Source organism: Equus caballus, chromosome 5 (assembly GCF_041296265.1).
Source record: "Equus caballus isolate H_3958 breed thoroughbred chromosome 5, TB-T2T, whole genome shotgun sequence".
Classification (NCBI taxonomy): Eukaryota; Metazoa; Chordata; class Mammalia; order Perissodactyla; family Equidae; genus Equus; species Equus caballus.
The window spans coordinates 88,203,622-88,275,710 of NC_091688.1; the positions used below are offsets into that span (position 1 = coordinate 88,203,622).

General features: G+C 35.1%; 1 pseudogene; it reads left to right on the top strand.

Moving 5' to 3' along the window:
• Nucleotides 1-14,674: 14,674 nt before the first annotated feature.
• LOC100629667 (ubiquitin-conjugating enzyme E2 variant 1 pseudogene) lies at nt 14,675-15,102 on the top strand (annotated as a pseudogene).
• The last annotated feature ends 56,987 nt before the right edge of the window (nt 15,103-72,089 follow it).

The window sequence follows — 72,089 nt, forward strand, 5'->3', positions numbered from 1 at the left end:
ATAAATTCTTTTGAATTCCAATTTTCTCATCTGTTTCATGGGGCTGACAATACCTATGTATCAAACTTTTCATAAATAAGTGAATATATATAAAATACACTGGAGATATTTCCTGGAGTGAGCTCACTTCCCGGAATTTAAAATAAGTATTTAATAACATTTAAAAGATAATAGCTGGAAAATTACAGAGAACTTTAAATGTAGGTCTAGGTGTATTTCAGATAGGCTGAGCTGGGTTTTGTTGCAGTAACAAATCACCCTAAATCTCAGAGGATAGAAATAACAAAGAAATATTTCCTACTATTGCTACATGTCCATCTTGGGTCAGCAGTGTTTTCTTCTCATCTAAGTCACTTAGAAACATAGTTTAAAGGTGCTCACAACATCTTGAATGTTGCTAGTCACTGTATCAGAGAAAAAGCAATTTTGTCAAGTACCCATTGTCTCTTAAGACTGTCTACAAATGACTCCTCACTTTTGTTCATATTTCATGAGTAAAAGCAAATTACATGCTACACCTGAAATCAAAAAAAAAGAGAACTGCTATCATATCTTGTACACAGAATGTGAAAGAGAGCTGGTAGTTTTGTTAACAATCTTAATGCCTTTTTCCATTATAACCGCAATAACTCAAATTCTTTATATTCCTCTTTTTTTCAGCCTGCTGACAAAAGAAAGATGTGGAAAATTAGTAATTCTCATCTAAAACATTTTGTGGCCACAAAATGATAGGAAAGATGATTTTTCAAAAAGGAATGAAATGGCATTTTTCTTCCTTGCTTCCACATATATATCCACATAATCCTTCTTAAAATGAGCCTTGAGCCCCCAGTATGTATGGGGCATTCACTGGATCACTCATTATCTCATGCTATAAGTCAGGGCAGATATTACTTATTGCATCACCAAGAAGAAGAGGAGAGAGATGAAACCAGCAATCCAATTCGCAGTGAAACAACTGGCAGAAAAACAAACCACCACCACCCAAAACATAAAATCAAAAAGTGATTATACTCAGCCAACCCAAATGATGTGAAATGAAAAAAAAAAATGACTCATCATTGTCTAACCTGTTCAGCAGTTGAAAATGATATATCTTTCTCAGGCCACCTGACAATAAAACATAGAATTTGTAAGCGAAATCTTACTGGAAACTCTGCAACTGAGAGCTAGTTAGTATGTTGGCAAAGCTGTCAGCTAAGATTTTTTCTTTATATCAGTGGAAAATAAACGAGAGTAGATTTTAGAGAAATATGAATACAATTTGGTGTCACATGTACTTGTATAAATATCCTTTATTTCACACCTTTGAGAAACTAACAAAAATTGTTGCTTTAATTTGTCACTTGTACTTGATAAATGGAGATAAAATGTGCTCATATAAAATAATTCATTCTTTTATTTAAATATACAATATAGGCCCAGTTATAGCAACTAGTATAAGTATGTACATAAAATATGAAATCTATTCAGAGCACACAGGCTGTGCTTGATTACTCTACCTCAAAGGACTTAAATAGGAGACAAATTCCTTGATTGGCAAAGGTATTGAGCATGAGGAAGAGAAGATGAAGCCTGTGGAGCTGGGAGTAATGGTAGGGATTTTCTCTTGCCAGCTGTATGTTTTAGGATGCAGCACACAATCACTAACAAATGCCAAAAGACTCTGAGGGTGCAGCTAAAACCACTCTCAACTGACCTTCTAATCACAAGCACATATTTAATAATGTTGCTAGTCTTTCACTTTATATATTTTTAATCATCCCAAAACTCCATGAAATATTATCTGGGAGTAATGAACAAGAAACTTACTCAGAGAAGGTAAGCAATGTCTTCAAGGTCTGAAGTGAGCAGTGATTTGAATTCGAGTTCTCACACATACTTTAGGCATGCTGGACTTTATTTAGTTTCAGGGATGTTCCCAGCCCTTGCTCCCACAGGGCTCCGAACCTCTGTACGTGTAGTACCCTCTTCCTCTCACTCTGACCGGGCAAACTCCTACTTTTTCCAATTTCCAGCTAAACTGTAGCCCTAATTATGTCCATCAATATCTTGAGGCAATTAGGAAATCATAGCATAGTAAACTGAATAATGGCCCCCAAAGACATCCAGGTCCTATTCCTCAGAAACTGCCTTGGATTTTGCAGATGTTAGGGGTCTTGAGATGGAAGATTATTATCCTGGTAGACCCAATGCAAGACACAAGTGTCCTTATAAGAGGAAGGGGGGAAGGTCAAAAAGAAGAAGGATGTGACAACAGAAGCAGAGATTGGAATGATAGGCTTTGAAGATGGGAAAAGGGGTCACAAGCCCAGAATTGCAGGTGACCCCTGGAAGCTGGAAATAGATTCTCTTCTAAATCCTGCAGAAGGGACTCAACTCTGCTGACACATTGATCTTAGCCCATAGGAGGTATTTTAGACTCTGACCTCCAGAACTGTAAGATAATATATTTGTGTTGTTTCAAGTTACTAGCATTGTGGTAATTTGTTACATCAGCAATAGGAAACTAATACACATAGCTCATCAAAGTCTCAACTGATCACTTAAGCCTAACTTAATGTCTTTCCTCCTCTAAAAGGTCCTCATAAATAAAAATTGTGCATGGCAGTGAGGTCAAGATTCAGAAGCATGCTCTTATGGAGAAAGAAAAAAGTCCTTGTAAATAGATTATGAACCTTTGCTCTAACTGGTCTTATCTATTTTCTTGTGCCTTTCCCTTCATCTGCCTCAAATACCTATATTCCATGGGAAAGAGAAGGCTACTTGATAAAACTAAAAGAAGATTGTAGCTCTAAGTCCTAGTTCTTTGACTGTGGAAACCCTCTAGAAAAAGCTACAGTCTGAAGAAGCGATTTTTTAAGTAGCATCTAGAGACTTGATCAACAGGGAGAGTAAAGAATCTCCTGAAAGAGAAGATGGCAAGGTAGAGGGCACTGGAAACATATATCAAAACAGCATAACCACGCAGATTACATTTGTACATCAATACAGAGTTTAATTAGCTTAAGTTGTAAGAGTTTTCAGTACCATTTTACATACATTTTTAGCTTCATTTTTATAAACAACCTTTACCATATTATGGTAAATATTATTTGAACCAAGGTACAATCATAATCCAATGACATGTTTAAGTTCACATGTCTACTAGGTGGTGGTGACAAGATCTAAATTCGGCATTGCTTGATTCCAAAGTCTTTATTCTTAACCACTAATGGGAAAAGAGCCTAGACATTTGATTCTAATGTCTATGTAGAAATATCTTTTCAATGTTAGACAATAAAAATGCTCAGGGTTCTCTTGCACTTCCACAAAAGAAAAACCATGAAATGGAAACCCTAGTAATCAAAGGAAAGTTTCAGGCCAGGGTTTCTCAAACTCTGTCAGGAAGAATCAGGTTTTGGTTTCTTTGTTTTAGTTTCTTTTGTTTTCCTAATCTCTTGCAAGACCAATGCTTTGTAGAACACTGTAAAAACAACTTAATTTCAAATTTTAACTTATCATTGCTGACTGGTAAAAACAAGTTAATGACTGACAATAGTTTGCAAGTCATACTTTATATAGCATTGTTTTAGATGACACAGTGATCAACACAATGTATTTTTCAGAGTGTGTCTGGGTAACACAAATCAACAGGTGTCCCGCATAACTGAATCAATGTCTCCTGTGCATTCAAAGGAAAAGCACTTTGATGCTAAAACCCTTGCTGAATATCATATATACCTCCAAGTTACTATGGGGAGAGAGAGACAGACAATTGCTCAGAAATCCATATAGAAAATTTCCTAAAATGTATATTCAGATTTTTGCCCTACTATTTTTGCTCTTCAATTATTTCAACTTACAGTAGCAGCTAAAACAGCTTCCTCTGTCTGTCTATGCTTCCCTCCTTTTATAAATAATCTTTGTATCACCCTGTGCCACCTCTCTCCCTAAAACTGCCCCACCAGCTGACCCAAATGTGCCAATGTTGTATAGTCTAAGAACTTGGTGATTCTGTGGCTTCCAGTCCAAGCTCATTTCTCTCTATTCTTCACTCTCCTCATCTGAAAAAAAAGGGGGTGAGGGTGGCATGACAACAGCCTCCACCTCATATGATTATTACAAATGTTAATATGTGCTGTATTTGGCATAAGACAAATGCTATGTAAGTGTGAGGTAATATTATTTCTGATAAAGGTAAGTTGAAATGATTTCCTGGGAAGTATAGTCCATTTTCTTTAAAGAGGGTTTAAAAAAATTCTTGCTTTTTTATCCAACCTTAAAATCTCTGTCTTTTAATTGGGAGTCTTTAGACCACTTACTTTTAATATAATTGTTGACATGGTTAAGTTTAGATCTACCATATTCCTCTTTGTTTCCTAGTTATCTCAGTTATCTGTTCCCAGTTTCCTCTTATCATGCCTTCTTCTGTATTAACTGAATACTTTTCTGATTCCCTTTTTATCTCCTATGTTGGCTATTAAGCTATAACTCTTTCTTGTGATATTTTAATGGTTGCTTTATGATTTGTAGTATACATTTTTAACCTGTCATAATCCACTTTCAAATTAATAGTATAATTCTAACATGTAGTTTAAAAATCTTACAATAGTATACTTCCATTTTTCCCTCCCAATCTTTGTGTTATTATTGTCATGCATGTTAATTTTCCATATGTTAAAAAACCTACAATACATTGTAGTTATTTTTGCTTTACATAATCTATAATTCTTTAAAGATGTTATAAATGCTAAGAAAAGACTTTTATGCTTATCTTTATAGTTATCACTCTAATGCTTTGCCAATACAGGCATCCCTGTGATATCATTTTCCAATTGCCTGATGGAATTCATTCAGCATTTATTATAGTGAAGGTTTGCCGGTGAGAATTTATTTCAAAATTTGTATGTCTAAAAAATCTTTACTTTGCTTTTGTCTTTGAAAGATATCATTGTTGGGTATTGAAATGTAGATTGACAGCAATTTTTGTTCAGTAGTTTAAAGATGCTGCCCTACTGTCTGCTGGCTTGCATTTTCTAAAAAGAAATCTGCTACCTCTCATTTTTGTTCCTTTGTACAAAATCTGTTTTTTCTCTGGCTGCTTTTATGATTTTCTCTCTGTTATTGGCCATTTAGAATGTAGTTTCTTCATATTTGTTGTAATTGGGTTTGGTGAGCCCCTTTAATGTGTGGTTTATAGTTTTCACCAAATTTGGCAAAATTCAGGCATTATTCTTCAAACGCATTTCTTACCCCTTCTCTGGAATATAATTACATCCACTTAAAGTTGTCTCACAACTCACTGATACCTTTTTCATTCTTTTGATTCCTCTTTCTCTCTATATTTCATTATGGATAGTTTCTATTGCTGTGTTTTCAGGTTCACTATAATTTCTTTGGCCATGTCTAAACTGTTGTTGTGTAGAGTATTTTTCACAGAACAAGTGATATGCAACTGCTAGGGAATATTGTTATTTCTATCTCAGATATTGTAGTTTTCAACTCTAAAATTTCAAGTTGGGTCTCTTGTATTTCTGTGTCTCTTCTTAACTTTCTGAACATATAAAATATAGTTATGATAGCGGTTTTAGTGTCCTTTTCTCTGCTGATTCTAACACTTGTGTCAGGATTTCCATTAATTAATTTATCTATTTAGTATGGGTTGTATTTTCCTGCTTTGAATGCTTGGAAATTTTTTATATGTTACTAAACTTTGTGAATTTCAGCTTATTGAATACTGGATATTTTTGAATGCTACAAATATTCTTGAACTTTGATTTGCAATGAAGTTATATTACTCAGAAACATTTTGATCCTTCAGGGCTTGCTTTTAATCTTTTTTATACAAAGACAGAACAGCAGTTAGTCTAGATATAATTTGTCCCACTTCTGAGGCAGAACCATTCTGAGTATTCTACATGTTGGTCCTCTGTGAATTAAGAAGTTTTCTACTCTGTAAAGAGACATCTCCAGTACTATAAGAATTCAGAAGATTCTTCCCTCTAATCCTTTCAATTGTTTCTCTGGGTTTGGAGTGTCTTTTCTCACACAAACATGCTGATCAGTATACAAAGCTCAAGACATGATAAGTTTCCTCTATAGTCTCTGGAGTTCTTCTTTCTCTGAAGAGTTCTCTCCTTTCTGGTACTCTATTTGGCAAATTCTAGCTGCTTTGTCCTCCATGAATAACAGTTCTACTCATCTTAGAGGGAGTACGTGGTTCCCTGGGTCCCCATTCCCCTGCCACAGACAAGAAACTCTCTCCAGCCAGAAAGCTGGGGAACTCATAGGGCTCATCTGATTTGTTTCCCACATCTCATGGATTACTGTCTCTTGTTGCCCAATAGCTAACATCTTTAGTACTGTTTTTTCTTTTTTTTAAGATATTCTGTACATTTGTTTTAGTTGGTTCACACAGGAGGGTAAATCTGACCCCTATTATTCTCTCTTGGCTGGAGCAAAAGTTCTCTTGAACATCATTTTATCTTAGTTTTCTTCTGGAAATTTCTTATATACATGATACTCTATTATATCACATTAGATAAAAAAATTCAGGGAAAACATTGAAATTTCTATTCTATATTCATAGACCTTGCAAAAATACAAAACCTTTTTAAATAATCAGATTTTAATGATTAAAGAGCAAGTTTAGTACGCTTAGAAATTCATCAGTAACTTAAGACTGTTGTTTAGGGGTTAGTGATTGTATCATAGTGATCAAAGCTTTAAGTAATGTCTGAAATAATGGCTAAAGTAGGCATGAATAATAGCTATTGCTTTTAAAAATATTTCCTATAGTAATGCTCACACAACAAGATAACAGAATTCTGATATCAGAATACATTTTAAAAATATAGGCACCTTCTTATCAGTAGGTTATGAACACCACCAAAATCCATGAAGGTGATCAACAGAAAATTGTTACATTATACAATACAATAGTCTCTTGCTACATGTGGCTAATGAGCACTTGAAATGAGGTTAGTGTGACTAAGGAATTGGATTTTTAAATTTATTTAATTTTTATTTAAAATTTAATTTTAAAACAAATGTTTTTAAGTATGATTAGAACCACTTGAGTTTGTGAATCTAAGTTTTCATGTGTAAATACACATTGATATTTCTGATGAAAACTTAGAATCCAAATTGAGACATCCTGTAAGTGTAAAATAGACACTGCATTTTACAGACTTTATAAGAAAGGAAAGATCCTAAAATGTTTTTTTTAATAATTTTTCATATTGATTACATGCTTAAACAATAACATTTTGGATATATTGGATTAAATAAAATGTATTATTACAATTACTTTTTCATCTGTTTCTTTTTACTTCTTTTTAACGTAGTTACTGGAAAATATAGGAGCCTCTTATTATATTTCTATTGGATTAGTGCTGATATAAATAATTATGTTTTGAAATGTATATCAAATATTCAATTTATTAAGAAATGCTTTGAAAAGTCAGCAAATTCTATAATTGCGATAAGCTAAGGGAATTGAAACTATCATAACTCTCCAATATAAGAGAAGTCGTACATACTAAGAATTTTATGGGAATTGCAGATCTGAAACCTGTCACTGAATTTTGCTACTTAGGCATGCATTTTTAAATGATGCATTAATCACCATAAGTGAAAGAGTTGAAAAAATGAGACAACCAGTCTGTCTTTTGCAAAACCTAGGGAGAGAAGGGCCAAAGTGTCATCAAGCCTCCAGACATCGCTAACTAGCAGTTTAATGTTCAACAATTTATTCAGACCTTGAGTCCCTAGAGAATTTAACTAGGTGATAAACTCCTTTCCACATTAATTTCATAAAAATGAAAAGAAATAAATCAGCAAATATATATTGAGTACCACTATGTGGAGAACACATTTTAAAATTATAGTTAGGAAAGTAAGATTTAAACAACAATTTGTGATCCAATGCATTTAATATGATAGTAATCCTTGAGACGTAATGAAATAGCCTTGACTGGTTTGACTTGAGTAAAATGTGTTATGCTAAAGGCTAAGCTACTTTAACAAAGTAAATGAAATAGAAGATTATCTCCCTTTTAAGTACTGTCTGATCTATCCAGGCTTGGAGAGCAAGTATGACTAAACACTGCCATTTAGTGGCCCAGGCCAAGTCTTTATTTCTGTATGATCATCCAGGGTGCTAACCTTGTCTACATGGTTAAATCTAGATTGCTGCAGTATCCATATGCTGATTCATGGGAAGAAGAGAAAATAAATTCAGATCAATCAATTTACTTTTAAGCAAGTCATGCGGAAGTTGTACATATTATTTCTGCTCACATAACAGGGGTGAGAATTTAGTGATATAGCCGTATAAGCTATAAGAGAGGATGGAAAATATATTCCCACGTGGGTAGTTATGTGCCCAGCTAAAATTCTTTTATTGTGCAATAGAGGGAATAACGAAGCCCACTAGAGATAGAGAAACCTGGTTCTGATTGACTATCTAAGAGTATGACTAATTTATTGTGGGGAAGGTAGTCTTAAGCAGAACCCCAGAATTGTGATAAATTCTGATTCTCTTCAATCTGCTTGCATCGTCATTTGTCATTGCACTACATCTACAGAGATCTTTGGGAAAAAAGGAAAACAGGTTTTGCAGAACAATTTGAAATTTTATTTCTGCATTTGTCATTTCAAAGTTGTTTAACCTTGAGTAGGTTCTTAGTTTCTCTGAGTCTCACTTTTCTACATATAAAATTGAAAGAAAAGAACACATTTGCAATAGTTTTTGTGGAGATTAAATGAGAAAATATATGTGAAACTACCTAGAATTTGATTGGCATTCAGTATTTGTTATGTGGATGAATAAATCAAGACGCTTAAGTATCTCTAATTGGGTTTTATGTTGTGTACGATAATAACCACATGTATATTTTCATAAAAAGCTTCAACAAGGATTGTTTGAAAGAAATTAGATCATATGTCTTGCAGGCCCTGATAAAGGTTTCAGACTTTATCATTGAAGCAATAAGAAGCCATTGAAGGTTTAAAAGAGGGCAATTACAGGATTAAAATTCTAATTTCACAAAGATTACTCTAGCTGCTATGTGTAGAGAAATTAAAACATATTTTGAACTAAATTAAAATGAAAATATAACATCAAAATTTGTGAGATCTAGCAAAATCAGTGCTTAAAGAGAAATTTATGGTATTGAATGTATAACTTAGAAAAGAAGAAAGATCTAAAATCAGTAATCTAAGTTTCCACCTCATGAAACTAGAAAAAGAAGAGAATATTAAACCCAAAATAAGGAGAAGAAAAAAAAATAATAAGTAGGGAGGAAATCAATGAAAGTGAAAATAGGAGATCAATAGGAAAATAATCAATGAAACCAAATGCTGGTTCATTGAAAAAATCAATAGAATTGATAAGCTTCTATCCAGGCTAACTAATAAGAAAAGAAAGAGGACACAAATTTCTAATATCAGAAATGAAAGAGGAGACTTCATTACAGATCCCATGGAGATTGAAAAGATAATAAAGAAATACTGTGAACAACTCTATGCCCAGAAATTTGATAACATAGATGAAATGGACCAATTCCTAAAAGACACAATCTGCTAAAACTCGTACAGGAAGAAATAGATGATCTGAATATGTCTATATCCATTAAAGGAATTGATAACCTTCCAAGACAGAATGGACCAGGCCTAGATGGGTTCACTGCTGAATTCTACCAAACATTTGAAGAAGAAATTATACCAAATCTCTACAATTTTTTGTAAAGAAGAAAAGAAGTATTTCCTATCTTTGTAGGATAGTAAGCAGAAGACATACTTCCTGACTCATTCTACGAGGCCAGCATTACCTAATACCAAAATCAGGCAAAGACATTACAAGGAAAGAAACTACAAACCAATGTCTCTCATGAGTATTGATGCAGAAATCCTCAATAATATGTTAGCAAATCAAAGCCAACAACGTATAAGATAAATTTTATACTACGACCAAGTGGCATTAGTCCCAGGTATGCAAGGCTGGTTTAACATTTGACAATCAATTAATGTAATCCATCACATTAATAAGCTAAAAAAGAAAAATCACAGGATCATACAATAGTAGAAACAACACTTAGTAAAGTCCTTCACCAACTCATAATGAAAATTTTCAGTAAACTAGGAATAGAGAGGAACTTCTTCAATATGATAAAGAATATCTCCAAAAAACCTATAGCTAACATCACACTTAATGGTGAGAAACTTGAAGATTTCTCATTAAGATCAGGAACAAGGCAAAGATGTCCCCTCTCCCTACTCCTCTTTGACATTGTGTTGTAAGTTCCAGCTAATGTAATAAGACAGGAAAAGGAAATAAAAGATATACAGGTTGGGAAGGAAGGAATAATATTGTCTTTTTTTTGCAGATGAAATGACCATCTATGTAGAAAATCTGAAATAGTTGGCAGAAAATCTCTTGGGATTAATAAGTGATTATAGCAAGGTTGCAGGATACAAGGATAATATACAAAAGTCAATAACTTTCCTATGTACCAGCAATAAGCAAGTGGAATTTGAAATTTAAACTGTAGTCACGTTTATATTAGCATCCCCCCAAAATGAAATACTTAGGTATAAATTTAACAAAATAAGCATAAGATCTATATGAGGAAGACTACAAAACTCTGATGAATGAAATCAAAGAACTGAATAAAAGGAGGAATATTCTATGTTCATGGATAGAAAAACTGAATATGGTCAAGATTTCATTTATTCCCAAATTGACTTACAGATTCAATGAAATCCCAATCAAAATCCCAGCAAGTTATTTTGTGAATATTGACAAACTGATTCTAAAGTTTATTTGGAGAGACAAAAGACCCAGAATAGCCAACGCAACATAGGAGAAAAATAAAGTTGGAGGACTGACACTTCTTGACTTCAAGACTTATTAAAAAGCTGCAGTAATCAAGATGGTGTGGTATTGGTGAAAGAATAGACACATCAACGCAACTGAATAGAGAGCTCAGAAATAGACTCACATAAATATAGCCAACAGATCTTTGAGAAAGGAGCAAAGGCAATACAGTGAAGCGAAGATAGACTTCTCAACAAATAGTTCTAAACAACTGGACATCCACATGCAAAAAAATGAATACAGGCCTAGACCTTACACTCTTCACAAAAATTAACTCAAAATGTATCATAGACCTAAATGTAAAACGCAAAATTTTAAAACTCCTAGTAGATAACATAGGAGAAAACCTAGACGACCTTGATTGTGGTGATGACTTTTTAAGATACAACCTGAAGGAATGATTCATAAAAGAAAAAACTGATAAGCTGTACTTCATTAAAATTAAAAACTCTGCTCTGCAACAGAAAACATCAAGAGAATGAAAAGATAAGGCATAGACTGGGAGAAAATATTTGCAAAAGAGACAACTGATAAAGGACTGTTCTCCAAAAAACACAAAATACTTAATAATAAGAAAAAAACTCAATTAAGAAATGAGCCAAAGACCTTAACAGACACCTCATCAAAGAAGATATACAGATGGCAAATAAGCATATTAAATGATGCACCACATCATATGCCATCTGGGAAATGCAAATTAAAATGGCATGTTAAATGTGTTTAAAAAACACACCTATTAGAATGACTAAAATCTGGAACACTGACAACATCAAATGCTGGTAAAGATGTGGAGCAACAGGAACTCTCACACTTTGCTGGTGGAAGTGCTAAATGATACAATTACTTTGAAAGACAGTTTGGTAGATTTCTTACAAAAGAAAACATACTCTTACCGTATGATCCAGCAATCATACTCCTTGGTATTTACCCAAAGGAGTTGAAACATGTCAGCACAACAACCTGCACACAGATGTTTATAACAGCTTTTTCATAATTTCCCATACTTGGAAGCAACCAAGATGTCCTTCAGTAGGTGAATGGAAAATAAACTGTGTTACATCCAGACAAGGGAAAATTATTCAACACTCAAAAGAAATGAGCTATCAAGCCATGGGAAAACATAGAATAAGCTTAAATGCATATTACTAAGTGAAAGAAATCAAACTGAAAAGGCTACATACTGTATGATTCAAATTATATGATATTCTGAAACAGGCAAAACTGAGGAAACAGTAGAAAGATCAATGGTTGCCAGGAGATGGGCAAGGGGGAAGAGGAAAGATAAATAGGCAAAGTATGGAGGATTTTTAGGGCAGTGAAAATACTCTGCATGGTGCTATAAGATACATGTCACTCTACACTTCTCCATACTCATAGAATGTACAATACCAAGAGTGAATCATAGTGTAAACTGTGGACTTTAGGTGATGATGATGTGTCAATACAGATTCATCAGTTTTAATAAAGGTCCCACTTTGGTGGAGGATGTTGAGTTGGGGAGGCATGTGTAGAGTCAGGCAGTATGTGTGAAATCTCTGTACTTTCCTCTCAATTTTGCTTTGAACCTAAAACTACTCTAATAAGAAAAGTCTTTCAAAAAAAAAACACACACATGCCATACAATTTCATTTATATAAAGTTCAACACTATTCCATTCCATTATAAAATGACATTGGTTACCTTTCTTGAAAAGGCCTGGGACAGTGGTTGGGAGAGGTCACCAGGGATCTTCTTGGGCATAGGTTATGTTGTATTTCTTGACCTTGTTGATAGTTTCCTGAGTTTGTTCATTTCATGATGATTTACGGGACTTTCCCTTTAGGATGTTTGCACTTCAATAAAAAATAAAAAGAAAGAAAGAAAGGAATATCTAACCCAGAATCCCTGTTCTTATTTTACTCTCTCCAAGTAGAAACTATTGTTTAACTCCTATTCTTGATTATAACCTAAGAATTCACGCTTTAAATTTAGAGCATGGCTAAACAGAATGGAAGGCTGTGAGATCCATGCTGAAATCAGGGTCACAGGATATGAAAGAAATACAAATGACCTCAATGATTGTTATCTTGGGCCCAAAATCAAAGTATACTTAGGAAAATGCACTTATTTTAATTTCCAGGGAATCTGGAAAACGTGGCATCACAGGCAATTTAAGGTATAAAGGATATTACTTACCACAGTCACATTCCCACTACAATAATTTTTATTGGGGAACATGGATGTATATAATGTCTTTGGGAAAAAGAGTTTAATTGTAGCAAAAGAAAATAATGTTAGTATTCATTTGAATGTGTGAACATTTAATATTGACCACATAGAATTTTCAGTGGAGATTTAAAATGTGATGTATGAGGGAATTTTAAGAGCAATAAATTTAATAAAATGAAGGTTCCCTGTTTTACTAGCAAGAACTAAGTTTTCCTCATTTACACAACATACTTAGCAATGTTAATGTTCTTTTCTTATGGCTACAAATAATATTTAGAAAAATGATAAAATATCTCATCGTATTCAAAGTAATGCTGACACGGATGTAGTTAGGTACGGTTATATCCTTCTAATGACTCATTTCATGGGAAAATAATCATTCTCTGGAACTTCCTGGAGAAAGTAGAAAATCTCTTCTGTTGTATGGAGAAAGAAATCTATGCAAGGGCTATTATATTAAAGAAGGGGGAGAAGAAAAAGACCCTTGATAATTTTCACCTCTGAAGAAGATGTCTATTTATCGATTGACATTTTCTTGATAGTAGGTTACTGAGATATAATGTGGAAACTTGGCAAAAGATGCATAGATTTTTTTTTCTAAATTGTTCTTTATTGAATTTTATACTTTATGTCAAACAGCTAGAGGCTGGAGGAAGGATATGCAGCCTTAACAAAGACTGTCTCTGATGTGACCTTGACATTTTGGCTCTATCAAATAGCAAAATAATGAATTATTATGGGCAATAGAGGAGAATAGTTGTTATTAAAAGAAGGAAGATTCCTTTCATCTGGTCTACAAGAGCTTTAATTCTGAAACGCATTTTGCCAGGTATAGCACAAAGTCCTATGGAGACTCAAATCACAGAATCTGGTCATACTTGTTAAGGTATAGTTCCAAAGTATGTCTATAGGATCAAGTATAAGTGGAGATTCTAAAGATTTATTTAAGAGCGTCTCACCTTTCCACAGTTTTCCTTTGTTTATAATATGTCTAAGATGCTCTTAAAGCTTCCATTGGGGGCTACTAGCAATCAGCCATTGTGATCAGCTGTGGCCCATCCATGAGTATAGTCCATGTAGCAGGAAATCAAAAACATTTGTTCTCACCTCAGTTCCCTTCCCAACCTTTGCCATCACTTTAATTTTCCAACTTCATTTACTGTCATGACTTTAACGCAATATTATTTTGCAGTTATAGTTTTAAACAATAGCTTACTGTAAAATTTGTGCAAGCTTCATTTCAACTTGTAGGTAAGGAAATTGAAAATCATATGTCACACATTTGGATTATAAGTGACACAGTTGGAGAAAACATGGTTTAAGGCAAAGTTTGTCTGTTTCCAGAGCCAACCTTTATTTACTATTTGACTCATGCCATTCTCCTTAAGGAAAATTTTAAAAAAACAAAACAAAAAAGCATGCCTATTACCGACTGCTAATAGTACACATCAGTGACCAGTGGCATCTATCTGTGACATGGTTAATCTTAGGAGTACCATCCAACTTAAGGAGTGGATTAAACTAAGTGCTTTTGGTGGTGACAAACTCATTGTTAAGTTAATACATTAAAAATAAATAGGTCGGCCTTTGAGGAGATGACTCAAGATGGCAGCCATTATAGGCTTGGGAGTAGAAGTCCTTTATGTTGGAAGTACTCAAAGAAAGCCAGAAAATAATAGGAGATGGCAAGATTAGCTGGGGTCTGAAAGATAATAGATATGACACTGATAAGATGGACAGGGGTGCTAACTGGTCCTCCAAAGAAAATTTATGAAAACTGAATATACAGCCTTAAATAGAGTGTGGACCTAAATACCTAGAAGTACCCCCCAGTAAGATTTATAATATTAATTAAGATGAAAGGAGTTAATAGTTTTAATGGATTGGGGAACTCAGGAGACATTCCAGTGGTAGCAAAATGGAAGAATTCATATAGCATCACAATTGTCCTACAAGAGCTTTACCATCGAATAATGTTGAAGGAAAAAACGAAACTCCCTCAGCCATCTGAAGGCCAGTGTTGCAGTAATTAATCAAAAAGAAAAAATACAGACCCTCCACTGCCTCTCTATTCAATTTAGGCAGTCTTCATTTTCCGCAGCAGTAAATCTTTCAGATACACCTTATAGACCTTAAAATACTGGAAAGGAAATTCCCATTCAAAGCAATTTATCTTAAGATATTATAAATGTTACTAATTTTTTGTCCATTTGAAATATATAAGTTGTGCTATAGCAAATAACCCTGTCAAGTGTAACCACTGTCCACTTAGTTGAACTTCTAGGATCAAGAAAATATATTTAACTTGATTTCCATCCTAACTGGCGGCGCATCTAACTCAACTGTGAAAAGACTCCACCCAATCACCTTGCTGCTGAGTAGATGGCCTGGGTCTCCGCCTTCTCTCCCATCACCTCCCCATGCCTCCCTGCCTCCCTCCTCCCCTGCAATAGCCTTCGAGCTGGAGGTGGCTTGTTAGATGTGAAAGGTTCAGGTGGCAACCTGTGAGACTACTTTTGGGTGCTTTGTTTGCATTCTTGCTTTCTTTTGTTTTGAGTCTTAAAATATGCCCACCTTCCAAGTTATTGCTTTTTCCTCATTCTCCTCTGCTACCACGCTTGGCGGAAGCATAGAATATAATGCCTTCAGCTTCGCTCTGAAACTGGCCTTTGGTGAGGAATTCAGGACATTTCCCTCATCTTCTCTCCCCTACTTTTGTTGAGGAGTGCTGCGTTTTCTTTCCTCCTCCTCAGATTACTTTTTGCACTGTCACCACCCAACACTTTCTGTGACATTTTCATACTTTGACCAGAGGCCATCAGATAAGTTTGGAAAGAATCTCTGACCTCCCTTATTTAGTTTTGGAACTGCATTTAATTACTCTCCAACAGTCTTGGAAATGAATATTAGGTCCTTAGGCCTGCCATGCTCTGCTGGGGATTAAGAAAGAACCCAGTGTACACAGCAGATCCCCAAATTAGAAGGATTGACTTCCTGGAAAATTGCTGCATTTTTACACTCTTCTGATAAAGACTACTAAATGTTGAAAATATAGATGCATACTGAAATAAAAGTAATTCATTGTATTCTAATACATACATACATACATACATACTGTGGTTTAAGAAAGATATTTAGTCTTTTCTTTGGTTCCTGGAACGTAGCTCCTAAAACCCGTGTAATTTCCTGAGTTATAAGGGTGATAGGAATATCTTTTGTTCTAATGAGGTGATTCTTGGCAGATCCCTAGATGTCTTTAGAATTGGGCATGGTTACCAGAAAGACCAAGCCTTGGTTAGAAGCTTGGAAAGTTAAGCCCCACCCACCAACCTCCTAGGAAGAGAGAGGGCCTGGAGATTGAGCTAATCACTAATATCCAATGATGTAATCAATCATGCCTATGTAATGAAACTTCCATAAAAATCCCTAACTGATGGAGTTTGAGGAGCTTCCAGATTGGCTAGCATATCCATGTGCTGGGAGGATGGCATACCAGAACTCCCCAGAAACTGAAACTCTTGCTTTGGGGATCCTTCTAGATCTTGACCTATGTAAATCTTGATCTGTCTGTTCATTTGTATCCTTGATGATAAACTGGTAAAATAAATAAAGTGTCTTCCTCGGTTCTGTAAACCATTCCAGAAAATTTTCGAAAGGGAATGTGCGAACTTCAAATCATAGCTGGTCAGTCAGAATGACAGGTGACCTGCTGCTTCTGATTGACATCTGAAGTGAGGACAGTCTTGTGGGACTGAGCCCTAAACCTGTGGAGTCTGACACTAACTCCAGGTAGTTAGTATTAGAATTGAATTGAATTGTAAGACACTTAGATTGTGTCAGAGAATTGGAGAGTGAGAGAAGAGGTGTTGGCAAAGATGCCACATATTTGGTATCAGGAGGGGAAAAGCTCTCACAAATAAATGAATAAATAAATAATCATTCCAGACACATGGAAGAAATTTTTATGCCAAATCTCAAAATCTCAATCTCTGTGTGTTTATTTACTGAAAGGTACTTTCCATCTTTAAGCCATGATTTTTAATACATCAGCTATGTCTGACATAATATTCAATATTCACTTAACAATGCATTCATTTAAAAATGAAAGAATGAATTTTTCCTAAGAAACTATAACTACTACTAATTTAATAGGTCCTAATTATTTGCATGGGTTTACAGAAAATTTATGACTCTGCCCTAGCAGTGATTATTTTATTGGGTAGGCTAAATCCCATCAAACTATTATAAAATTATGTAATAATTAATATGGCAAAAGAACTACAAAGTGAGACGGAAACATGGCATAGGCAACGTACTCAATTCTAGTGCATGAGATAAGAACTTACCCATAGACAAAATAAATAAATGAATAAAAATTATATACAATGTTAGAGTGTAATATATGCTTTGGAAGAAAAGCAAAACAGTAAGCAAGCGTTGCAATTTTAAATATTCTGTTCATAAAGCAGATGTAGTATGAGCAAAGACCCGAAGGAAGAACAAGAATTATCCAAGAAGTTATTTGGATGAAGAGGGTCCCCTGAAGATAGAACAGCAGTGGAAATACATGCCTGAGGGTCACAGCACACATGGAATTTGGGAGGAAATGCAAGGAGGTCAGTGTGGCTGGAACAGAGTGAACAAGGATATGTTCAGTGGAGATGAAATTAGGTCATGGAGAGACAGATCTTAAGCCATTATGGAATTTGGCTTTTTCTCTAACAGTTTCTTATATGATATTGAGCAGAGGAAAGATAAGCTCTCTGGCAGCAGTGTTGAAAATGAAGAGGAGAGGAGAGTCTAGACAGGAAGGCCAGATGGAGAGCTTTTACAGTAATTCTGGGGCGAGGAATGATGGCGACCCTCACTATAGTTGCAGCAGTGGAGGCAGTGAGAAGTGAGTAGATTGTGATAACTTTTAAAGGTAAGAGAACATCGTGTTATTACACACTGATGACCCAGTTGATTTTGTTCTCTATCTTTACTATTTCAGCACATTGATCATTGATGGCAATAAAAGAACTAAAGCCCAGAGTGTATTTCAAAAGGGGATGGCACAAGAATGGAAAAACACGGCCACTGGTTGCAGAAGGAGTTTTTTGTGAGCCGTCTCGTAGGGACTTTCAGAAATAGAGTGGGAGCCAGTCTGAAGAATGTGTAGGTGCTGCAGTAGTAAATAATCCAGGGAAAGTGTTAATTCTGCATCCCTATTCTCCAGTAAGATTTACTTAGTATATGTTTTATAAAGGCATGAATGAATAAATGAGTCAATCAATCAGAGCAGCTACTAACCCAACATGCTAGTGGTCAGGTCACTTTTAACATGTAAACTGAAACTAACAAGATGATACTTCAGGATTTTATACAAATTTATGTATAGATATTATAAAATATGTATTTTACATAATTTTATTTTCTCCAACTTTAGCATTTATTTTTCAATTTTTCTGATTATTTTTTATTCAAAATGTTCTATATGAAGATAATTTCTTCTTAAAGTCTATATAACTTATTTACTTTATTGGCACAAACAAAACATTTGGTTGTGTCTATCTTGATATAGTGATGTGGCAATTATGAGTTTTGAAGATCTAAAATATGTCAGAAGACGCAATAGGTAAGTACTACCTGAATGATTAATGAATACATGATTCATAATAAGATCTTTAAATAAAATATGTAAGCCATACGCATTTTATGCCAGGTCTACAATTCCTATAATCCTCCTCTATGTCTCCTCTCCTCTCAATACTTTACTTCTGACGTTTCTGAGACCAGATATGTGGGGAGTTTTCTCACACCAAGCAATTCTTCCACACCAGTTGGGCATCCTACTCATCATAGTACTGACACTATCTAACTGGAGTTAGCATTAGGTCCCAGAGGTTAAGGGCTCAGTCGCACAAAACTGCCAGCCCGCCCCCTACCCTCCTTTCAGGTGCCCATTGCAGGTCCAGGTTATTACCTGTGCTTCTGACCAACTGGCTACAAATCAGACGTTCCCATGAGCCCCTCCTTAAATTCAATTATTTTGCTAGAGCTGCTCACAGGAAAACAGTTTACTTATTAGATTACCAGTTTGTTATTAAAAAATAATTCCATCAAGAACAGCCAGATGGAAGAGATGCAAAGGGCAAGGTGTGTGCCCTCTAGGGCGCTGTCACTCTCTTAGCATCTCCACTTGTTCACTGACCTGGAAGCTCCCTGAACCCTGTTCCTTTGGTTTTTGGAGAGACTTCATTACATACATGATATTGAGCAAATCGCTGGTCAGTGGTGATTAAGTTCATCTCCAGCCCCTCTCTCCTCCCTTGAGGTGGGAGAGGTGGTTGGACTGAAAGTTCCCACCTTTTAGTCACATGGTTGGTTCCCCTAACAACCAGCCCCGATTCTTAGGGGCTTTCTAAAAGTCACCTCATTAATATAGACTCAGGGGGGTTGAAACAAGCGAGCTTGTTATGAATAGCAAAAGACATCTTTATTGCCCTTATCACTTAGGAAATTCCAAAGGCTTTAGGAGCTCTGTGCCAGGAACTGGGATAAAGACCAAATATATATTTCTTACTGCAAATCATAATATCACAACCATACAAACTTTATGCCAGGTTTGCAATTTCTATCAGTAATTTATGATCAGATTCTTAAAATCAGAAATCCTCTACTTCATGTTTTATTTTACGAATTTTGAAAACAATTTTTTCACATAGGTAACTTTTGAACTTCTCAAATTACACACGCTAGTTAAACTATTTGAAATGTAGGAACAGTTTCTTTTTCTTTTTGTATCTGGCATGCTAAATATACCAAAATAAAATAACCCATTAATTTTATACAAAAAAGTATTAAACTGTACTAAATAGGCCTCAAGGAAAGTTGCATACACCAATGCATATTAAAAGTGTCAAAAATGCAGTGGTACCCCACTGCCAATCCTACTGCAAGGTGGTCTTCAGAAAGCCTAATATGATTGGCAAGTAAAACTTTTCCAAGAGAGAATATGAGAGAAATACAAGGATTCTGGGGTTATTTCTTGAAATGCTCTCTACCACATTTCAGCTGCATCCTGCACAACTGTACGACCAAAGGAAGCTATCTGTTCACTTTATTAGCAGAGAGAAAGGCAGATTTGTCAGTGATTCAAATGTGTTAATGTCAGAAAATTCAGAGTTTTTGCTTTGGGTGTTATAGAAAGTAAATAAACTAAGGCACAAATATGGTCAAGAACATTTTGAGGGTCCAAATGGATAGAATGGTCTGCCTTAGGTATTGAATGTAGGGAAGAAAGAAGTGGAAACAAATATCAAGGAGTGCCCTTGGGTAGCTGACAAAATTGTGGAAATAAATTATGCAAAATATACTTTTGACCAAGTCATAGATAAATTACTACAGCAGGGATAATCAAAACATATTATTAATGTTAATTTATGCTTGCCTAAACTTTTAGTTATTAGAGACTAAAATACTGTATTTGGCAATGAGACTTTCAGTCATTTTAATAAGAAATATAAATTTATAGCAGACGTAATCCAATTTATAAAAATAGTGAATTACAGTGTCTTCAAATACATCAACAAAGATTTGGCTGATCATCCAAAGCCAATATTTAATATTCCTGGTATTTCTATGGAAATTCTTGGTACTTTAGAAGAAAAACATAATTTGTTTTAAGTCTTAAGCATAATTGAGATGCAAGAAAATTGTAGGTTTGGTAGTAGTGTTTCAAAAGATGCCTGAAGTTGTGGAAAACAGAAACAAAACCAGTTGTGGGAATAGGCCCCGACAAGCTATGAATAAGTAATTGTATTTTTCACAGTTTGATCTACAAAAGTTTTGCTGTCCTCTTTCTCAGATAGAGCACATTTTACGGCTTAGTGTATTTTATACTGACTTTGCATAGTTGGTTCTGCCGATTTTACACTTAAAAATTACAAATGCTTTACTACTGGTTTTTCCAGGCCAATTAATCACCAAAATTCAAGTCAGAGAGGAGCTATTGGTCATCTAAATAAGGAAATAAATTTCAAAACTTTGAAAAAATGTTTCGTGCCGGAAGGAATTCTCCTTCCGAACATCGATCATTTCACAAATCCGTTCAGATAGGAGACCTTTGACGACACTGACAATCAGCCCTTCATGTGGCTATTTGGAGGCCTTTACTTTCTTGTCAGAACCAATCAATGGCCTTCAGAACAAAACCTCGGCAGCGATGAAACTGAGAGAAAGGAAGGGGGCATGTTGTGGCCCAGGATGCATTTCAATAAGCTTAAACTCTAAGTGACAGATGAGGAATTTCAGCTGCTCAGTATAATTCTACAAATGAGGTGTGTGAGAGAGGTTTTCATTAAAATGAGTCTCACTTCACACAGGCTTATGTGTCTTCCTGATGTGTTCGCTGACTCTCATTAAAGGACTTGCAGAGTGTAAAACTTCTCCAACATAGTTTTTCACACTCACTCTCTATATGTTTATGTATATGTGATATATGAATTTCACCAGGAAAACATTTGAAAGAGTATTTGAACTGAAAAGTGTATTCATCAAATGAATTAAACAAGAGTTCTGTTTGATCTTTCCTTGAGAGAAGTGCATTTACATTTTCAAATGTGATCATTTATTAAAGTGCCACAGCTTGTGTTAGACATTGCAGAAAAGATCATGCCTGCTTACTGGGACACAGACTTTGGCAACAAGTGAATAGATTAACAAATGAGTCTTAGGGTACATTTTTATTATTCAGGAAATTGTTTAATTCCTTGTAAAGTTATACTTATTAGAAATATGCTTTTAATGAATATCTCCAGATGATGAATAATAAAATAAGTGAAAATCAGTACTTAGAAGTCCAGATTAATACTATCATCATGTCACTTGAATTATTTTAAATGGAATGTTTCTAATCAGATTCCTCTTGTGGCTTCTTTTATTCTTATTATTTTCAACACATTTGTATTACTCTTTATAAATAAGTACATGTGTGTGCACAAGCTATATTTCAACAGGAAAATATGTTTAATGTCTGGGTATTTAAATTTTGAGAAAGATAAGGAGACATTGAGAGAATACTGAAACCTAAAGACTAATAGTATTATTAGAAAATTGTTTTTTATTGTGATAAATTAAGAGAATTTGCTGTTTCATATTTGCATAAAGAAATAATTATTTTTGTGTAGCTATTTTTATGTAAATGAATTCACATGCCTTTTTAAAAATTCAATTTATATAACAGAAAACTAAATGACACCGAGATTGCCATGACTTACCTTGGTGACTTTTATACTCTGAAAGTTTTAGTCTTATGATTTATGTTTAATAATTTAACACATTAATAATATTTTAGATGTGGATTGTTGAACATAAGCATGCAGATTATTTAAATGAATATTTAATTTTTATTCACCTTGCCAGAAGACAGAACATGCATTTAATTGCCCGATATGAAAAATGGATAAAAGATCAGAAAAATGGTAATGTAAAAATAGTTTAAAATAAAATATGTACTTTCTTACTTTTTGGGCTACAAAATAAATAACAATTGGCTTTGCATTTTATATTATATAATAAAAATTGTAGTACAATTTCACCTTACTTTTCAACTGGAAAACATTGGGTCTCTATGAGGCACACACTCAAAATGTACATTTTAATTTGAATCGATGTTTTTTATTCTGAGTATCTTACATAACATTATGAATATTTTACATAATGAGTCTAGTACAGTGCATAGAATGGACAGCTAATGAATAATACTTCTTTTGTCTTTTTCTTCTGTGTTGATTTCCAAAAATACACTCTAGAGAAAACCATCATTAAGGCAGGGTGGGACCCTGACCCCTTCTGATAGATAGTCAGGATGTGGCTGTGAGCAACATTCTGAATATTGCAGAAATGAATGTTTCAATGCTAATACAGACGAGTAAATTTTATGATGGAATTAAAGTCTAAAATATACAATCCAGGGCCAGCTGTGGTGGCCTAGTGGTTACATTTGGCACACTCTGCTCTGTGGCCTGGGTTTGGCTCCTGGGTGTGGACCTACACCACTGATCTGTCAGTGACCATGCTGTGGTGGTGGCTCACATACAAAAAAAGGAAAAAGGAGGAAGATTGGCAGTAGATGTTAGCTGGGTGAATCTTCCTCATCAAAAAGATAAATAAATTAAATTAAATACACAGTCCACATTTCTATATACTGGATATTTTCCTATTTTCTTTGGAGTAAGTCACCAATTTAGTAAACAATGTATTACACACACATACACATAGACACACACATACAGCTTTGCTATGTCTAGGCAAACTCATACAAGGTGAGTTATAATGATTTCCCTTTGCAAACTAAAATTCTTTGACCATGGTTCACATGCTGAATTCTGCTCTATAACAAATACTATTGAAGGACCCTCCAGTGCACTTAGAGTACTTAACGTAGCAGGCAGTGACTGGTGAGTGCTGATATGGTAACAGCTACTCTGGAGAATTTACAAATCAAGCTGTAGCATTTCCCCTGGTGTCCATTTTCACTCACCTTCTCCGTTTTTTTCCCTTTATGCTCTTTTCCACTCTCATCTTTTTAGTTTTAAAAACCAAAATTGTGGGTGAGGGCATAATCAAGACTAAAGAATATTATTGCCATTTAGGCTGCTTCCTTTCCCCGCCTACCCCACACCTCACCACACCAATCTTGTCCTGCTCTCACTTTTAACCTCCATTCTTTAGTACATATGACTTGATTTAAATTGTCCCAGTTTTGAAGATACACTATAAATAAAGAACATACAGTCTGTCCTTCCACAGTAAGCTGTAATTTAAAGGAAGAGAAGAACACTCACTATAAACCCATTTTTTGTATATGGAAATTGTTGGGCTGAAATTACCCCTGTAACCTCAACTGCAACTTTCTCTGATTGGGGAAAATTATTTCTATCTTATTCCATTCAGCTACAGGCAAACTTAGTTTCAGGAACTGAAATTGGAGACCACTGGGATGTTTCAGGTACCAATCTCTACATTTTACTGTCTTATGAACCAACAGTATATTTAATTAAAGTGAATAGAACTGACTATGCTCGTAAAAAAGGAGTAAGCGGCTATCTTTACAGAGTTTAATTAACTCAATCTAAGCATCTAGGTTTTTTTTTTTTTTTGCTAAAAATGCATGATTTATTACCCTCCCATTTAAGAATAAAACCCCAATTTCTCCTTTCTTTCTCTTTTAATAGTACACATATCACCATGAAAGAAAACATAGAGAAAAACTCCCCATGAAAATTCTATAATTGATGCACTGATAGAGAATTTTCAATTCAATCTAAGTCTCAAACTTCCTTGAAACTCTCACAGCAATATGTCATGTAACAATTTAGGTAGCTCTTGGAGGCACTGACTGGCTGGAAATTTTTCCACTTCGAATTTATACATAGTACACCAGACTAGTTCTCATTTGTAAGAACTTCATGAAAAATAAGAAATAGAAGTATTTTTTGGTTACTGTTTTCTTTTCTTTTAATCAAGGGAGAATTCAGATGTCATGATGAAAGTCACTGTTGAGTTTTATAGTCATATCATTGGGTGATATTTTGATTTTAAACAAATATGCAAGCTGCAAGTTGGTGAGCCGGGAGCTTCTGAGTTCTGATCCCAGAGCTGTCATTAGTTTCCTGAACTGTAATGGATATGTCATCTGAGCCCTGTCTCCCTGCATCTGCTTATCAGTAACTCCAGAATGAGACTATAGTACTTACTGACCCCAGAGGGGTAAAATAACAAGTATTTCAATGTAAGAAATGTACATTTTAAATGTCTGGGAAAATTGCCTAGCTTTTTTCATAAATATACCACAAAAAATATGTTAGTCTTTTTTCATCATTAAAAAACAAAGTCTTTTGTGCTTATCGCCAAAAATAAGGCATGTATTTGTGGGCTAAAAAAGAACTAAAACGTTTTTTTTTCTTTGAGTTTCTTGGCTTCCAACACAAAGACTTCAGAATGTAACCTGACTCCCAGTCTACTAGATGATGACTAATATTTGTGAGGTTTTCATTCCATAAAATAAATTGTTGCTATCATTCTCAAAAGATTCAGTAAAATAGTAAGGTTTTGTGTCTGTATTGAACTGTGGAAGCTATAGCGTTAAAAAATCTATTTAAATGCAAAGCGAGTAAATAAGTTTAACAAAGTTAATATAACCAGGAAGAAAGACAACACTTCAAACCATTAATTGCATGAGGGGCCTCAAAATTCATTAGGCTATACTACTTTCTCTCCTTCAATGGTATGGGTCCTTTTAGAAATGTATCTTCTCCAATATCTGCTACAATAACTCCTCTTAGGGATTATGAGAATTCAAGCCTTTCCTCCTGTGACATTCGCTCCTTTATAGCTTAGAGCCAAAGTGAATTAATTCTTCCCACACAAAGAAAATATCAAATTTCAAGAAACACAAGTTTAGTGTTCATATATAGTCCTATAAAACACCCTGAGTTAAAGATATTTGATGTGTTTAAATAATCTCTTGCTTAAATCAAAACTTTAACCCTTAAAGTATCGTGTCTGAAACCATAGGTCTATATTTGGTAAAGGAATATTTTAATATTTTTTCCTCCATATAATTCGTGTAACTCTGGGTGAATCAAATGTCTTTGCAATTTGCAATTGGTCTCTTACCTACAGTGAACTAAGACTTGAAGGCCCCTTATATATATAAAGGAGAATAAACATCACACATTGATTGAGTTGGATAAAGTTTAAAGATTATCTGAATTTTTTGTGTTTGTATAAATTCGTTATTTTGGTGAGATAGTATTAAATATATACATGAAATATGCATATTTTAATATTTATGCATCTTAACATAAAGTGTGAATTAATGACAGAAATTGTTGGAGATAGGGACCTTGCTTATTGACTTTTTAGCCTTAGACCAGGTATCTTATGGCATTATTAATTATCTATAATACTTTTGTTGAATGAATGAATTATTCATTTTGGATTATGTGTATCGGTTAATATTGGAAGGTTTAAACTACATATGAATACAATATGGGTTCCACAAAACAGAAGAAGAGCCACATTGATAATGCAAAAGCCTAAAATATATTAAAAAATTCATATTCAGGAATAATGTCAACCTCCACAAAAATTAAACTTCTTCCCAAGCGAAAAGTAGTTGCTTTTTAATAGAATTAAAGCAAACTGCAAAACACGGAGTGTCAGAAACTTTGAAATTCTAATCTCTACTGTGCTTCCTACTTCTACTAACTGTGTGGCCTCAGGCAAGGCACTGACTCTCTCATTTCATTCAGTTGTGGGATAATAATGCTTACCTACTTTATATGGTTATTGTGTGTATTAAGTAAATAATGATTGCAAAGCTCTCAGAAGACCAGAATATACTATAAATGCTGAGCCAAATTCTTCCATTTGGTATCTTCCATTGAATTATAGTCACAGAGAATTCCATATACATTGGAAAAATATGTGTGAGGAGTAACTGACAGTGAGACTTTGGGAGAATTTTTGGTGGACAGAATGTTATTGTCAAATTAAGAAGCTACTCTTTGTCCTATATATTAAAGCTAATGTTTCTCAGTTGCTGAGGCAAGCCATGGGACTTCTAACCATCAACAACTGGTTACAAAATCCATTTTAAATATTGAGTTTTATAGTAGAGAAATAATATATATAGAATAAATTTAAGATATACTTAACAATTATATTCATCAGATGCCTGATAAGTTAGCATTAGAATTAGTTGTGAGTTGCAAATAACCCCAAATTAAAGTATCTTATATAAAATAAAGCATATTTCTCTCTGATGATTACCTCCAGGTCATTGATCCAGGCCTGGGATGGATTGCCATAGTGTCAGATACAGCTCTTCTATCTTATCATTTGCCCATCCGCGACATGTGGCTTCCACAATGCAGTATAAAATGATTTATCCAGATCTAACAATCACCTTCCCTTTCTAGACAGAAAGACAAAGAAAAGGATTAAGAAGAGACAGAAAGGACATAGCCAGCAGAATCTCTAGGAAATCTCACAGAAGCTGCCACATGACTCTGCATATATCCCATGGAATAGTACCGAGTCACATGACTGAACCCTGTTAATGGGGTTCAGGACACGCTACTCCAAAACATGGCACCCTGGCATATTAAATACCTGAAGCTGAAGGAATTTTAAAAAATGCAAAAACAGGAAGGTCCCTCTGACCTCTGCCCCTCACCTTTCTTCCCTGAAACAGATCATAAAACTCCCATGTGAAACACACCCTCTCTGTACCAGGAGGAGGGAAGACCCTCCTATCACCAAAGATAGGACCTTTGGGGCCAAGAAACCTATACCAACGAACCTTGTTAAACTAGCATTTATCTATTCTAGTTATTTCTTTACCATTTCCTACCCTAGCCCAAACCCCTCTCTCTTGTCCACTCTTCACAAATTTATTGTTTCTTTGTCCAAAAGGTGGAAAAGCTTCCTGCACTGGTAAGTTCTTTGGGTCTTCATTCTCTTGGGAGGGCTCCCACATAAATGTAAACATTTAATAAGGGTATATGCTCCTCTCCTCTTCATGTGTCTTTGTAAGTTTGATTTTCAGATGCAGCCAGGGACCCTAAGAGGAAGAAAGAACACTTCTTCCTCCCCTGCACTAGGTACAAAGGAAGATGGGAAATATATTCTTTTCTGAGTGCCATGTGCCAAACTACAACTTCTCTTATGCTGGAAGGAGAGAATAGATACTGTGGTGCAACTAACAGTCCTGTAGCATAGCCTCTATTGACAGGCAATTCCACATGATTAAAATACATAGCCGTATCTCACGATGTAAAGAGCCACAGAATATCTACAAAAGGAAAGAAATTACAGATAGAGAGTTGTTAGTCTAGTGCTAAATGTATCACATGGTAAATTTAAAAAAATATTAATAATAAATTAAATGGTAAATCTGGTTTGTTTATTCTTACCGAACCTCTTACCCAAAAGAGGGCTTTGGTCCTAGAAAGATGACAATAGGAGTCTAGGTTAGAAAATTACTAAAAGAGGAACCATAATTTAAATTCCCCGGAATGATTATAATTGGAAAGTTTTGTTGGAGCCAGTACCATGTTCTTGAGGATAAGGTGGTTGTGTGATTCCCATATCAGGGACCAGCTGAGATGGATCCTTTTGGGTCTAGACAGAACTCTAGACTTTAGCAGCTTGTATTAGAAACACGTTGTTTATTGCATTAAAGAAATTAAGGATTAGAGACACTGGACGGGAAAATGAAAAGTTTATTTCCTCCACTGGGAAGAGAGATGAAAGCCGTATTGAAATTAAATAAATCCAGGACAAGAGAAAAAGTCTAACATTTATTAATCAGCTACTATGTGCTATACATGCTGAGTACCTCTTCACATGTTGCCCATTTATTCATGGCAACACACTTATGAGATAGAGATTATAATACTCATTTTCTGCTAAATATTTGGAAATATACAAAGTTTAAACTATCTGATTAAAATCTGATAGCATGTTGAATCACAAACTCAGAATTCAAAGCCAGATACATTGGGCTGTCAAGTGAGTGTTCCTTCTACCACCGTGATACATCCCCAAAGAGGTCCAGTAGAATCATCTTTACATTTGAAGATACCTTCAAATAAATAGCATACATGTTTTGTAAATCAACATAAAAAAGTTGTAAGTTCATTGTATATGCTTGTTTTTTGGGTTTGTGTGTGGTTTGTTATTTTTGGTGAGGAAGATTGGCCCTGAGCTAAGCTGTTGCCAATTTTTTTCTTTTTGCTTGAGGAAGATTGTCCTTGAGGTAACAATTGTGTCAGTCTTCCTCTGTTTTGTATGTGAGACACCACCACAGCATGGCTGGATGAGCAGTGTGTAGGTCCACACTGGGGATCTGAACCTGAGAAGCCCAGGCCACTGAAAAGGAGCCAACTTAACCACTACACCACTTGGCCAGCCCCATAAAATCGCTGTTATAAGTATCCATATATCATCAGTTACGTAGTGGTTCAAGAATAATCCATTTTTTTACCAAAAGTATGTAATTATTTCAGTGTTTGATTTAGATGATTCTCTAAAGGTGAACTAAAAGGAGATATTAAACATCAGTTAAAATATTCATACTCAATAATAAATTAATCAATAATATATACATTTTTATCTGTAAAATTGTGAAATACTTATTTGACAAATAATTATACTGCGGTTTGGGGAAAGTGGCTTAAGTAGGCCCTATTAGTGGGAGGGTAATTTGATACCCCCTTTTAGGAGAGCAGATTAGCAGTGTAACAAGAGTGTTCAAAATCACCCTACCCTTTGATCATGCCCTTTGAATTCTAGTCTAGGAATCTACTACATAACAAATAATTGCGGATTAGGACACAGATTCATATATAAGGATGTCCATTGCAGGAGTATTTAAATTAGTAAATAAGATCAAACTTAAATATCCCAAAAGATAAATACTGTCTAAACCATAGCACAGTAATGTTTTAGGATAATATATTATTAAAATTATGCTTTAATATTATTTGATAACATGGTGAAATGTGGCACAGTGAATTGGCAAGAAAGCCAATGTCTTACCAATAATTTTGGGGCTCTTTTCACAATGCCAAAAATTCACTAGACTTTTACAGAAGAAGAGGGGATTTCTAGGTCATATTGCTGTGCTTTAACCAAAGGAAGAATGATTAAGAAATAAATCTCTTTCTCTTCTTCAGAAAATCTGGATGGATAAGATTAGAAGGGTCTTTAAAATAACTTAGTGATTTTTTTCCTCCTGAATATAATTTGGCTACTGTAATATTTTATTCTGTGCATACCTATTATGGTAAAAGGATTGTGTCAAGAGCTTGGAATTTATAAAAATGTAGTTTCTACATTTTTCAGTTTACATCTTTTTAGAAGAACTTGACCAAATAATTTTATCTTTCCCTGTGCCTTGGTTTCCACATTACAAGACAAAGACATCAATGATAAACTATCTCCCAGGGATGCTTTTGAGCATTAGTTAATGTTTATAAAGCCTCCTCAGAGAGCAGAGGATGAATAATGAAATAGACTCTCAAAGTAGTATTTTCATTCTCGTCTTTCTCATTAGTCTCTAAGAGGCTTCACGCCAACTGTTAGCATTTCAGCTGCCAGAATGAGGGGTTTCTATTTTAATTTTGTCTAGAAAAGTAAGCGTTCCTTGAACATCTGGGGTTCACCTCGGCCTAATTCCAAGAATGCTTCTATGGAATCAGGTATGTGAAGTGTGGTGGCCAGTACCACAAAGGAATTCAGATCTAATTTTAGGCCTGCTGTTTCAATTTATAATTTAGCTTACATTTTAAACCTATTAGGAAAAGCAGTATCTAAGTAACACATTTATTTGAAGTTTTTATGTGAGAAAATTTTGCTTTAAATTAAATTACATTAAAACCATGTCCATGGGGAGGGGGCAAACTGAATGGGATTAGGGTTTTGGCCAGCTCCTTCCACCTTATTCTTCTCTATATACTGTGTCATGGCCAAGACATAAAACAATAAATACAAATAGAAAAAAATAATGTATTCACTCATTCATTCAAAAATATATCTTAGAGATGCTTATTGTATATGAAATGACACGAGCGATACACCAGGGTATAAAGCCAGTGAAAAGCCTACCCCCAAGGAGGACACGTTCTAGTACCAGCTATAAGATCCAGGATGACCTGACTATATTTTTTATATTCCCTATGCCTCTCTCACTTCCTGTCACAAGTAGTCACTTGGTTCAAGTTTGATGAAAGGAGGAATGAATGAGTGACTCAAGTGCAACAAGGTTTTATGGACACAGCCAAGAATTTAATTTGCCTTAGCTAATTTCTGGTGACTTATTGGCACTGGACCATATGGGCCGATCCGAATTAAATAAATATTAATTTTACAAGGTAGTTGTTGTTGTTTTTAAGATGAAGGTGTTTCCACTAATGGAATAAACGCTAGACACCTAAATGTAATTGATGAGCATAGCTGAGTTTTTCTCAGGATTCGGGGAATTAATTTTTATGAGTGATAACTAAGGAACATGGAGGGAATCAAGTAGAATCAAATCACACTATAGTGGTTCAAAGAACATAGATTATGGTCAGAGTAGCTATGACTCAAACTGCTCTTCAGTGCAGTGCTGTAAAAATTCTATCTGATTTTTAGAATATATTAAAGTCAAGAACAATGGTATCCAATAGAACTTTCTCAATAGTGGCCACGTTCTATATCTCTGCTGTCAAATATGGTAGCCTCAAGCCACATGCAGCTTTTGAGCGCTTGAAATGTAACTAGTACACGTGGGAAACTGAAGTTTTAGCTTTAATTAATTTAAATTTAGATAGCCACGTATGGCTAGAGGCTACCATATTGGACAGCACAACTCTAGAAGAAAAATGGAGTAACAATGGAAAGAACTGTTTTGCTAAAATACCTTTGTGATGGCTGCAGCACATATCCGATTACGGTGGTAACAACTTCAGAAGTGATGGGTCATAACTTGGCAGCTGAGAGGTGGGAAGGCAGAGAGCAGGGAGCAGTATAGCCTGTGGTTTGAAGCACCAACTAAGGAAAGAGACAGACCTGGGTTTAAATTCTGATTTCAGAACTTCTAGCAATGAGACTTGTGGGCAAATTAACATGACAAAAATCAACTGTGAGGCAGAGATAATAATATCCACACCTGTATCATCAGGTTGGCATGAGAATTAAATGAGATAAAGCAGGCGTAGTGCCTGGCATTCTGTCAGTGTGCAGTATAGGATTGCAATTATTATTATTATGCTATCATTACCCACTCTGAAGTCTTCTCAGATGATATGTATATAAAGGGACTAACATTATAAAATGATGTGTTATTTGCTCTGATATTCCTTCTGCCTGCATGCCAGCTTCTCTCTGCCTCTTCTCCCTAGTGAAATTATGTTTCATTAAGTCTTGGCTAAAATAACGTACACTGAAGGTTTACTACTGGAAAAGAGTAAAGAAAATGTAATCACTCTTTTCAGGAAGGGGAAAGAGTAATGCACACATGGTACTCAGCGGTATGGTGTTCATATTTCTGCCATGCTATTTAGGATATACCATTTAGGATTTTTAGATGGTTAACTTCCGTACTGTTTTTACTCCTATTTTATAAAATAGGAAATACGGGCTCAGAGAGCTCTTCATTCCAGAAGTATTACTACTTTGGCTGTCATCATTAGCCCCTTGTGAATAGAATGCAATGCAGAAATTTGACATTCCTGTTCTTGAAGATGTAATGCTCCAGTTTGTCCTAGAGTTGGCGATACTGTAGTCAGTCTATAACAGCCAAGAGGTGTGGTTTAGGCAATTCCAGATGCACGTTTAGCAGGTAGCCAGAGGGGCCAGTAGATGATGTTGGCCTGTGTACCCCATACAGTCCGTATTCTAAGATGTCAGATGGCTGGAGTGAGTTACTTTAAAGTGAAGTTGTGAAATAAATTCAGTTGTTTGTGACCAGCATTTTACAAACAAATATGATTAAATATGAGAGTGCATTACACAAATAAAGATTTTCACAAAACTTTTGTTTTCATTACCTAAGCTTATATGTGAGTCTGTACTAAGTCATGATTATAAAATATTTTTTATTTGGATCACAGTCAAAAAACTTTGAAGTCTTATCCTTGAGGATGCTATGTCCCAAAACGTATTTTTAGGAAATACGTGGCCAAAGAGAGAATACAGCATCGGACAATTATAATGAGAACAATATAAGATCATAGACTGTGCTTAAGGACAGTACAATATTGTATGCTGCATGGAGGTTCAGAGACATTAAAATGAGGAGAGAAAATAAGAAATAAATCGTGATAGATAAGAAGGAAAGAGGAGGGGCCGGCCCAGTAGTGCAGCGGTTAAGTGCACCTGTTCCGCTTCAGTGGCCTGGGGTTCGTGTGTTTGGATCCTCGGTGCAGACATGGCATCGATTGGCAAGCCATGCTGTGGCAGGCGTCCCACATAGAAAGTAGAGGAAGATGGGCACGGGTGTTAGCTCAGGGCCAGTCTTCCTCAGCAGAAAGAGTAGGATTGGCAGCAGATGTTAGCTCAGGGCTGATCTTCCTCAAAAAAAAAAAAAAAAAGGAAAGAGGAAAGGAAGAAATAAAGTCATCCAGTAAGTCTAATAATAAAGAGGAGCTTTCCAGTAAGGTTTGTAAGTCTTTGCAGCGTAATAACTGGACTGAAAACTGTGCTGAGAAAATCTCAGTATCTGCAGAAGTAAATGTATTATTTTGCTCCTAGCACCAGGAATTCACTTCCCAACTCCCCAAATTTGCCTTTCCCCTCCCACCCCACCTCTTTCAGGAACTGTTGCACATACTTCTACAAAGATCTCCCTCTCAGGGAAGCTGCCATTATCCTATGTGACCTTCCCCAGTAACCCTTGATTGATCGAGAGTTAGGCATATGACTAAACCAAGTGGAATTTTTTAATTGAGACTGAGAAAGGGGTACTCTCCAGTGACGGATTTCCTAAGATTTAAAAACAATGTTTTCCAGCATATTCGGGCAGCTGTTCTGCAGAGACAAAATGAATCTGACACCTACAGAGAAGTGAAGATGAGAAAGAGACAGGGCCCTGGTGGATTTGGAGTCATCGGCCCATGTGTTCCCGAGGCCCAGCTGTGTCTCTACCCTTCCTAAGGTTTCAGCTTCCAATCCTTTTTGGGTTCTGAGATCCAACAAATCCCTTTTTTTAGTGTAAAGTGTGAGAGGAGGCACTATTACTTGACTAATAGAGTTGTTATGGAAGAACCCCCAAGAAGGACAGTCAGAAAAGGCAGTGCAAGAACATGAAAAGAGGAGCAAAGATCAGCACAGCATTAAGACACGCGAAGACAAGAAGGAAGGCAGAAACCACATGACTAGAAATAGTCTCAATACTTGAGGGTGAAAGACTGGTGGTCAAGATGAGAAATCAATCTGAAGAGATTTTAATTACTTTGCTTTATATACATATGTAGAAAAATAGGCATGTCTATATGACACATACATCTAAGAATTTAATAAACATGTTCATAAAGCTGAGGCTGAGAAGGCTTTGTGTTTACCAAACTCTGTTTCCTTCTTCTCCCAGGCTTGGAATGATGCTGTTGCCCAGTCCTTCTTGCACTTTGGACTGGCCGTCCCATTGAGCTCTGACCTAGGAAATACGCGCGTTGTGATGTGTCCAACTTACAACACTGGCCCCTTGAAACGTCCCTCAGGGATTCTCTCTTTCCCACCTATTAGCTGAATATAGAGGACTGTGATGGAGAGTAGGGGAGAAGTGACTATGAAAAGAGCCCAGGTCACTAAAGGACCACATGGAAGGCTGCCCAACAGAAACAACTGCGTGGACTAGGACATGCACTGAAAATATACCTAGTGACAACCACTGACTTAGGAGAGGAGGAGTTATCTGTTGCAGACGTCAGTGGTAGCTTAAAGAAGACAGTGCTGTTCAGATACTTTGAAATAATTCATTTGTACATAATGTTTAATTGAAGGACTAAACTTTAAGACACTGTTAGGCCAGCGATAGCTGAATGACTGGATCCCACGCATTAGCAAGAGGCTGGCAATGGATAGTGTACCTGAATCTGAAATTGTGTTTACATCCCCGCTTCAGTTTGCTCAACTTTTAGTAGACTAGAAAGAATAGCCTTATTCTCAAATGGCTGCAGAAAAACTGAAGTTTAAGTCTGATACTTTTCTCTATCTGCATGGAATTTCTGAATATATTCCACACTTGTAACATGATTCCATTGATTCTCATACATCATGTTATTGGCAAACAAAGGTACCTAAGGGATAGATGGAGTTTGATAGTCCCAATCATCAATGACTATGTGAGAGCTGCTGAGAATTTCAAGGTTCTACTTAAACAGATACGAGCATGCCCTGAGAGCTTTGTGCTTATTGGTGAAATTATCTGCAGAGGGCATCTTTGAAGAATATAAGAATCTTAATGAATTTCTAAATGCACCTATAAAACGTTATTTGATTTCTCCTTGTTGAAAAAAAGCAATCTATGTACTTCTTCCAAGTTTATTTTATTCATTACAATTGCTGAGCTTTGAGACAGTCTGCTAAAGAAAATGAGTAGTTTAGGAAGTATATTTGGGTGTCCATATATTTTATTGTAGAAATAAAATATTGTAGATGTTTACTAGAAGTGGGAAAGCCATAATTTTGCCTCATACTTAGACTGCCAATGCTTGCAGGAGAATTGATGTCAACTGACAGAATAAAGCTATTTGCCTTGCTTTGTGTGTCTTAGATAAAGGCAGGGCTTTCTATTAATTCGGGCAATTGTCTCAATTTTCCAACTTTCTTCGAGTTTAGTGACCAGACTTTGTCTCTTCATTGTCCTTTGTCAACTCTAAACGCTATATTATATCAAATGCCAAATGGTGGATTTCATTCATGTTATCTCTGGAATTGTGTTTTCTTTATCTATTAGGTCTACTAAATTACTTTAAGCTGGATCTCTGTGGTCTGCACATTTCTCTTTATTTTATCAGAAATGGTGATACCAAATAACTTTCCATTATGTAAATCAATGCCTTGACAAAGTTAATTTTACACATATTAATTCCTTTACCTGGGAAACTGGTATTGCATAGTAGTATAGCAAAGTTTAGGTACAAAGATCAGCTGGGTTCAAACCAACTATGTTCTACTTGTGTAACCTTGGACAAGCTACTTAGCCTCTTTGGAGCTCAGTTCTTTTATCTGTATAATGGGAGTAGTAATAGTGCGTACCTCATCATGATATTGGGAGGATAACATGAGCAAGTGTATACTATGTGCTTAGAACAGTGTCTTAATAGACACTAATGTTTGCTGGTGGTTTTCCTTTTTTTTAAAGATTTGATTTTTTTCCTTTTTCTCCCCGAAGCCCCCAGGTACATAGTTGTATATTATTCGTTGTGGGTCCTTCTAGTTGTGGCATGTGGGACGCTGCCTCAGCGTGATTTGATGAGCAGTGCCATGTGCACTCCCAGGATTCGAACCAATGAAACACTGGGCCGCCTGCAGCGGAGCACGCAGACTTAACCACTCGGCCACGGGGCCAGCCCCCAGTTTGCTGGTGTTTTTTGTTACTGTTGCTGCTATTGATTTTACTAGATATAATGTGTGATATTGGGCATGTATGACTGGGAAAAAAGGGACCAGATAACTTCCCGCCCTTAGATACTTTGAATTACAGTAGAGAAAATTTGTTACACAATTGATTATTATGTAATATGACATGGGTACATATATAGTACTCTAAGAGTTTAGAAAAAGAAGTGACTTACTATTTTGGAATATCAGAAATTTCACTGTGAGTTACATTTGTTTAGCTTAAAGAATAACTGTTGTGCTAGATAAAGACAGGAAACCATTGAAAGCACAGAAAGCAATGGGCAAAGCACAGAATAGTAAAACTTCATGCATGTTCAGGAAACAAAAAGTAATTCACTAATTCAAAAGTAGTTCAGCAGTTCACCGAGGTTAGAGCAGTGGTTCTCAAGGGGTAGCAATTTTGCTCCCTCCCAAGAAACATATGGCAATGTCTGGAGACATTTTTTATTTTCATGACAGGGAGGTGCTACTGGTATTTAGCATGTAGAAGCCAGGCATGCTGGTAAACACCCACATGCACAGGACAGCCTCCGACGATAAAGAATTATCTGGCCCAAGACATCAGTAATGCCGTTAAGTGAGAAGCCCTGAGGGAGAGGATCGGGCAGGTGGGAAAGTGGTGGACCATATAGATAAGAATTTGAGTTGGGATCTGCTTCGAAAGAGCCTGATAAAATTACAAAGATGCTACATTATGATGGCTATCTGAACTCTGGCCCATTCACTTGCTGAGGTTCCAGAGCATTTATCATTTGCTAATTGACATATTAATAATCTCCTATCAACTTTATTTAGAGGGTCTTCAACTCTAGTCCATAAAACTCCACATTTTCTTCAGAAATCTGCCTTCCTTATTCATTGAAACCAGGCTTATCATCATTTAAGGTAAAATTTCTGCCCTCAACTGTGTCATTCTTGTCCCTCTCAGGTCTTAGAATATATTTCAAAACCACTTTTTCCATGAAAACTTTCCCTCCCTCCCAGTCCTTTGCAGTGGGCTCTTTCTCCGCCTGTCTCCCTCCAGCAGATGCTCCTGGACTCTGTGGTATTCCATTCCCTTGATTCCTGTTAGTCTTGGAAAAACAAAAGAAGTAGAGTCTTTTTCATACACTTTTGTTTGTCTTTTTAGGTAATCGAAGGCACAAAGAGAGAGAGAGAGCGAGGAAGGGAGACATGTGAAAGGATCAGAGTAAACAATGACTTTGAAGGCTTGAGCTTTTTAGTAAAAATGTTTCTCTAACAACACACTGCTGTATAACTAAAGGCATTCCGCAACATTTAGATAACAGGAACAACAAAACAACATCGTTTGCTGCTTTTCCAGAAGAAAATCAAAGTATTGCTGAGCGTCTGCTACTTCCTGCTGATTTTGTTTTTCTAAAAATGTGTATTGATTTCTTCCACCTCAGAGATTCATAAATGTTATTAAAAATGAATGGCAGGTCTGATTTAAATTAAATGTCAGGTGGTTGATAGGTTTCATAATACTTTTTTTAAATTTTAATGACATTCTTACTTGATTTTGTATTAGAGGCATGCAAAACATAGAATACCAAAATCCACAATAGTTTGCGCTAAATGAATGCATGAATAATGAAGCTTTTGCTTTTTTAAAATCAAAAGGAACGGTATATCTGTATTTGTTATGGCTTATTCCAAAGCTGCACAAGCTAAACAACGCCAAGGTTCTACTCATTACATAAGGTAGATACCCCACCTTTGACTTTTTTTGCTCCTATTCTTGTCTTTTAAGCACAATAATTACGTGAGCATTATCAAATTCCTTGCTGAATTGGAAACTACTGCCAGATATCAGGATGTAAAAAGTAGGAAGAGGGGTTGCATTTTATTGCAGTCTATTACAATCTCTTTGGGGTGAATGTCAGCCTTTCAAAATGCCACATTGTATAAGACTCAGAAAATTCCTTTTGTTTGCCCAAAGTGGCTTGTCCTATGTTTTGAAGTTCTCGAAGGTAAAATACACTTTCCATGTATAGAAAGATAGTTTCTTTTCCACTCGTTTCTTTCACCCCAGTTAGCGTTCACCGGACATAACCACTTAGACATTATACATTTTCGAATGTTTTGTCCTCAAACATTTGATTACTCTAACTACAACCCCTGCACTGAATCGCCCCCACCTGAAAGGATTCAATTGACCAGAAGGAAGAAGCGAGGATGTTCTGAAACCACTACTCCAGGAACTTGACTAGTTTATCACAGGTAGACAATTTGTGTTATTTTCTCTTTGTGGAGTTCACCCCATGCTGCTCCTTACAATCCAAAGCAGCACTTTCATTTTTTCTGCTAGTGCTCCCACGGGAGGCTGAGACACTGCCACCTCCACTTTACTTATGTGTGGGTTTCGCCCCCCTGTGAATTACCTCTGTTGAATTTTCTTTTGCCTTTTTTTCAGGCTCCTGCTGACAAAACCTGCAGACAGCAATGTACATCCTTAACAGACAGAGCACCCTGCTCCCAGCAGGGAAACCCAGGCGTTCACAGCTCACACACATTGTTTGTCAAGCGCTCCACCGAGAAAGCTGTCTCTGTGCCACAGGCAGAGGGTGAAAAATCTTTGGCAATTCTCAGAGGACTCACCCACTCACCCCTGCATATTTCTTTTAAAGCGGGAAAGAAAGCATAAAGTCCATGATATCGTACATAAAGACCTTTTCAGATTTGTTCTTCCTTTGTCTGAAATACATCTGTGTTCTAGGGTCCGACATTAAGAAATGAAAAGGCTTCAGAGAGTGTAAATGTGAATTCATACTTAATTGCATGCCCACTCTATCATTCATTCATTGAACAAATATTTTTGAACCTCTGCTATCTGTCAGCCACTGTTCTACACCTAATGGAGTCTTTAAAATTTGTCCTCTTACTTTTATTTGTAAACATATTGGTTTTTCCCTGTTACTATAAATATCTCCAGAAAAACAAATGTAATCCATCACATGTGCTATTCGCTGTGGCATTGCCCCTCCTTTCGGGCAGCATGGAACTCTCTGACTTTTTCAGCGGTTTTAAAATTAAGAGTTCTACATAGAATTGTGGTGCTGAGTAGCACTGGAAATATCCAGCACCCACTGCACCTTATTTTAGTGTCACTTTGACTCAAAAGTCTACATAAATGATGCAGAAATCATCTAATGGACCTTACAGAAATAGAAATAACTCATCATATTGTGTCAAAAGATTGTTTATATAGATTCATTTGGAGATAATTGCTTTTTTTCTTTTTTTTTGCCGAGGAACATTCACCCTTAGCTAACATCTGTTAACAATCCTCCTCTTTGCTTGAGAAAGGTTAGCCCCAAGCTTATATCTGTGCCAATCTTCCTCTATTTTTTTGTATGTGGGACACCTCCACAGCATGGCTGGTGAAGAGAGTAGGTCTGTGCCCAGTATCTGAACTTGCAAACCCAGGCTACTGAAGCAGAGTGCACAGAACTTTAACCACTTAGTCCCTGGGCCGGGCCTGATAATTGCAATAATACGCTTATGTTGGCAGAAATTATGATTGCAAATTAATTATCTTTTCCTTGCTTTTCGAAGCTTAGGTCAAATGCTAGGATTGTTTTCCTTTACAAAATTCTTTTTATAGCCTATGTTTATCATAATGGCTCTGTTTATATAACACCAAAACTGCCAATTAATTCATTGGGGAAAGGAAGAACAGGTAAAACAAATCTTTACTATGACATTTCTTTACAAAGAGCTATTTAAACTTTTTCTTTTTAAATGAGAATTTGAAAAATCTACTAATAGTATAGCAAAAGAACCAGATTACAACATAAGTCAATGCAGAATAGCCTTCTGATGTTGTAGAAAGAATTTAAGACTATGACTTTAAAATCACACAGAGCTGCTGGAGTACAAATCCTAGTCCTAGAAATCAGTCAATCCATTGCTTTAATCTTTCAGAGTGTGTTTCCTTGTTTTTCATGTAAACTCAATATGTCTCCTGCCAGGTTGTGTGAGGTTTAAATGAGATGTGATAGAGGAAATGAAGAAATCACAAGGCCAGCTGTACTATAGAAGCTAGAAACTTTACTTGTCACTATTTAAGGAATAATAGTATCAATTTTACTCTTTTTTTAAAGTTAATTGTTCCTCTTTCCCAATCAACTATGAGTTTTGTGATAATAGTGTCGTTGTCTAACATTTTATTAGTACTGTCTCCCAGTACCTGGTAGCGTATCTGGCATGATTGTTTTCTAGCTGGTAACAAAACCTCAGATAACAGCTGGAGTTGATACAGATGAAACCTTTTTCCATCTCTGATCAGATTCATGAAGATGCAAACTTTTTGGTGTGCTGCATTGTTGAAGGATATATTCTTTCATACAAAGGCTGTGACTCTTCCTAACAAATGAAAAATAACTAACTTGTTTTGTTTGAGATCTAACTTTACCATCACTGTCAATCACAAGGACTAAATTGACTAAGTTATAATTCACATTCATTAAGATGATGTAAGTAAATTAAGCAATTAGACATGTGTTCAATCATCCTTGAATGAGTGATCTCAATATTTAAAAGTAGCAAAACTTGGAGAGTGATTAAAGGTACAAATGATTCAGTTCATTGCAATTTCACAAAACTGATTTCAGAAAATGGTGGAGAAGATAGGTGTTAAGCAACTTGAATGGGAGTTTCAGTTTTGGCCACGTAGTCTTGAAGAAGTCACTTTCTCAGCCTTTGCTATTCTTCACCTGTGAAAGTAAGAATTATCATACCTTCTCTCCCCCCATACAAGACTTCTGAGAAAGATAATGTCCTACTTCACTTTATAAACTCTTAGTCATCATTCAAGCGAATTCTATCATTGTTACGTGCATGCCATTGTGAAAAGCCTCACAGAGGATTCAAATATGAATAAGATACGATCTTTATCCACAGGGGGTTTATAATCAAAGGAGTTATTAGACTCTAAGAAGTTATTAGCTATACTATCTTAGGCAGATATTCACATGAATATCATTTTTCTTTGTTGATTCATTCTTCATTTTATCATTTAGACTGCATTCAATTTGAACTGTGTCTTTTAATTTGAGCTTGACTTCTATTTGCATTTAATATAAGAACTGATGAATTTTGGTTTAATTCCTCATCTTATTCTGCAATTTCTGTCGGTGACTTTGTTTCTGTTTCTCTCCTTTCTTCCCTTTGGATTACCTTTGATTATTGCATTTTTTCTCCGTCAGTTCAGAAGCATGATTTTTTTACTATGCTAGTCGTAAGTACTTTTGACTTATAAAAATTGAATGTACGTTGCTACTTTTACCCTCATCCCATGCATCAGTGGTACCTTGGGACACTGTATCTCCAATTTATTCCTAATTATATCCTATTTTTCATACACTTTAATTCTCTATATACATTGCACTCCATAAAGCATTATAAATACTATTGTATATAAGTATATTCGATTAGATTTATCCAAACATTATCATAGTCATTTTTCTCCATTCTTTCTCTCCTTCCTTTGTAGGAGTCTTTTTTTATATTTATTATATATTATATATATAAATATGTATTGATCTATATTGAACATATCATATATATATATATATGTATATATGACAGAGAGATTTCAAGGAATTTGCTCATACAGTTTTAAGGAGGAGAGGGGGCTGGCAAGTCTGAAATCTATTAGGTAAGTCCAGCAGGCTGAAAATTCAGGTAAGAGTTGATGTTGCAGCCTTGAGTGTATAATCTGTGGGTCATGCCAACAGCTGGGAAACTAAGGCAGGTAGTCTAAATTGTAGTCTTGAGGGGAAATTACTTCTTCCTCAGGAAATCTCAGTCTTTTATCTTAAGGTCTTTAACTGATTGGATGAGCACCATCCACATTATGGACGATTATTTACTTTACTTAAAGTTAACTGATTAATAATTATTAATCTCCTCCACAAATACCTTCACAGGAACATCTACAGCAGTGTTTGACCGAACAACTGGGCATCGTAGCCTATCAAAGTTTACACATAAAATAAAACACTACACTAGACAAAACTATGAGAATTCTGAGACTGGCCCCATGGCCAGGTGGTTAAATTGGCACTCTCTGCTTCAGTGGCCTGGGGTTTCGCTGGTTCGGATCCTGGGAGCGGACATGGCACTGCTCATCAGTCCATGCTGAGGCAGCATCCTACACAGCACAACCAAAGGACCTACAACTAGAATATACAAGTATGTACTAGGGGACTTTAGGGAAAAGAAAAAAAAACAAGATTGGCAACAGATCTCAGCTCAGGCACCAATCTTAAAAAAATAAATAAGTAAATAAATAAACTGTGAGAATTCTAATTTGTATAAGACACTAGTAAGTCAATGTTGTGTATGATAATCACCAGGTTAACTACAAAATGTTTCATAAAAAATATATATAATATTAAGCTAATTAGGGATATGGGACAATAAAAGGAACATTTAACCCAAAAGATGCAGAAAACATGAACACAAAAAAATTAAGTCAATAATAAACACATAACAAAAGAGTAGATGTGTCAGTAGTTACACTAAACGTAACAGATCATAATCTATTCAAAACAATTTGTGTAACTCAATGTAAAAGCTATGATCTGCTTATAAGAGAAACTTTCAAATATAACAATTGAAAAAGTTTTAAAATAAAAAGAAAAAAGATAGGCTATACGAATACTCCCAAAGGAGAGAGAGAAGGAAAGAGAGAGAGAAAGAAAAAAAGAAAGCTGATACAAATATATTGATTTTAGAAAACATGCATTTTCATGCAAAAAGTATCTTTAGATGTAAGTGGAACATTTTCTCATTATAAAAAGAGTCAATTAATCAGGAAGCTATAATTGCTAAAACATAAGAGAAATTACAGAACGTACTAAGAGAATAATACTAGGAGGTTTAAAATATCATTCTATTTAGGACCAAATTGGTTACAATGTGTAAAGGACTTTGACTAGGAAATGACAAGGATCTTTCTTTCCAGGTAGGTAGCGCACACAAAAAATATACTAATTAAGATATCCACTTCAGCATAACTTTCGGTGACATGAAATACATGGTTGTGGGAAAGATGGCTGATCATTGACACTGGCCAAGTTAGAGAGATTTCCCTGTTTACGAGATACACGTTGCCTTCTTCTTCTCAACACTAGAAGAACATTATTGTTGTATGATGTCTGATTAGAACTTCTTCAGACTCATGGTGGGGGATGTATTTGGGAAAAAGGTCACTCTTTTGAAATAGAAGAGGAAAATTCTAAAAAGCTCAAATTTTGAAAGATTCTCATTTGGATGAAAGATCTAAAATTTAAAATTTATAGTTTTGGGAAAGGATTAAATCTAGTCATTTGAAAAAGTTTTTTAAAAATTGTAAGTTGTTTTGCAATATATTGCAAATATGTTATGAACTGAATTTACTCAGGACTATAAATAAAACAAACACATCATTTTACTAGATTAATATATTGTTTGAACTGTGACTATTTAGTTCAATCAAAACTATGTAACCAGAGTTTCTTCTGAACCTAAGATTTTTTTTAGTACTTCAAGCAGTTCTTTTGAGGTGCAGGAGACTTTCCACATTGCTCTTAATAATATTATAAAAACAAGTCAGAAACTTAAAAAGTTCTAGAAAGTTGTGGTTATGTCTGTCCTCAGAATCCCCAAAAGAATAAATAAGGCAGAAAGAGCTGACATGATAACTCTGTTAAATTCAGTCTATAATATCTGCTTGGAAATCAATATATTTCAATTAATTTCAACAGCAATTATTAAATATTGTTATGTGCTTGGCACTATGCTAACTGGGAAGTTATATGATAACTAAGAAAAGGAAGTTCCTTTCCTTTAGAAGTTGACACTCCATGAAATATACAATAAACAAAAATACTTGGAGAATATTTTTAACACAAACAAATAAACCAGGTTAAGATCATGTGTTGCACTTTAGGCTATTAGATAAATAGCATATAAAAGAGAGTTTATTTCAACACTAATCCGGCAAATGCTTTATCTCTCACTCCTAGCCGACTATCTTTCTAAATTTGACTTAGCTTTAAGGGACAAGACAGAACAAATATATTTTGAAATAAATCTCCATTTGTTTCTGGAATGTTCCGTCCTATCATTCTGTTTAGTAAACACAGGAATAGTCGTGATTATAAATTGCATTATTCACTCCCTGAGATGATTAAAAGATCATGGCATGATATCTATGATAGCTAAAAGAATATTTACTTTTAAAGTAAATTTGTATCATTACAATTCCATTTTCATGAGCTATATTTTTTAGCTATGCTCACTGCAAAATGAGAAAATATCTTTTTAAACTTACTGTAAGAAGAGAAATTAGCTAGCAAGCATTTTGATTCAAGGGATCTCTTAGTGCTAATACAGAAGCATCATTATTTCAAAAAGGTAGCAATATTCAGCCAAAGAATTTGATCTATGGTCAGGTTCTTTCCTCAAGGACTAATTAATAAGTTGAACAATAAAAAGCTTAACACTGAGGAAATAAAGTATCTAACACAAGGACAAATTCTCAGAGGTGAGGCTGCTCTGGTTGACTATCTTGCGCATTAACCTGGAATCATCTTAAGAAGACATCATATTGTCTGGCTTCAGGGATGAGTCAGATGATCTGAATCACCACAATATTGGAACAGAAGGTAGGACTGTTACTACGTGAACACTTGTTGAGTTGTATACAGTTTGCAGCCTTCACATTGAGAAGGATAATGTCAACTGAGAAGAATTGTGAATGTATGTGACATAAGCAATAATTGAGGAAATCCAATATTATTTGGCTCTCAGTGAAAAAAAACCCCTTTGGTTAGAGATGACAGTTTAATTCAAACTATTTAGCAGACTGTCATGAGGAAGGAGGAAATATTCTGAGTACTTCCAAAAGACAATGGGTAAAAATTCTACAGAAGGCATACTTAAGGTCATAATAAGGCCCAAATTTTAATTACATAAATGTATCCAGTCATGAATACGGAATGCTATATATGATATTTTTACATACAGAGGTAGATTTATGATAAAGCTAATGAAGCTTATGCTTCACTCAACTTTACCAGTCTGTTCCAATGACCTGAACTTAATTTTGTACTTCTAATTTTTTATATATTTTTTAATATGAGTTCTTCAAATATCAATGTTTGGTGCTTGAATACAATCACACATGCATTTGCATAGCTTACATTTAGACATGACAGGACAAAACGATGTTCTGTATTACTACGTTAATTGTAGTGCATTTGACAGCTTTCTTTTATGTGAATATATTTTGCTATAATTTTAGAAGGAAAATATTGACAAATATTGCAAACACAAGTGCTATTCTTTTTTAACTATCATCTTCCTAATATTAACAAAAAAGTACGCAAATATACTCATACTTTAGAAATTGAGGCAAAAGACGGACTCAAATATTTTGAGGAAGTTCTAATGACTAATTCATTAGGTTCAAAAATGATTTAGAGATGGATACAGTATCAAATTGAGTTCATCTTGACATAACATATGGAATCAATACAGAAAAGTAATAAAGTGGAACTCTTAAGAAAGGAAAATTGGTACTGAGGAAGAAAGTGGTAGAAACCAAGGCAGTATTATTGTGAAGAATACTATTTGTATAGTGCTTTATAGTGAAAAAACACTTTCATCAACGTTAGGTAAAACAAATATATTAGACATGACCTCTAACTAGAGGGGATTTGATTTGTGAACACCAATTTTAAAACCGTTCTTGTTGGGGCTGGCCCGGTGGCGCAGCGGTTAAATGCAAATGTTCTGCTCAGCAGCCCAGGGTTCACAAGTTCAGATGCCAGGTGCCGACATGGCACCACTCAGCAAGCCATGCTGTGGTAGGCATGCCACAGATAAAGTAGAGGAAGATGGGCATGGATATTAGCTCAGGGCCAGTCTTCCTCAGCAAAAAGAGGAGGATTGGCAGCAGATGTTAGTTCAGGGCTAATCTTCCTCAAAAACAAAAAAAACAAAAAACTATTCTTGTTGTAAACCTCCACATAATAGACCAACACTCTATGTATGTGGACAATGTGGACATGTGAAGTCTCTAACCGATAACAAATACAATACTGTGCCAAACTGATTGGTTTTAGGCCATTGCAATTAATAAGTCAACACCAATAAGAAAACATGATGGCTGATCCAAAAGGCAAGAACCTAGATTTCATCTATGCCTGATTGGAAGCAATGAATAAATATGGTTCTGCCAAGCAATGATTTTCACGAGAGGTAGAGTATCCCTGAAAAACATTTCTAGTGAGATAAAATTATGGTGTAATTGATTCAGGAGCATAACAGAAGAGCATAACAGAATTTAAAGAATTAACAATGCTCCTCTCTTTAAGAAGTTTTAATTTTTTTGAAAAAAAAGAGCAAAGCTAAATCCATTAATGAGGAAGAATGCTTTTTGTAGTGGTTATTTAATATCTATGAAATAGAGAGTAAGGGGTCATTGAAGGACAAAAACTTTCCAGTGAAAGTGCCAAGATCTAAACATGAAAATATTTTTTGAAGAAATTCTTGTAAACTAAATCGATAATAAAAGTTTTCAAGACAGCTGGCCCTAATTTTGAATGCATTTCAGAAGTATGTATAAAATGAATGTACCAATTCTTCTCACAAAAGATTTACCATGAAAAGAAGCCCCCTTTATTTCATTCTAAGATGAAAATTTCTCTTAAAAAAAACACTTATGATGTAGCTTTCATATTGTGTTTAGTTCCACAGATCTTAAGATGTTTTTTAGAAGGCTATATTGTGTTTAATTTTACAAATTTCTTTTGGTGACCAGTGTGGTGAAAGGCCTAAAATCAAGGTTCAATGTCATGTATGACCTTGACAAATGGTACAGTTGGAAGGGCAGTGAGGACGTAACTGCAAGTTCTCCTCCCACTTTGCTTCCAAGGGCCTGTAAACAACTCTCTTATCAAGGGAACCAGGCACAGTTCCTGCTTATCTCTGAGTAGCGGGTTGCAGGTCCTTCCCAGCCCACTGAGTTATTCAAACAGGCCAATCCCACATCTTCCCACAGGAACCAGAATGTCACCTGACCTTCTTGATTATCCAAAGCATGACTCCAACAGCCCCTGATTATTCACTCTCTTCCCAAGTACAACCTCTGTATGGACCTTGGTGGCTTTGGGTGTCCTCTCTGTGTTGTGAGTATATGTGACTAATAAAATCTTGTGTATCTCATCTGCCAGCATCAGGTGTCACGTGTTTGACCATCTCCGTAGCCCTAGGGTGCAAATCTCTCCTCATCAATTTGGAGTGAAAAAAGAGGTCATAGAAATGACAAGAGAAAGGTTTATTATTTTTATGATATGAATTTTATTTTCAGACACAGAATCTCAAGGACATGAATATAGGAAATAAGATTTAGGCTTATTTTGTAATTTGTGATCACTCTCTAGAAACTAATTAGATTCTAAGTCAGAGAGTACATTTTATAAATGGATATACTGAGTCACATTAATTTTTGAGACCAAGTTACTTACAGAGTAAATTATGGAAAAGGACATAGATCACAGCTCTCCTCACTCCAAAGTTTGTTTTCTTTCTGTCATTCTGAATGGTCAGAGTATTATGGAGACTTGAATATAAGAATCCATTTTCAATAATAATCCAATACCAAAAAATGTATTTGACACGTTTCTCCAATTTTTCATTAAAATCCTTCCTTTGAACATTCTCAGCATTGTCCATGACAAAGTCAATTGCAGTTTTGTTTTAGTCAAGAATGCTTGCTCCGTAAGATTTTCTCTTAAATCAAATGGAATCTTGGAATAACTATTCTCTTCTTTCCACTCTCTCTTCATTATGATTCTACAACAAAATCATTGATTTTTTTCTAGTATTCAATCAAGATATAAATAGAACAGTAACTGTCAAGTGTGTACAATTCCTGACCCTAAGTCTGTTCCCATGCTTAGTAAAATGTCAACTCTTTCAGTATTTCAGATTCTGGTTATTTGAAGGGTAGAGGAAGTAGAAATGTAGTCTTATTCATGACAAAAAAAAAAAAATATACTGTGGCAAACTGAGTAAACTGTTTACTTCACCTCTAAACAAATGTTGGAGATACTTCGTTTCCTTTCAAAGGGAGCATTTGCTCTTTGCTTCCCTTGATATAGGTGTTTATGCACTGCCATGAAAGTTAGGGTAGAAAAAAAGAGCAATTAGAAAAAACCCAGCAAGTAAGCGAAATGCAACGATTTTTGACTTATCTTTAAAGAAATCTATGCCTTAATGTTTGGACAATATTATGGATTATTTTGAAGAATATATCTTTCTGAAATAATATATTTCTTATGGATGCCAATAGCTGATTTGGTTATGCCATATTAGAAATCACCTTAAAGGATACTTGTTCTGCTGTCTAATAATTTCTTTAAAATTTTTGTTATTAACTAGTCTACAATTAACATATTCATTGACATGGTATTCAATATTTAATTATTTATACACAATAATCCTAGACATCAGGGAAAAATTATAGTTACCTAGAAGTACAGTTTATGTATCCATTTCCTATTATGGAGTTCACCATATAGTTGGATTGTACAAAAAGTTACTTTAGTGTCTTTTTCAAGGTTGCGATGGAAAACTCATTATATCTGCTTTAAATATTTCTAGGCTAAAATTATTAAAGCTATTCCTAAAGTAGTAGATCTTTGGTTGTTGACTGTCCATTTGCCAATGTGTTGGTTTAGACTCAGAGCAGTTATCTGAGGCAAGTTTCTACTTGCTCATCTACATGCTCTGTGCCAGCTTGTGTGGATGCTGGATGGTTTTCCGTTCAGACACGTGTTCTAGCTAGTGTTTTTGCTAACCATAAGATAATGCACTCCATTGTCAAAGCATACACATCAGCCCTTACTTGGTAATAGAAATTATAGAGTCCAGGTACTTAACGGATAATATAATCTTGGTTCTCTGCTCTTTAAGTTTGTTTTTTTTCCCCAAAAGAATTTTGTTGTGAGAAATAACATTCATGGAGATGTCCTAAGTCACATTAAGTTTATCCAGTCTTTTATGTCATAATATTTATCCTAAAATCATGTCAATTCATCAGAGATTTTGCATATTTTGAATAAATTACTTTGAATTTTTAAGACATGTTCCTTACAGAACTTCACCATGTAGTCATATGGTTATAATGTGTTGATAAAAATGTAATTATTTACATAATACAGTGGTGTACCCCACATGAGGATCAAAATTTTTTTAACTTGTTTGATTTTCTTGTAAATGTGATTTTTTAAAACCTTGAATATATTGCTTATATCCTTTCCACTTAATTATGCACCTGATAGAATTCAGTTCCATGCCTGTTCTCCGGACTCTATTGATGAGGTCCTGCTGCTCCAATTGGGTGTAGTCATTTCCCTCCCTTATTAGGTCTAACATATCCCTGTGTTGGTCATGTTGTTCACGTCATTGTGACTTAACCTTAGTTATTTGCTTAGTGTTCAGTAGGGGAGGTAAGGACAAACTGTAAGGAGGGGTGCATTTTGTGAATGTTTTAGCAGTTGCACTGGTACCTTGTGCCTGGAGCTGTCTATATTACTCTCACCACCAGTGATGGAGTTTTTGTTACCAGCCAGATGGCAGACAACAATGCAGTTCCCAAATCCCATTCCATCATCTCCATTCTCAGACCACACCTGGCACCCACTGTTACAGGTTGGGTTCCCAAGAAGTAGCTGGAGATCAGGAAGCAGGTGGTGTATTAGGGAGTACTCCTAGGATCAACACTTAGAGAGGAGAGGCTAGTAAATAGGATTAGGGAAGGGCTCAGATGCAGTTTTAATGGAGGCCTCAGCCAACGTGACTGGGGAACCTGAAGCTGGCACAACTCTTCACTGTTGTCCTGAGTTGGGACAAAGCATGCAGGCCTTTATGCCCCTGCCTCAGTCAGTCATTGGTTTCTGAATATAACCATGGACAAGGCAGTTCTCTTCAGTTGATGCGTTCCCTCAGATTCCTCAAGGGAGGCTGACAGCTGAGGGCTCTCCTATGGCAGCATTTCCTGCAGCTGAGGACATGAAAGTCCATTCCTGAGGGGAATCTGGGAAATGCTTCACAGCATCCTCATAAGAGAATTAAAAGGCAGTCCAATTTTTCTATTTTTGCAAAGGTTGTAAATGTTTAGCATTCAACAGAAATCTCATAAAATCTTCTAAGCCTGATGGATTTTGCAGGATGTGAGATATAGATGTATTAGTTCTGATTCTACTGATTCAATTTTGTTAATGGTTACGAGTCTATTCAAAGTTTTCCTTGAGTCAATTTTAAGTGATTGTGAGTATGGATGTGTGTTGGAGGTTGGGGGTGGGTTGTTGCTTCTAATTTTAGAATTTATTTACCCGAAGTTTGTCTGTAGTAGACTTTCATCATTTAAAATTTATCAGCTGTATCTGTATTTTGACATATTCTTAATTCCTAAAATTGTTTATTTGATCTTTCTCTATTTTTTGATCCCTTCTAAAAAATAACCTTTTCTTTTTTATTAGTCTTTACAAATCACTAAATACAGGCTTTGCTGATCCTCTCTGTTTTGTGTTGATTATCATTATTTTCTATCTTCATATTTTTTCTTTCATATATTAAAGTATGTTCCATTTTTTCTAACATCTTAAATTGGATTCTAGTCTTATTGTTATTCACCCTTCCTCCTTCACTATAAACATTTAATGCTAATAATTTCTCTCTGCATGTATTCTCTGGTAAAATTCTTTCTGATGAATTTCAATCCTTATCAGTAAATAGTGACTCTTCTTAACCCTAAAATCCCATTTTGCCTTTAGGAAAGCAACACCAGCATTTTCTTGCTTGGTATTTGCCTGATATATCTGTTTTTCTACCTTCCCATTACCGACAACTCTCTGCCTTTAGATATGTTAGATTGTTTGCTAACAGCTTATAACTGGATTTCGTTATCTTTTTTAATCCATTCTGATAATATGTCATTGAAAGAATAAATTCACTTTATTTATATTTACATTTCACTTATAATCCAAATTCAGTTTATTTGGATTTTGTATCTTAGAGTTTTCTCTTTACCCTCCCTTTTCAATGCTTCGTATTTCTTTTTCTTTTTAATCTTCTTTTAGATTGGCAATTTCATTTTTAATTCCGCATTATCACTGCTACTTGATTTTTAAAAATCTTTCAGTTGCTATCTATTGAATTTTTACATTCTATTTGATTTCATTATATCTATCTGAACATAATTTCTGTACTCAGGACTTGAGGATGATACTTCTCAAACTATCCGTAGTAAATGACTTTTTTTCTCAAAATCTCCAATTCTTCATGGACGGATAGATCTGTAAAATAAAATGGGCATATATCACTAGAAAAGTGAAATGATAAAATACACACTAAATACAATCTCACCTTTTGATTACTAGATTTAACAGACGCAAAATTACTCTGTCGAAATGCTTTTAAAGTTTCTAAACTCTTACTCTCAATTTCTATCTATTTCTTTCACAGTTCAGTAAAAGATAGTTTGTGGACTGGTACTGGTCAAGCAAAGTAGGTTGAACAGCACTGGCTTAGAATACTTTAACAGTAATCAATTTCTTCTCCCTCATATGGAATTGTTGTCAGGTATTTTGGTCCACTTTTGTTTTTTAACCCCAGATTATTATTATTTGAACTATTTCATATAGTTACTATTTGTTTAGAATTATTCATATATTTCTCAATTTCATTGCATACTTTTTTTTTTTTTGCATCTCAGACCTTCCGTTTGTGACACAGCCTTTCCTTCTGAAATAATCCTTTAAGATTTCCTTTACTGAGGGTAGGTTAGTGGCAAATTCTTTCAGTTTTTGTTTGTCTCAAAGGCCCTTATTTCTTCCAAAATCTTTAGTGACAGCTTAGTTTGATGTCTAATTCCAAATTGACAGTTTTCTCCCTGCAAACTCTTTCACAGAACTTTGAGGATGTTATTATACTGCCTGTTTACATTCATTGTGGTGTTGCAAATTCTGTAAGTAATCTTACTTTTCTCTTTCACTACTTTTAAGTTTTTCCTTCTGTACCTGATATACTTAATTATGATTATATGTGTCTTGGTGTGAATCTCCTTTTTTTATTCTTCTTGGAAACACATGCATTTACTGAACTCAAGTGTTCTTATTACTCATCAATTTTGCAAAATTCTCATCCATTATATTTGCCAATATTGCCTCTCTCGCATTCTCTATTATCTTCTTCTGCAAATGAAATTTAGACATTTCCATTCTATTCTCCATGTCTCTTAGTCTTCTATGTTTTCTGTCTTTTGAATTTCTGTGATGCATTCTGGGAAATATTTTTCAAATATTTCTTCTAGCTTACCAATTCTCTCCACAGTTTGTTTTTCTATTCACTTGTCTATTGATTGTTTTGTTTCAATGATTACATAATTTTTATTTATAGATGATCTATTTGATTATTCAAATCTTTGCAATATTTCACATCATTTTTAATTTTGTAGATGTTTGTTTCCATCTTATATTTCTGTAAACATTTTAAAGATCAGTTGTTATTCTGCATCTATTAATTCAACTTAAGCTTAGGGGTTTACTTCTGCTGAACAGCACTTATGGTGTCATTTTTATTAAACGTTTGTAACTTTGGACTGTGAATTTAGGTTTGGTCATCTTTTGTGTGAGAATGATACGGGGCCATATTTGAGCTCTATTTTGAAGATAATATTTTAAAACATAGGTGCCCTGTAAGTGTCCATAAGTCATGATTATTTTATGTTAATTTACCAATTTGCTCTTCTGCCAGATACATAGCATTAATCTGGTCATCACAACCCTGATATGAGAGCAGGCTTGCGTTTATGAATTCTTGCAAATTTGTTTTCACTACAACACAGGCTAAGTCAGGTAAGTAGGTTTGCAGTGTTTATTTATGGGCTTATTTTCTTTTATAACCTTTCCCACGATATATGGTTCTTTCCTGGGAATGGAAGATGGAGTTATGGAGAAGTCTCAATTCCATCATCTCTCCTCCCTACCTCACATTCCAACTGCAAGGGCCAAAGTTCATTGCCTATCTTCCCATTAAAATTCGATTTCTGACATTGGTAAAGCTATAGCTTTTAGCTTCCCATTCTAGTTTTTACCTTTCTCTTTGATTTCAGTCCTTAGGTTTTTTCTTATTTGAGGTAGAATTGGGCTTAACTCCATTAAGAAATGTTTATTATTATCTGAAACATTAAAATAATGTTTATTACATTTTGTCCAGAATTTCTAGCTGTATTATAGTGCGATATTTTTCTGGATATTTATCTTGTCTTAGTGCCAGAATAGTAAGCATGCAGTTCAATTCGTGTTCTCTTTTCTTTCTGTGCTCTAGTCACACTGTACATCTTTCAGTAACTCCCAAATCCTTACTCTCCAACTCACACTATTCTGGTGAGGGTAAGATTAACCACTCTACACCTGTAAAACTATGCTCCCAAATTTTAGTGGCTTAAAAAGAATAGATCCTTTTTGTTTACTCATCTAGCAACCTAATCTGGGTGTTTCTTGTAGGCTAGTGACTTTCCTTCATGTGGTGTTTGAGGTATCCAGGCTCCTGTCATCCTAGGGCTCAGTCGGGGAGAAGAGATCATGCGCGCGCCTACACACACACACAGAACATTTGCATTCAAACTCCTTGGATAGGGATTGGTCCCACAGCTGCCTGTGGATGCAAGAGGATCAGAAACCATCCCTGTCTGGTCAAGGCGACCTCTAGTGAAGGCTGCACATTACGACGGAGGAAACTTCCATCGTTGATGTACAGATGCTCATTTCTGTCACAGATGCTTTTGTGCATGAAATTCCCTCATTTTAACCTAACACACCACTTTGCACTTTTGCACCTAATCACAATCTAGGAAAGCCTTCCCAGATTAAGTCAGGGCCTGGTTTCATAAGGATGACCTAATAAATTCTCCACTCCTTCTTAGCACTCATAAAATTGTAATTGATTTAATATCTGTGCAATTGTTTCCTCAATCTCTAATTCCCCCACTTAAACATAAGCTCTGCAAAGGTAGAGCTCTTCTCCCTCTCTCTTACCATGATATTCCTAGTTTCTGGCAAATTGTGAACACTCAATGAATGTTTGTTGAATGCATAATAAAAAAAGAGATTTGTATAAAATAATCAACAAATTTATAGTGGAAACCATAACATTTACATCATCAAACCATTAAATGCTTAGCTTGTATATGTAAGTTAATCAATCCACCAGATATTTTTATGAACAATGCACTCAAGAGAGCAGGTTCTTTGACAGAGCCAAATACTTATTCTCTGTCATTAAGCATCTCTTATCTATTTGGGGGAGAGTGGGGAGGCATCCCCAAGCTGGAGCATAAAAATTCTCCCATAAAAATTTTAAATTAGTAAAATATAGGTTACGGTTATACCAAGATATGCCAGCCTTGTTGTTGCCACAAATATTATTTTAGTCTTCTTATTGGAAACTCTGAATATAAGCTCCAGGAGGGCGGAGACTCTGTCCCCTGAAGACTGTTTATTCAACCAATTACTCAATAAATAGTTTGCCAAATAAAGAACGTACTGTCAGGATATAGTTTTACTTTATACCTTATGAGAGAAGGGACTTGTCCAGAGTTAAAGAATTAATAATAGCTGTAGAAATCTGTTCCCTCTACTTCCTTCACAGGGTCATTCCTGAGGTCAACGCTGCTAAAGCCACACACAAGAGACTCATGCTGGAAAATCCACTCAGCATCAGTGGGCCAGAAATAGCTAATGCTTTAGACATTGCTGATGGCATTCTCAATAGCACAGATATGATGGTAGATATTGTAACAGTGCTTAGAGCTGCATGTCTCCAACAGCTATGTAAGAACAGAAAGTTCATTTTGACAGGATCTGGTAAGTAGAGGGCTAACATGGTGCTAGTTCAGAAGCAATGGTAGGTGTCCTTCTTGGTTTTCGTTTCTCCTGCCATGCTTTCATTATGCTGTCTGAGAGGAGCAAGCACTTTACAGGAATTAGTTGTCAAGAGGAAATAAGGCAACTCTTCTTATTTATAGGTGAGTTTTCTTAAGGACATTTTAGAGAAAGACTGACATCAATATCCTTATGATAAACCAATGTAAATTACCAATTTGACCCAAGCTAAGTTCAAGCTATGCTCAGTTACTGGACATATACGATTTCCTATACCTCCTTACTCTGGGAACTACATTTCCTGTCTTATAGAAAGAATAAAACTTGTTCCATTTAGAGATCCCACAAAAGGAATATCATATAATTAAATATGCTCTTGCTCCCACAATCATTATCTAAAATGTTCCAGTTGAGGATTTTAATGTGCTCATTCATTCTCTCTAATTTCAAGTATTAAAATCCAGGTTGGTTTTTTTTTTCCTCTAAAATAAAATTACATTTTAAAGCAAATAAAATGAATGCCGAAGTATATTATTTCATTAAAGACAGTAATATGCCAAATATTTGTTCATATTTTTTCTTCAAATATGCTTAAAATCCTGATATTAATAAAATATTTTGTAGGCTTTTATTTTTGACTTCTTTTCTTAAGTTTTTCCTTCTGTCTTTTCTTTTTTAATAGGTTTCCCAGCTTCTCTAAGGAGCTCCTTGCTTTCATGCTGCTAGACTTCTCCAGACCAGGTAAAAAGAAGGCAATGAACTAATCTGAACTCTCCTGGTGGAAACTCAGTGGCATTTGTTAGCACACATTCTAGTCAGCCCCTCTGACATACATACACCACTATTGACCAGCGTTACTGTCTCTCTCTTAAGCTAGTCATTGGTAGACAGCTTCTCGTTGCTGTTTCATTTTTTCACCTATGTGGTTTTGCTTCGAATGTATGTTATGCTTTTTTCTTTTTTTTCTAACCATTCAAATTAGCCTTGAATTATATCAGGAGAGCAGCCTTCTAGAAATCAAGGTCAATAGGAATCTCCAGTCCTAATAAGTCATGTAAAGCCTTTGCTGTGTGCCATTGCACAGGGCAGAGAAGAGCTGTTTTATTGACCGGCCTTCCTAAGGGGACTTGTAGCATTTACAATTTTTGCCCTCGGGGTGCTGGTACAGGAGACCTCTGCTGCTCTTTTAATCAGTGCCAGAATCAGCAATTAACCTATAACTGGAGCTGCTGTCCTAGAAATGAGGCAATGTAATCTTTTCTCATTATTTCTTATGGGAAAATTGCCTTTGACATGTGTTTTAAAGTTGCTCACACTTTTCAAGAAATACCCCTTTAGTCTACGTCAAACAGTACACGTTACCTCCTCTATAGATGGTCACATTTTGGCCTACCTGACCTAAACTGGTCTGCATTGTATTTCCCCTTTATGCTTCCAAGGGTACTTTGTGCATATTTCTATTGTAATAATTATCATACTGTGTTTTAATCATCATTTTACTCCCTTGAGTTTAAGTCTTTTGAGGTTAGAGAGCATTTATCTTGATAAACTCAGTTACTAGTAAAGTGTCTGGTTCTTCTTAATACTGGTGTTTCAGCTCAACCTTAGGAAATATTTCTCTGCACAATGAAGAGTCCTAGCACATAGTAATCTCTCAATAAATATTTCTTGAATGAGTTTCTTCATAATAACACCTAACACACACCACTTCTTTTATGATAGGCACAATTCTTTCTTTACATATATTAATTCATATAACCCTCAAAAGTACCCTAATAGGTAGGGCTGGTATTATACTCATTTTACAAATGAGTAACTGGTGCGGAAGAGAGCGAGTAGGTTTCCACAGGGCACATAGCAAGGAAGCGGTGGCGCCGTCAGTGAAATCTAGTCAGTTCCGCTCCCAAGTCCTTTCTCCTAACCTTACTGTAGCAAAAGTCAGTCTGAGTAGAAAGAAATGACTTGGTAATGAAACATTTTCACATACAAGAGGAAGAAATATTTGCACATATACAAAAGACTAGCACTAAGTATAAATATATGTTCTCATAGGTTATATGAGAGGTAAAGGCAAATTTATTATTTGTATGCATGCTTATTTTTCATGTAACAAAATTACGTATCTTTTTTCTAGAGAAGCTTATGACTAAAATTAAGTCTCTGTATGTTTTATATCTGGGATTAAAAGATCCAGGGTATAATTAGAAGTGATGAAAAGATTTTCAGTTCTTAATGTTGGACTATTACAAGTTTTGGGTAGTATCTAAATTAATATTACCATGATAATAAAATACTACAAGAGAATGAAGATATGCATCATCAAAATTTTCTCATTAATGAATAGTGTTTTAAGCTCTCATACTAATGAAATGAGACTTAGAATAAAGACACATCAGGAAGTATTCAGTCAGTGTATTCTTGATAATAAAATAAAAGATCTATGTAATAGTAGACCGTGATACATTTTATAATTAATTGTAAACTTTTTTATTTTCATAGAGCCCAGAAATATTTGATTCAATTGCATTAGGAAACATGTACAAAATTTACTTTAAAATATATTACTTTAAAAATTATAATGCACCTCAGAAGGCTTTAACAGAAAAAGAAACAAATCTTATAGACATACCCAAAAATTGGGTTTGAGAGACAGCGTGCTAATCTGACATGTGCGTGTTCTTATTAAATGTATTCTAGTTAAAAATGGTTGACTGTGTAGTTACACGCCCTGCATACATTTCTAAGGACAAAACATCAATCTTTAAATTTTGTTTTAGGAGTTGTTACAAGAGGACTCATCTTGAAGTTAAAATGAGTTTTGTTCCCCCACTGAAGTTTGAATTTTTGCATGCAATAATCTGAGTTTTCCTAAATTTTAAAGATAAAATTAATTGAAGTTTAAGGTAATTGCTAATTTTACACATGGCATATAGTTTGTTTTTAAATTTGACTGAAATTAGCTACTTATATTACATTACCTTATGTTTTCATTACAGATAAATATAAAAACATAAACATAGATACAAAATTAAGATGATCCATCTTTTCAGATGTGACACTTTATCCTTCAGCCTTTCCCCTACACTGACCAGCTTCAAATGGCTCCCTCTCTCTCCCTCCCTTCCTCTCCCTCCCTCTCTCTCTCTCTTTCTTTTCTCAGTATTATTTTGAGCTTGTATTTGGATTGATGGAATTTTGCATTAAATTACTTGAATAATATGTTTTCAATTTTGGTTTGGCTTTTTGTTTTTGTATTTGATTTTAAGATACAAAAAATGAGGCCTGAGGTAACACTAACACCACCATTTTTAGATTCTGCTTTGAATCACATATCCAAAGACTTTCAAGAGGGAACCAAGCTATATCTCCTTTCCTAAGAATTATAGACTCTCGGCTTTTCCAGACAGATTTGTTAGCACCTTGAGATACCATAAGCCCTTAAATTCCTAACATTATTTTCCACAATCACTGAAGGACATGCATTTATGGATCATTGTACATTTTCCAAATGATTTGCAGGCTCCTTACAGATTAGCCAGTGAAAAAGAATAGCAATTCTTCCATTTGACAGTTGTGCGGTTACAATGCTACTATTTGGTAATATAGGAGTAAGTGGCAATCTTCTTTACACCATGTTCTTTTTCTCATAACTTCTATGTCCTTATTTCTTTTAAACAATGTATATCTGCGTCTGTTACTTCCTGAAAACTCTATTTCTACTGTGATGACATTCTTGGAATTTCCCCACATAGAATCTCTCATGGTCCTCAAGGATATCATTATTGTTGGACCACCAGGATGTTTTAAACCTTATCTTTGTGGAAATTGTGTAGATTAAGCATATATACCAAAAGTTTACCACCTTCGATTCAGTGGACATTCTCTGCAAAGACTACAAAGAAAATAGTTATGGCATGGCTTGGGGACATGTGATAATGCTCCACAGAGAAAAACATGAGTAATTGAGAAAGTCCTGCATATAAATACTATTAGCTGGTTGGGATTCTTTAGAAACAATAGAAGCTAATCAGAATGTCTCTCAGTGGTAGTAAATGTTACGCCTTTCCATGTAACCTGAGTCTGTTATTAAATATAATTAAATTCAATACAGTACAGTATACAATAGTTTTCATTCTAATTTACTCAAAATTATAGAGGATAAACAGACAAGGTAAAAGGTATAGATGTGTGTTCTTTGAACTTTTCTGAACTTTTCGAATATCAAAGAAAAAACTAGTACCATATCTCTTATAGATTAACATAAGCAGTATAGCAATAATAAGTAAAATTTACATAATCTAGAATTTAAGAGTATGGGTTAAGCACCCCATAAGTACTTAGTAACTTTGTGACTTTCAGCAAAATATACTGATCTCTAAGCCTTGTTTTGCCTATTTGTAAAATGAAAATAATAAGTGTCTACTTTATATGATTTTTCTAAAATTCAAATCACAATAGTAGGACAATTGTAAATATTAAATGAAATGCATGCAAATTGCTAAGCAGAGTAACTAGCATTTGGTAAGGGCTCAATAATTATTTGTTGTTATTACGATGATTTACATACACATTTGTAATTTATCAAGTATACATAGTTTGCATATAGTTCACTAAATTCTTTTAACAATGAATTCGATAGCACATATATTTTATTTATTTTACAGTGTAGGAAATTGAGGTTCAAAAAGTTAGGTCAATTGTACAGCATCACATAGTAGTTGGAACTGTGACTTGAACCCATTGTTTATGATTCTAAGAATCATGCTGGAGGCAAATGAACTAAATAAATTATTCATTTAAAAATATATTCCACAAAATATCTACATCACAAAATAATCTTGTAACATGAAAATCCTGATTTAACCTCTTTTGAATGTTCATCCCATTAGGAATCATGTTTGAAAATTATAAATTATCTTAGGTAGTGACGTCCAATTTATTCAAGTTGTATTCTGTTGCCTTGATAAGTTTCTGACAGTCTTTTGTTGGTAAGTTTCAGCTCCTCACAGACCTGGTTTTGAATCCTGGCTCTACTAATTACAAGCCATATGTGTGTTGGGGATATTTGGAGAATGAAGCAAAGCAGAGCTGCTGTTATTGTGAAACTTTGGAGTGTCTGGCACAGAGTAAAAGATTAGAAGGCACAATTCCTGCTATCATTAGAATATTTCAATGGTTGAAGAGCAGAACTCATTAATTTCTATACAATATCAAAGTGGATTTTATTTTTAAATGTATATATTCAACTATATATTCAATATGATAAATACTTTATAATCTCAAGAGTATATTCATATCACAATTGCATTTTTCTTGTAATATACTGTCTTAAAACTCGGAACTATCCCAGGGTCTCTGAGCTAACTCATTGACTCCTTGTTGCAATCAATGCTGTCTTCTGCTTGGGACCAAGTGAGTACCTCCATGAGTTTCCCAGACTTTTCACACAAAATTCATTTATTCCTTCTTTAACTTTCTATTTCGCAAGGTAAATGTCCTTGGTTTCTTCAGTTATTTTTCATGTGACCTGTTTTGAGAACCATCCCACCCTGCTTACTCTTTTTCTAAAAGTGCTTCAGTTTGTCAATAAGAATTCCACTCCCAGTTACCAGCCTCAGAGGCATGGGGCAGCTGTGACATTGGAAGTCCGTTCCTGACATTTCAGATTTCTAAGTAACTGTAGCAACTTCCTGACCGCAGGATAGGATTTAAAGAGGCATAACTTAAATGCTAGTGGCAAAGTCCCTGACTTTTCCTTCTCCAGTCTGATCATTGCTTCAATAAACCCATAAATTCTTGAAATGCCTCGCTGTTTTTGTTTTCTTTCACTGAACTCTGAATTGTCAAGTTGTGAAACGTGTATAGGGTCCAAACCATAGAGCCTAGCACTTAGTATATTAAGTGTGAGTACTTTAATGAGTTTAATTTCACTTCATTTCCTTTGACAAGCATCCTTATTACAAATCATTGATAAAATAGTGAGAGCATATTTTTAATATGCTTGATCAGAGAAAATAAGTTTGAGTGATACCTTCTCATGTGTAAATTCACTTAGCAAATATTTATTGAAGGCCTATTATGTTCTGGAAATTGTGAACATGATAGTTAGCAAAATAGACACAGTTCATGTCTTCATATATTCCATCTCAGTTTGAAAATGTACTCTACGGAAACACAAATGAAAGAATTAGGGACAGATTTTCTCTTTCTGATCAGGATTACATTTCTCATCATCTGGAAAATCTAATGAACCTTGTTTGACTTTAATAAGAATATCCAGGTGGGTTTTTTTGTATGTCTGTTCAGTCAGTGAGTTCAGTCACAGATGTCTTTCCCATCCTAGATGTGGCCAAACACTATCATACAGGCATGTGTGGGCTTTGTAGAAAACACTTCCTTTTTGATAGCACAGCATCTACAACTTCATATCGCACAAATCTAGGATGACTTTTTATGTTTTAATGATTTCTCATTGCCTTTTCTTATTATACACATCACATGGTACTACTGATGATGCTTCCTCAGATTGCCTGATCAAGTCTTCATGGATTTCCATTCTAATGTTTCTTTGGGAGCCAAGGAAATTTGTACCCAATCTCCTTCCCCATCTCCTGTCTGTTTGGAGCAACAACACTTGTTGTCTTGAAAGCTGGCCAGTGGCTAGAGCTTTTTTTCACTTTGCCTTCAACCAAGTGCATGATTCCTCTCAACCATCATTAAAATCAGATCCCTGGTTTAGGGTCAAAGAGAATTTAGGTTCCTAGATACTTGTGACTCGTGGTTCATGTGCAGATGAGATAGAGGATTTAGAGTTCCGGCCCATTTTGAAATATTTAAGATGGTAAAAGTTGGGTAAATAAGCTTTTGTGGTCCTGCCTCAGGACCAATAACATCTTTACATTTACTTTTAGGTGGAAGTGAGTTTTGAGATTTAAAAAAAAAATTTACAAGTGAATGTTTTTGGATTTGACTAATTTTTAAATTGGATCTTGTAAGTTTGACTAAAATAATAATTCTATGAGTTTTACAGTGTTGAGTGGTAGACCCATTTGTATAATCTATGATCCCAAGTAAAACTGTCTCAAATTAAGCTAACACTGAGATAAATGAGGCTACAGCAGTTATATATCTATGGAGAAAACTATACTGAAACATTGAATGGAAAGTGCTAGAAACTAAGGATTTGATTATTTTCTCAAACATATCTAGTTTGAGATTATTTAATCTGGTATATTTAGTCTTGCTTATCTCGGTTATGAGGTGTAATGTAATATTATATAGTTTTTTCAAATCTACCCTCTGAGTACTTTAATTTTTCCCCCTTCCTCAGGAATCATTTCTGTACTTTTCCTCCTTATGATGATCCCAAGATTTGTGTACCCACCTGACTGCATAGGGAGCTGAATATCAGTATTCAAGGGTAGAATTGGGCCCATAATGGGTACTGAAATAAAAAGAATAATGAATTGAAAACCTGTGTACTTAAATGTGTGTTTCCCATTTCTGACTGAAAATGCTGCTCAAATGAAAGCCAATTTTCTTTTTATGAACTGAGCTCATAATTAGGAACCTGAATTATAATAGTCATAGAAATGGTGGTTATAATATAGACATATTACATTTGATTAGATTTTGCACAAGGGAAATTTTCCTTTGTATTAACTGGGCATTTAATTCCAACTCCACAGAAGGTAACTTTGAAACTGCAGGCCGTGGACTGCGCCCTGTCCAGCATTCTGGCTCAGTCACGGCAGGAGCATCAGGGCCAGCCGCTAAAGACTGTTTGACTCGAAAATTGCCATTTCAATTTTTCTGGGTTTCATTTTAAATTCTCTTTTAATAGGGCCGTTGCTTTGTCCATGGCATAAATCTGGGAGCAGGATTTGCATTTAGAATGCTATAAAATACACTATTCCTTCGGGTATACTAAGGAGGGTACCCTATACCCATTCACATAAATCAAGATAAGAATACTAAAAGCAAGGCAATTTGATTAGGCACTAAATTCAAAACATTACAAGATTGTGGTCTAACAGCCACCAGGAACTTAAGTCATCCTGCATCTATAGCATTGTCTAGTGTGGAAAATTAAAATGACAGTTTTAAGAGATAAAGGCAATCTTGTTCCTATTGAGCTTTAGGGTTCTTGCCAGTTTATCTCGGTTATGAGGTGTAATGTAATATTATATACACATCTACTATAAACATTCAGACTTTTATAGACATGTCAAAAGGGTACCACTTGATGTAAAATAAAATGAATTACAACCTTGTAAAAAGTTCCATGATTTACTCTAACGTGGGTACACTCTTTCTCTACTCTTTCTGCCATCTTAAATCCCCAGGAGAAACTGAAGAGAAACAACTGTAAATTTTACTTTAAGAGTTATCACGGCAATAATGTGTAGTTTGCCAATGTCAGGGATCAACATCTACTTTTGCTTTTATTAGGAAATAATATCATCAAAGTTTATACATTACAAATGAATAAATTCTCTGAAGATTTTCAAGCTTATATTCCTGTAATGTATCTACGTAATTTTCTTTTCAGATGTCTTACAAAAATCTTACCTATATTGAATTTGCCACAAAAATATGCTCTTTTTATTTCAAATGGTATCATAAGTCCATAATTTCCTTGCATTTCTGAAACAGATATAAAAAAACTCATGCATCTAGAATATAGATTAGGAGCATTCTCTTTTCAATGTGTCCTCTTTAAAGCTAACAATGTTTTTCTCTCTTATACTCTGTCAATGACACTGCTGTGGGCCTGATTTTTTTTTTTTTTAATGTGTAGGAGATGTTTGGCAAGTAATAGCATTCCTTTCCTATCAAGTTTTACAGCTTTTATATAGCCAGCACAACCCATTTAAACTCATATTCATTCTATACATACTCGCTTTTAGTCATATTTCTTCTTTGTATGCCCTCTTGTAATTAGGAAGAAGGCCCCGAAGGGCCCAATTAGCCAACATGTGAATGTAATTATAACTCTTGACTTTTTTCTTTTTTCTCCTTGTATATATGTCTGTGTAGTATATAGCATAACCTACTTGGGACAAAATTCCAACCAGGAATAAATTACATATTGAGCTTTTAGCTAATTTATGGCAAACTTTCATCACTGTTGCCTGAGACGCTGATTCCTTTCGCCTATATTAAGGACAGTAGTAAGAGTAGAACTGCCTTATGTAGAGGGCTTCTTCTCTCCTTTGGAAGTTGAACTAAACAACCAAGCTTCCAGTTAATCGTGTGCCTAGTGTCAAATTATCGTGTAAGTCCAGGCTTGCCACCTGAGGGATTCGTAAGAGGGCTGAAGTTCCAGCAGTGAATTGGTGAAAGACGTGTGCTGGGCCAGCATTGTTTTAAAGAAGACAAATTATAACTACAGGAAATTAAGACCTGAGGGCAAGAATGAAGACTTTACTATTCCGTAGTATGAATTTTGGGGACCAAGTTTCCCAATTGTGATTGCCCTGTTATGAGTTCTTCAAGGACTGTCCCAGGCACTAACAGCCACCACTCTGAGAAGGTCTTCTCTCTCATATTTAAGAGCTTCTTTCACTCTTGGGACATTTAAAGTTGTTCTCAATGCATGGAACATTTTCAGAGACGATATATCTTGTTCCAAAATACTGCATTTTCAACATATTTGGGATTAGAAAGAACTTTTAGTCTCAGTTCATATTGAACAGGCAAATGAATGACCAAATAAATGTTTCATGTGCCTTTGTTTTATAACCTAGAGAAATAACATATTAATATCAGCATCTTGTACCAGGACCACTAGGTACAACTATGCAAATTGTTCACTGTCTCTATCCAGGAGGTGCCTTCCACATAAATTCCGATGTTAATGATGCCCTCTAGAGGTCTGAAATGTGGTAATTGGGGCTTCCACTCTGAGTTTGCTTTCTAATTCTCTTGTTTTTATTCCCAGTTAGAATCAACTATCCTAATCTGTCACCATCATAGTCCAGTTGTTCACCTTTTATTCTTATCTCATTTCCTTAGATCGATTATCATAATAGTTAATAAGAGGTAACATTATGTAACTGCATTATCATATTTAATTCTCATTACAATTCTCTAAACCAGATTTTACTACTACACTCATTTTATGGAGGAGAAAATAAAAACGTTCAAGGATAAGGCTCTTAAATTGTGGAGCAGGAATTTTTAACCCAGATTTTTCTGACTTCAGAACTAGAGACTTTCATCATCCACTCACTGACAAACTGCTATTACCTCCTAAACAATATTTGTGCTGCGTACAAGTGGGTTCTTTCCTCTGCCCCTTCGTCTCCCTGGGCCTTGGTCACCTGCTTAGCTCCTTTGTTGCCTGCTCTAAACATCCTCCTGTACGTTACCACTCACGTTGCCCCTCCAACTGCCTTACTTTGCCAATCCTTAGTCAGATGTATTTAAATAGATTAATGTATTATGGAGAGAAAACACTTAGACAATTCAGGCCCATCCTGCCGAGTGAAAAATCTTAATCTTAAACAATGTCAGAATTTATTTTTCCCTAGAACAATATCTGGGCATTTTGGGAACTATGGATCAACATTAACGAATTAAGTGTGTAATGGGTTCACCCATATCTGGAAAGGTTTATTTTATTTTATTTTAGCCTGAGAGTACTTGGCTGAATTATCCTTTGTGTCCTTGCCACTCAGTCTGGGTGATGCAGCTTCATCATGTGGATTCAACATGAGGCTCTCACAAACACTGGAGGATGCTGGCTCTCGGGGGGAGTCTCCTCTTGAGCGCTGCAGCTGGGCGCCTTTCAGAAGAAGTGTATCAAGTGAAGGGAGGATGTAGGAAAATCACAGGGGGCTCAGTCAGAGAGCGAAGGAATACAACATTTAGAATATGCAGAGAAAACATCAGAACTGAAACAAAAAATAGTGATGTTTTATGACGGGCAACTGAAAAGTTCTAAGAAACCAAACATGCTGACCAGCCTAAAAGGAAAAAAATGACCTGTTTGGGTGAAATATCCTTAGGTATAACTTTATGTACTTGATATTAAATTCAATTTAACCAATATTTACTAAGCAATTGAGGAATAACAAAATTATGTCAGGTTCTTCTATAGGTTATCTGAAAATTTCAAAGGGTAAAAAGACATATGCCAGAAATATTTATAAATTAAACTTCTTAATGAGGTTAGTAAGTATTATGAGAGGTCATAGAAGAGAAAAGTTAGTGTGGACCACAATAAGGCCCACAGCGTCATTTTATTTACTCTCAAATTATCTTTTTTCTGTCAAGTATAAAAATGTTAATGTCATTTTGTGGGCTGCCGGATACTATTTTTTAGTACTTGTCATATAATAGCATATTGTTCTGATATTAATCTAGTTGATTTATTTTCTCTTCTATGCTTTGGAAATATCTACATATTATCTCAGTTCTAGAGCAAGATAAATAGCTAACTATCAGCATATAACTTGAACTACCCAGGTCTGAATGCAAAATAGAAATGCATTAATTAGCATTCAACTAGCATGGCCATTTGCTATATTTTCATCCATTGAAAACATTGTATATTTTAGTTCCTTATCAATGATTAAAACAATAATTGAGACAGTATCAAATGGCTGACTATTCAATCCCTCGAACCCTAGAAATAACATATAAATTGTGAATTTTAAAGACTAGTTTCATAGTGATTGGTGCAATAATAACGAGTAGGTTCTGTGGCCCACTGACTTGAGGACTCAAACAAATTGGACCAGATGTATAGATAAAACACATGCTGAGGAAAAAGAAAGAATGATTTTAGAGAGAAGGAGCAGGAGGAGGGTAGGCTTTTAGTGGAATTACACCCAGAGATTTGATACTAATCTGTCCTCCTTACTTCTCAGCTTGTCTGCAACAGTATTCAGCAAAAATATTTTTCTCAGAGGCTGAACTTGAAAGTGCAGCCATTTGAGATAGAAAGGAAGAAGTGTGCCCCTCATAGATAATGACATTCTTAAAGGGTAGGAGATTTCTATAGAAATCAAGATATCAAGCTTGCACCCAACCCAGTAGCACTTTATGCTTTTCTCCTAAGTCACTGTAAACATCCTATAAGCAGAGCTAGCATTCCCAGACACACTCAAATAGCTTTTCCAACACAGAAAGAGAGCATATAAGCATGAATTACTAAAATAAACACTACAGATTATAACCCAGGAAAATGGAAAATGAATCTGAGAAAGAAGAACGCATCAGATAAAAATAAATATTGGTGCACAAAGAGGCCAATAAAGTTTATAAATAAATCCAAATACTTATTGGCACATGATATGAAAACACTAAAATAACATGAAACTGAACTACCAGATAATGTCAACATGGAAGTATTGGGGCAAGAAAAAGAAGGAAATTAGAAGCTGTTTCTGAGATGAATATATCTAGTGGCATGAAAAACTCTAAATAGTGATAAAAATATATTTAAATAGGTGTGTTAAATATTAAAAGATAATCATCAGAAAAGATAGTGTGAATTTCATTTACACACAATGCGCACACAGACATCTCAAATCTCTAAAATTAAAAAAAATGAATAAATGCTAAGAAAAATAGAAGAAATAAATCCTAAGTATATTACTAATGCCAAAAAAATGTGAGGAGTGAAAATACTACCTGAAATGACAGACTCCTGGAATATATGTGCAGGTAAGGGGGATAATCAATAAGAAACACAACTGTAGATCAAATCCCAGTTATATGCTGCTTATAAGAGACACATTTAATAAAGAAATTGTTGTATTTAAAGACATGGAAAAGTATTTTTCAGACAAATAATAACAAGTAGAAGCAAACAAAGAATTACTAACATCAGGCAAAGTAGAAGTCAAGGTGAAATTCTGCATACACCTTGAATTCCATAGACAATACCTATCATTTTACTTCTGCCTGGAGAATGACCTTTTATTTTTCTTTTAGTGCAGGTCAGTTGGTGGCACATTTTCTCAGTTTCTGAAAGTTCTTAATTTGCCTTTATGTTGAAGGGTGTTTTTGTTGCGTATGGAAATCTCAGTTGGCAATTATTTTCTTTAAACCTTTAAAGAACTCATTCCATCGTTTTCTGACGTTTTGTGGAGAAGTCACTTGCTAATCGTATTGTTGCTCCTTTGAAGGTAATAAGTGATTTCTCCTCTTTTAGCTGCTTTTAATCTTCTTTTTTTTCAGTTTTTAGCAGTTTTGTTATTCTATGTCTAGCTGTTGTTTTCTTTTGTATTTATGCATTTGGGGTTTATAGAACTTCTACAAACTGTGTTTATTGTCTTTCATCAGCTTTTGGAACTCATGGGGATTATTTCTTCAAATATTATTTCAGTTCCTTTCACAAATGGATTCCAATTGTCCATTGGTTATACATTTAAAGACTGTCCCATTTGTCACTTATGCTCTTATATTTTAAAATTCTTCTCTTAAAATTTACTATTCTTCTCTCCACGTCAGTTTGTATATTTTCTATCAGTGTATCTTCCAGCTTACTGGTCTTGTGTTCTGCTGTGCCAATATGCTGTTAAACCTCTTTCTCAAGTTCTTAATTTAATGTATTGTACTTCTTGGGTCTAGAATTTCCATTTTATTTTTTCTAAATGCTATTATCTTGTTAAATTTCCGTATTTCCCCAATTTTCATACACACACACACATACACATACACTCAACCACCATATTTCTATAGTCCTGCCTCTTGGCTCTCCTGGTAATTTTTAAAAGTGAATATTGGGTATTGTATGTAAAAACTACAGAGGATCCAGATGATATCGTTGATCTCTAGAGAGTTTCTTTCCTTTCTGCTGTTAGGAGGCTAATCACCTGAATCCATTCAGAGACTGAGCTGAGGTGAGGCTGGGTTATGGTTTTGGTTTTGAGAGGTTCCATCTCACTCCAGTTACCATGTCCTCCCAGGTCAGAGTCATTCAGAGCATTCACTGAGAACCTTATGCCTTCACTGGAGCTCCTCACCTGACTGTCCCTACATTCTAATATGAATCGCCTTAGAAGGGAAAGAAAGTTCCCTGATTCATTTCTTGGCCTGTCGTCTTTCCATTTTTAGACTGTGACAAATGCCTTAGGAAAAAGCCTCCTGCGAATCAAACTCAGTTTTCTGTCCACCATTCTCACTGGCGTCTTGGCCAACTTTGTATTTTCAGCCCCCAAAGAGCACCATAAACTGTTGGTTTTTCTGTCTCTCAGCAATGGCCGTTTGCCCAGGCAAAGTGCTTATTCTCAGATTTATGTCCTGCACTCAGATTTGGCAATTCCCCAGAGGAAAAGGCAGCTACAGAAGCTCAGCTCAATTCTTTCAGTTCTCTTCCCCTTAGGATCTTGGCCCTGGAGAACTGATTGTGTTCAGCAGCAATGCTTCCTGCATTCTAGCTGGCTTATTTTCAGTGGCTTCAGTAGGAATGTTTGTCCTCCAAAACCTCCTTTAAACTTTCTGGAAGTAGAACCTCTTGAACCAGTTTTCTGAAAAAATATTTATGTATAGAAATATTTGTTGAATGTTTACTGAATTATATACTATTTTACTTATTCCTCACAATAAATTTGAGGAATATATGTAATTAAAAATATGTAATTTTTAATCAATGAATTAAAATTACTCCCCAATCCACATAGTCTAGGAAGGGAAATCCCGGGCTTCTCCTACAATATCTTCCTGATGCTGATGACAATGAAGGAAACATAGTGCACTTTCAGAAGCCCCAAGTCAGAGAAATTTGTGACTCTCTAAGAAGTTTGCACTTGTCTCATGGATCAATTCTGGGGTGCCACACTCTTTAATCTCTGTCCAGGTAAATCTACTGGAGTAATTTGTAGCCAACCAGCCATGGAAAAAAAAATGTGGGAAATAAATTACCATAATTGTATCATACATAACATGGATTAAGGATTATTGATATGCCAAACTCTCTATATGTATTAACATGTTTAAAGCTCCCAGCAGTTCTATGACCTAGATCCCTTATTTATTCTCATTTTACTGAGGTTAAAACTAAGCCTCAGAGACAGTAATAACTTAGCCAGGCCTCATAAGATAGTAGGGTGAATGGTTTAGCTCCAAAGCCTGAATGTTATCCACTATATGCTCTGCCTCAAACGTGAGAAGCCATTCTCTTTTTCTCGATTAGGAAACTAAAACACCCCAACTTAGGAGAACCAAGGAGACAAATTTGTGTTGATATCTTGCAGTGATTAAATCTAAAAAATTTCACCTTTATATCTAGAAATTTATATTGGGAAATGATTCACTAATATTTTACTCTTTTCTATGTTTTACATTATTAATACTTTCTCTAAAAAATACAACTTACTCCATACATTTGAATATGAAAATATTTTTGGACACTATATGTAAAGATTTTACATCAATTTGTGAGTGAACAACAAAATAATATATTCTATATTGTAGAATACAACTCTAAAGAGATGGAACAGGGCCTATTTATGGGATGAAATCTTTCCATTTTCTATGATTTTTATTATTACAAGTTGGTTACAATGGATTCATTACCTTATGAATGAAAATAATTCTGATTCAAAGATCTCCTCTGAGGTATAACAAATTAGAATTGTAGAAAAAGATCTACTGTATCAGAGACAGTTATGACTGCCCCTTTCCATTTTCATAAAAAATGAAGTTCTGCAGCAGATGGGCTTCAAAGATATTTTAAAGATTTAAGTGCTAATGCTTGGGAGAATTCCACTGCAAACAGTTCCTTTAAAGTACTTCAGTGCATGCTGGGCTGTGGGAGGGACCTGAAGAGGCCTCTTAATCTTGCTTAGATCTTTCCATTAATAGAGTGGTATAAAATTGCCTTCAACATTCATGAGAAAAGTAATCTTACTGAGAGAAGCTTGACTTCTTCCTGAATTATCTTCCCCTCAATTAAAATTTAGTAAACCATTCTAAATAAAGAAACAAATCCAGCTGCAATGGATGAGTTTCAGTTTGGGGTTATTTTATTAAATATTGAATATTTTATTTTTTGAAAGCATATGGCGTACAAATGTTGAGAATTTCCAAGGAAGCCAACTTCTCATTGCAATAGCATTTCATTTTTTTTTTTTTTAGTGCATAAATAATTGGTTAAAGTTAAGTATTTAAAATGGAAATATCTTGTTGGAATTTCAGAGAGAAGTTGTATCACCACAAAGTTTGAGTCTATATAAATGTCTAGCCAAGTCAATGCAGGCTCACCATAGTCATATAAAGAATCATGGTAGTTCCAATTGTGAGGTTGTTAAAGGTGATAATCTATAGTACATATGACACATGCTTATGAGCATTCTTCATGCCACAAAATCTAGATGGAGGAGAATTTGGATAAGCAATTAACTAATTCAACATAAGCAAAGAAGTTGCTAAAGAAAAAAAGACAAATTCTTTCATCTCCAGAAAGCTACATTTGTTCCATGATCAAATTCTTCTTCACTTTTACCTTTTTAGTTATGCAAAATATTACAAAATAATTTCATATGCTAATTTGCTCCTGATGAAAATGTTTTTATACTTAAGAATTAGATTTTGAAGTGATATTAGCTTCTATTTTTCTTTATATTTTTTACTCTAACCATTACACAGATTAAGTGCAGAAAAATCAAATCATGACAAGAAATGTAAATGAAACATAGCTTTGTGTTTACAAGAGGATGAATGTGCTTCTGGTTTTCTATCTTATTTTCACTTCATCCAACTTTGCAATGGAGATTTGGTATCTCATTATGAACAGACTCTCCTCTTGTCCATGCATATTGGGCATGACCAACATGATGAAGTAAATTCCATTCCAGGTTCTGCCACTTACAGGTAATCTCGTATATGTAACAAATTTTGATAAATCACACCTTTGTATCTGCAGTGTGAAAATAATTATAGGTATACTGTAATATATTTGT